This window comes from Glycine soja, chromosome 15 (genome assembly GCF_004193775.1).
Source record: "Glycine soja cultivar W05 chromosome 15, ASM419377v2, whole genome shotgun sequence".
Taxonomy (NCBI): Eukaryota; Viridiplantae; Streptophyta; class Magnoliopsida; order Fabales; family Fabaceae; genus Glycine; species Glycine soja.
Genome location: NC_041016.1, coordinates 12,795,511 through 12,867,599, shown reverse-complemented (window position 1 = coordinate 12,867,599; position 72,089 = coordinate 12,795,511). Strand labels below are relative to the sequence as shown.

General features: G+C 33.3%; 5 protein-coding genes, 1 long non-coding RNA gene and 1 pseudogene across 11 annotated transcripts in view; 1 reads left to right on the top strand and 6 right to left on the bottom strand.

Moving 5' to 3' along the window:
* LOC114386298 (cullin-1-like) overlaps positions 1 to 4,260 on the bottom strand; it is a 12,549-nt gene extending 8,289 nt beyond the window's left edge. Inside the window, exons 1-3 of the mRNA XM_028346263.1 lie at positions 4,009 to 4,260; positions 3,478 to 3,653; positions 3,128 to 3,227 (exon numbers count right to left, since the gene is read on the bottom strand). Coding sequence (XP_028202064.1) covers positions 3,128 to 3,227; positions 3,478 to 3,617 — 240 coding nt within the window. The 5' untranslated portion in view covers positions 3,618 to 3,653; positions 4,009 to 4,260. The remainder of the gene's footprint in view (positions 1 to 3,127; positions 3,228 to 3,477; positions 3,654 to 4,008) is intronic.
* Positions 4,261 to 28,532: 24,272 nt separating this feature from the next.
* LOC114386307 (nuclear transcription factor Y subunit B-5-like) lies at positions 28,533 to 29,210 on the bottom strand. Its single transcript, XM_028346273.1, has one exon. It carries the CDS (start codon positions 29,152 to 29,154, stop codon positions 28,720 to 28,722), a length of 435 nt encoding a protein of 144 aa, XP_028202074.1. The 5' UTR covers positions 29,155 to 29,210; the 3' UTR covers positions 28,533 to 28,719.
* A 9,168-nt stretch (positions 29,211 to 38,378) lies between these two features.
* Positions 38,379 to 40,793, bottom strand: LOC114387141. The gene is made up of 3 exons (XR_003661244.1): positions 40,264 to 40,793; positions 40,119 to 40,177; positions 38,379 to 38,663 (listed from the first exon to the last, which is right to left on the bottom strand). It is a non-coding gene; the product is annotated as an uncharacterized LOC114387141 (long non-coding RNA).
* A 5,272-nt stretch (positions 40,794 to 46,065) lies between these two features.
* Positions 46,066 to 48,178, top strand: LOC114385838 (annotated as a pseudogene).
* Positions 48,179 to 48,958: 780 nt separating this feature from the next.
* Positions 48,959 to 51,625, bottom strand: LOC114386373. Of its 5 annotated transcripts, none has more exons than XR_003661063.1 (2): positions 50,360 to 51,625; positions 48,959 to 49,409 (listed from the first exon to the last, which is right to left on the bottom strand). XR_003661063.1 is itself a non-coding variant. In XM_028346375.1 (2 exons), exons 1-2 carry the CDS (start codon positions 51,554 to 51,556, stop codon positions 50,426 to 50,428), a joined length of 1,011 nt encoding a protein of 336 aa, XP_028202176.1. In that variant the 5' UTR covers positions 51,557 to 51,625; the 3' UTR covers positions 50,044 to 50,425. The 5 variants fall into 5 exon arrangements, 1 of the variants encoding a protein (XP_028202176.1); XR_003661064.1 differs by having other exon boundaries at positions 48,959 to 49,406; XR_003661062.1 differs by lacking the exon at positions 48,959 to 49,409 and adding an exon at positions 49,567 to 49,880.
* Positions 51,626 to 61,281: 9,656 nt separating this feature from the next.
* On the bottom strand, positions 61,282 to 64,677 carry LOC114386726. Of its 2 annotated transcripts, none has more exons than XR_003661156.1 (2): positions 62,430 to 64,677; positions 61,282 to 61,921 (listed from the first exon to the last, which is right to left on the bottom strand). XR_003661156.1 is itself a non-coding variant. In XM_028346764.1 (2 exons), exon 1 carries the CDS (start codon positions 64,440 to 64,442, stop codon positions 63,273 to 63,275), a length of 1,170 nt encoding a protein of 389 aa, XP_028202565.1. In that variant the 5' UTR covers positions 64,443 to 64,677; the 3' UTR covers positions 61,282 to 61,921. The 2 variants fall into 2 exon arrangements, 1 of the variants encoding a protein (XP_028202565.1); XM_028346764.1 differs by having other exon boundaries at positions 63,273 to 64,677.
* Positions 64,678 to 68,733: 4,056 nt separating this feature from the next.
* On the bottom strand, positions 68,734 to 70,393 carry LOC114387364. Its single transcript, XM_028347538.1, has one exon. It carries the CDS (start codon positions 70,216 to 70,218, stop codon positions 69,331 to 69,333), a length of 888 nt encoding a protein of 295 aa, XP_028203339.1. The 5' UTR covers positions 70,219 to 70,393; the 3' UTR covers positions 68,734 to 69,330.
* Positions 70,394 to 72,089: the final 1,696 nt, after the last annotated feature.

Sequence of the window (72,089 nt, the reverse complement as noted above, 5' to 3'; positions counted from 1 at the left end):
AAGATGATTCTTATTTTGGGTCGTTCAAGAAGCTTCTCCCGGTTTCGTCGGGATAAGACGTGTGCGCTGGTGAAGCCGTAGATTGCCTCAAGATAGCCGCTGACTTTGTTGGCAATCAGAGCGAGCGGTCTCGATGTAATCATCAATCTGAAGAGGAAACGGCCTCCTCCTCATGTGGTCCTAAAGTTGCTATTTCAAGGTTGTTAGCACTCCCCTGAGTAACAGAAGAGGAAACGTTTCAGAGCCCGTTGCTGTGTATGTATTTTGTGCAGTTGGGAGAGACAATGCAGATGACGCTCTTCTTGAGCACCTTAAGCGGTGGGTCTCTGAAAATCTTCCACCGGCGCATGTCATGTTGATAGCTGGTGACAGAGGCTATGCTCGAACCTTAAGACAGCTGAGAGAGAACAAGTATAATATATTACTTGTCACGCGGGATGCGCCTCCTTCCAAGGTGTTCAGTGATATAGCAAGTATATTGTGGAAGTGGTCTGCCATATTAGAGAAGAAACCCTTAGGAGAAGAAACCCTTAGGAAAACATTTGAACGATCCCCTGATGGATACGTGCTTGATGAAGGTTCATCGACGGCCAAAAAAGAGTAGTAACATTTCGACTGTTTATGTATTTTGTACAGTTGAGAGAGACAATGCAGATGACGCTCTTCTTGAGCGTCGTCCACCCCGTATCAGGCCCCTCTACTCGTCCTTTTGGTCCCATTATCCCTCGTCATCGTTGTCATCAAGTCCCACCAACCTCACGCAAATTTGTGTTTGGTGGGACATCAAAAATTGTCTCATTCCTTCATCGTGTGATGCTTCCCAGATTGATGATTACATCGAGACCGCTCTAATTGCCAACAAAGTCAGCGGCTATCTTGAGACAATCTACGGCTTCACCAGGCACACGATTTATCCCGACGAAACCAGGAGAAGCTTGTTGAACGACCCAAGATAAGAATCATCTTCAATCAAGGTACCTTTCTTGATTCAGTGATTCAGCATTACCACACACCCAGAGTAGGTGTATTTTGTGTTGTTGGGAGAGACAATGCAGATGACGCTCTTCTTAAACACCTTAAGCGGTGGGTCTCTGAAAATCCTCCACCGGCACATGTCATGTTGATAGCTAGTGACAGAGGCTATGCTCCAACCTTAAGACAGCTGAGAGAACAAGTATAATATATTACTTGTCACGCGGGATGCACCTCCTTCCAAAGTGTTCAATGATATAGCAAGTATAGTGTGGAAGTGGTCTGCCATATTAGAGAAGAAATCCTTAGGAGAAGAAACCCTTAGGAAAACATTTGAACGACCCCCCTAATGGATACTTGCTTGCTGAAGGTTCATCGGCGGACAAAAAAGAGTAGTAACATGCGACTTGTAAAAAAAAAGCAATATATGAGAAAAGGATACATAGTTTTTTTAAGAACAAAAATGTATTTTTTGTCCGCCATGACATCCGTCATTTTCCGCTACGCCATCCGCCATATTTTTATGGCGGATTTTTGGCTTTCCGCCATGAACCGCCATCCGCCATTAACAACATTGATCCAAATCATATAGTGGATAGCGTCGTGGCATATAAAGCGGATGTCACATAACGGTTGAAATATAAGATCTATCAATTATATATGTATAAAAAAATTAAGTCGTATGCAAATAAAAATAAATACATAAAAATTGGAATATATTAACTCAAAAGTTCAATTGGCTGTAGATGGCAAGAGGATGTATAACACATGCTGCAACCACAACAATGATAGCAGCCGCAATAGAGGACAGGGTTGTAAACAGATCCGAGAGATTCCACTATGCAATAGCACTATAGTGCCGCCATAACAGCTTATTTAGCACTGTCAACTAATGAGTGTGCACACGCACAAAATGCCAGTTCCATACATCATATTAAAATTTCAATTTTATAGATTAATGTTTTTTGCCACTCAAGTTACTTTTATTTTCCTTGCTTTGAAGTATAAACAGTTATGCATGGAAAGGGAATGTGAGGGAACCATTCTCTAATTTCTACCTTTTATTCCACTTCAAATTGGAGGTGATGAATGAAAATAGCATTGCTGTTACTTTGAGATCTTGTCATCGGCGGGTTCCCCATTAACTGAGATACTTTAAAAAGTTACAAAGGGATATATTGAAATTCTAAAGTTATAATCCCTTACTTTCTATTTTATCCTTTTATTGATGATTGAAAGACAGGTGAACAACCCCTTTCCATTTTATCCCATTCTCTCAAAAACATAGAAACTTAGCCTAACAGTACAATCATACAAGAAGAAAGTTTGTTTTTGTCCATCAGATTTATCTACTATATTCTTCAAGTTTATGAATCACAATGCTCTTGCTCATCTCCCTCAGTCTAAATCTAATACCATTGTCAGTGGATCTCATTCTGAGCCTGCCCATTAGTGCAGCTACCTACCAATTATTATTCTTTAGAAAATACCTCTTGTCCCTTTATTGTCTATGTTATGTTCCTTGTTTTGTGCTGCATTCTTCACTTCCAAAACATTTACTCTTTGTTTCTACTTAAAAGTCAAAATTATTGTTATCTGGTCAAATTGGGGTTTGAATGTTCCAGAACATGATTTTAGATATAACACAGATATACCCTCTGAAAACTACCTAATTGAGGATACACATTTTCCTAAAAGGAAGAGAAGATGTCACTGGTATCATGTCCTAGTGTTCCTGGAATCTTGTGTTTCACACAGCACAATGAAAACAAATTACATTGCGCTCACTAAATCTATGCACTGCCTAGCAAACTTTGCTATGCTCTTACTTTCGGCCTCCATGTTTGGGATGAACCTAAAGCTAATTGTAATAAGCTTCTTTAGCAGGATCTTATAGGGGCTTCTTTCCCCTGTAGGATGCGTTTGTAGCTGGGCCTTGCCCTCCTTTTCAGCCCCCCACCCCCCCCCCCCCCCCCAAAAAAAAAAAAGAAAAGGTCAAGAATATTAGACATGAGTTAATTACACTGGTAGTCTGACCAAGTAGAACCCAGAAGGAAATTAGCAAACCCAGATATCACTAAATTACATACCAAAAAAGAATTTCGAATATATCCTAACAAATAACCATATCATATCAATAATTGCAATTACTCACCGTTGATACGATGTATTCTTCAAACGATTCCCTGTACTTGTCATACAGTTGTTGGGAATAGTCATGAGGCGGCTTCTGAGTGCACATATTGTATATGGTCCTGCGATACAATGTAAAGAAAACTAACTTATAAAAGGAAACAGCCAATCAAATCAAGCAAAACAATTTTACTTAGACACATAAAACACTCAGTGCAGCAGTCTATGGATTATCTAATTTTGAGGCCAAAAAAGCTTTTAAAGAAAGAATCCCAAGAGAGATTTAAAAAAAGTAAAAACAACTATTTTTTCCCAAACATGCACTTAGGACTGAACATGCAAACAGACAAAGCATCACAGAGAGATAGATACGTGTATAGCATCATATAGTCCTCCGAGCTGAACTGAGGCTCGGGAAGCCCTTCTAGAATGTTCTTCAGCTTCAAAATGCCCTTCTGCATAAAATCCCATCCTTGATCTAGGTCAATAGTCTTGCGCTCACTCATGGACATGCCGGCAAACTAAACTCCAAATTTCGACCCCAAAATCTGCAACCAAATGTTCATAAACCCTCGTCAGAAAAAAAAATTCCCCAAACCTCAACCAAAAACTAAAAAATTCCAAATTCAAACCAAACAATTTCAGCTCTCATAAAACGAAATCACAGTAAACAGCGCACAATTCCCCCCGAACTAAAAGCTAAAACTGTTCCAAAACGAGGTTAATTTCGAAATCATCCGCAGATTTGCCCAATCCTATTTCACGAAACAACGCAATCCATCAATCTTCAGCATCCGAATTGCGAAATCCGCGGGTGACGAATCGTAACCACGTCGCAGCGGTGGGAAAGAGGAGCAGAGAGAGATCGGGAAAGCAAGATTGAAAGAAGAAGGGGCGTTTTACCGTGAAGAGAAGAGAAACCACGCGCGTTGGTGAACGAAGCGAAACCCTAAGAATCGTCGAAGGAGAGGAAAATCGAGAAGGAAGAAGATTATGTGCGACTTCTCAACGACAACACAAACCAAGAGAAAAGAAGGAAATCAAGAACCAAAAAAATTGATCATGCACCGAATTGTATTATTGGTCCAGCACAATATTTTCTTTTTAAGATAACAAAAAGTTTTCTGAATTGGATCGAGGCTCTTCAGAATTGACACCACTGATAAGGTCTCACATTAATAACATGAATTGAACTCATATCTCTTAAAATAATAGAATGTTATTTTTTCTATTCTATACTAATATATATCGTTGATAATATTATTTGATTTATTTCTTTTCTCTATCTTTTTGTGAACTTGTTGAGAATTACTATTTTAACTTTTCATTAGCAAATGTTTATTTTAATATAATTAAAATTAAAAAATTATACTGAATATATGGAATGTATCAAATATATTCTAGGAGTGTTTGTTTTACGAATAATTTTTTTTAGTTCCTAAATATTATTGAATATATCAAATATATCCTAGGGGTTGTTTATTTTACAAATGAATTTTTTAGTCCCTAAATATTATTCTTGAGAATAAAATATAAAAATAGTATTCTTTGATCTATTATTAAAATTATGTTTAGTTAATTATTAAAAATGATTGATAATATTTTTATGTTTATAATAATTAAAATATATGTTTGTTTGACATTTTTTTCCTAGAAATATACATGATAATTACTAAAATATTGGGCCACACTTGACTATAGATGTAATTGGTCACAACAAAATAAGATTCTAGTAAATTTAGAGAGTCTAGGCAAGCATTATGTTACTCCAACCAATTTAGAAATATTAAGATTATGGTAAATGGATATCTTTTTCAAATATCTGTCAATTAACATAAGATGAAAAATAAAATTAAATATAACATAATTCATAAAATGATCTACTAATTATAAGATCAACATTGAATAATAAGAACAGTAAATACATTATTATTTAAAATATTGAAATTGTCTATTAAAGAGAAGCATTGTAGGGAAAGCCAAAAACTCCATGTAAATCAACCTTCGCTTCAAACACAGAAATAGGAGAAACTTTCAGCAAAACTAGACATTGGTTAATGAGAGAAGACATGGACATCAAACTAGTGCTACAACTTAATAGTTTATGTTCATGTTGTCAATTTTGTTATTCACTAGCATATAGGATATAAATAAAGTAATAAAGCAATACATAGTATAAGTGAACCACTGAAACCTTCAAAATATAAATTCACACCAATCAAAATATCTTAAACAAGCATTATACAATATCATACATTACACAATACAAACCAAAAAGCCTCAAAACCAATTTTCAAACCAATATCTTAAATAAACAAGCATTATACAATATCATACTTCAGCCTGAAAGCCACAAAAGTAACCCTAAACCTTAATTAGAAACCATTTTTCATAAATTATAACCCAATTTCCACTTTTTAAAATTAAAATAGATTATTGCAGATCAACTTGATCCGCAAGCTTCTTACGGATCAACTTGATCCGCAAGAAGCTTACTGTTAGTCGTCATTTACGACTAACTTTTATATTGAAAAGCTTTATAAAATTTTGTTTTTTCCCCAATTTATGGTTTTTTTTATAGGCTTGTACATATTTTTATGATTAATTTTTGCTCAGTAGATATTCCTTATATTGTGAATTAATGTGGTTCAACCTCAGTTTCAGGTGAAAAGATAAAGAATAAGAAGGTTGAAGCAGCTGGTGTCTCTCTATGCAATGCATATGCGCTTAGCGAATAACATCCGCTAAGCGAGGCACTAGCGAATTGGGAGAATTAGGATGAGAATCTGCAAAGCATTCACGCGCTAAGCGCGCCATCAGCTCGTCCAGCGAGTCATCTGTCTCTTCTGGCGCTTAGCGCACCCAGCTCGCTAAGTCAAAATTCACTTACTCGCACTTAGCACAAAAATGACGCTAAGCGAGCCTTCGAGGACAGAAAGCCCTTAAAAGCTGAAGTTGGCAAAAAAAGGAGAGAGCGTTTGGAAGAAAGCAATAGAGGAATACGTGAGAGACACAACAAAGGAAAAACAGGGCAAGAAAGCATCAAAGATCTCAGCTTTCAAGAGGATTCTAGGTTTTAGAGTGATTTCTAGGTTTCCAGAGGTGGAGGAGACATCCCACCACCGTGTAATCTGAATTTTGCTTCCAAAACCCCCTATTGTAGTTGAAAGGTGATAACTTGTCATGGAAGGCTAAAGCTCTTGTTGGGAATTTCTGCTGAGCCTTGATGTAAAAATCTTTACTATCTATTAAAAGTTGTTTTTATGTGTTCATTGTTTCTATCTGCATTCAATTCTTACATGCTTATGGATTGATCACCCATGTGCGTGTAAAGTTAGGATTTTTAACATTGGAAAGTGTTTTAAATCCTTAGAACTTGATAGGGCAGGCTAGAGAACTGTATGTCTGGACACATAGTGCAGGGATTTAGTTTTCAATATGCTGTAATCTTAATGCAATTCGTTTAGGCTAAGTTCGATGAGGGATTCGAGAACGTGGTTTAATTAGAATTAGTCCATTCATGCGAGGAATCATGGCTTGGGGTAGTTGCCCTCGGCATAGAACACAGAAACAACCTTAAATAGAGAAAAAAATACCTAATTACATAAGGTTTTACTCAGTAAAAGGACCCAACATTTTAATCATCTGTTTATCTCTCACATTTAGGTAGCAAATTTTGTAGTTAACTTTAGGATTACAAAAAATATCTTTGCTTATTTCTATTTCCTGGTTTTATACAAATGTTTACTTGTTGAATGAACGCTTCTATGAATGAAACAAACTCCCTGTGATTCGATATTCAGTTCTTACCGTTTTATATTACTTGTGACTTAGTACACTTGCTGATAAATTTCGCAGTAGTGCAGACTGTTTGGAACACTTATGAATCAAGTTGATCTGCTAGCTTCTCACGGATCAAATTGATCCACAAGCTTCTTATGAATCAAGTTGATCTGCTAGCTTCTCACGGATCAAATTGATCCGCAAGCTTCTTATGAATCAAGTTGATCTGCTAGCTTCTCACGGATCAAATTGATCCGCAAGCTTCTTACGAATCAAGTTGATATGCAAAAGAAGCTTACGAATCAACTTGATCCGTAAGAAGCTTGTGAACCAAGTTGATCCGTGACGAAACCTGATTTAAAATGAGTGGAAAATGAGTGGATTTGTTTCCACCATTACAAAATGGATGTGTTTGAAATTTGGTGCATGCATATGATGTCTACACGGCATATTTATGAAATAGTGGATTTGTTTGAAATACTACTAATCGGAATCCTTTTGAAAAAATATGGAATTGGTGGAATCAAAAAAGGATTTTAATTCCACTACTTTGTAGTGTATTGGTCTTTCAACAAATTGAAGAATCTCTAAGGCCATGATAACCAACTTTTCATGTGGCAAGCTAAGCAAAAATTTAAAGACAGGATCAATCCATATATGAAATGGAAATAGGAAGAGCAAAATGATACTACAAAGCTAGCTTTGAGTAGTGTTGCTTATTTCCCTCTTAATTTACTCTCTCAAAAGACCATCTTTTATAGATAAAAAAAACCTAATCTTTCTAGTATGCAAAAAGTTATTCCTCTCCCTCACAATAGACCATCAATAAGGAACAAAGACAATGACTACATTTCAATTCACTCTCCCTCCTTTTGAGGGCACACATGCCTCACACACCTTGAGAGAGTAACCATATGCTTGTGTGGATGAGAGAGAGAAAGACAAAATCAATTTGTGCCATGAGCTTCTTCCTAGTAATGAGTTTCTTCCTCATAAAATTTTATGCATAACATGGTTTGATGAAAGTTGAGTTTGTCTCTTGCTTTGAGGCTGCATCACATGGTGTATGGCTTATGAGTTTCATTTCTGGGCTGAAGATAGTTGATACTATTTCAAGGCCTTTGAAAATTTTATGCATAACTCAGTTACTATATTTATGGCTAAGAATAACAAAAGTGGAAGTCGAAGTAAGCACATCGACATTAAGTACTTAACCATTAGAGAAAGAGTAAAACACAAGAAAGTGATCATTGAGCATATAAGCACTGAGTTGATGATCACTGATCCTTTGACTAAGGACATGTCACCGTTTACAAGGATCTTGTAGAGAGAATGAGACTTGGTTTCACTTTATGATTGTATACATACAAGTTAGAGTTAAAACTTTTATATTATGATATTTTCTCATATTTAGGTGCACATTGATTTATTTGAGAAAAAAATATGTTTTGGACTAAGAATAAACATTGGTTTATTCATTAAGTTTTATTACCACCTTGAGTATACTACTTGAGAAATTGAGCATATTGTAATACATGGATGATATTACTCCTTATAAGAGGAACTGTCGCTATGATTTGTATGTTTATTTCTTAAGAAGATTGAGCATTGACTTTATTTTAATCAATGAGTCAAAACATTTGTACCAAATGGGAGTATATAATAATTTGATCTGTACGTTTTGAAAAATCCAATGCTCCATCAATTTTGGAGTTGAAAAGCCAAATATTGAATAAGTGATAATGACTACTAATGGATGATAATAACTATTGATTAGTGGTAATGATTACTAAATGCATTATTAATGATAGAATGCATATATATATAACATATATGTGTTTGGTCCCTGAGCTTTAATTTTTATTTATTTAATACACCATCTGCAGAGAGAGAATGAGAGTTTTAAATAACCAAAACAAGACAACTCTTTCATGACAATAACTAAAGGTATATTTTGATTTTGTTTTTTCGTATTTGTTAATAACCTATGTTTAGTTTTATAATTTGTAACATCACAGTTTTAAGATTTTAGTCTAATAAAAAATATTCTAAACTATCAGTGAGTTATCTTACGAGGAAAGCTAATCATATATTTGATACCTTAGAACTTCAAGAATGAATTTAAATAAGTTTTTTACTGTAAGAAAAAAAAGAAAGGTAAATCACTAAATGGTTTCAAAACTTATTAAAGTAAATTGGTAATTAGATTTATTAAAGAAATTCCCAACGTAATAAACTGTATGCCTTACCCCTTTTAAGTTGGTTTGTGGAAATATTTACTTTTTTTTCCTTGATCAAAAGGTAATTCAACCATTTTTGGAATTTATCAAAAATAAAAACTCAAAATGATTTTTTTCTGTATCTAAAGTTTCGGCCGAACTCAAGCTTTAACTTTCCCTGGCTTTTTTTTTGCCATAGGTAGACACTTGCTACTTACACTTCATATTTGCTAAGTACACTCCAAAACATATTTGCTAAGTACACTGTATGTATTTTTTTCTCTAAATTTTTTTATTGCATATAATACCCTTTTATTTGTTAAAACATAGTTCCAAAAAATTAATTTTCTGAACAACATATACCAATTTCAGAAATTAATTTCTGCAACTATATTTTAACAAAATACATATAGTTTTAGAAACTACTTTCTAAAATAAGATATAAGTCCCATGTCTGTTACATTTTAAACCTCCTTCTTCATTCAGATTTATTATTCTTTAAATTTTGTTTATGTAATACTACATTTTTTTAATATAATTTAGTTGTGATATTATACATTTATCTTCACGTGATACTATGTTTAGAAATACTACCATGCTTGACTTCATTTATGACATAGTATACACGATACTTCAATTTTTTTAATAAAATGAAAATAAGAGTGATGATAATCACAAATTAAAGTTGTTGACATATCAAGGGTTTCAAAATGTTTCGTCCATTAAGAATTTCAAATGAGTTATTTGTCTCTCAACATTTAGCATTGAAATTGAAATAAGTATGCGTCCAACAATTATAAATTAGCAATTATTGTTGCTTCTCAAGGAAAGTTATGTTTGATATTTCATACTAGTATTTTGTTTATGACTAGTATTTTGTTTATGACTATCAATAAATACTTTCTAGGACATGTATCTATTCTGAAAAGTAGTTCTAGAAATTACTTTTTGAAATTAATATATGTTGTTCTATAAAGTAATTTTGAAACTTTTATATTGTGATATTTTCTCATATTTAGATGCACATTAATTTATTTGAGAAAAATTATGTTTTGGATTAAGAATAAACATTGGTTTATTCGTTAAGTTTTATTACCACATTAAGTATATTACTTAAGAAATTGAACATACTGTAATGCATGAATGATATTTCTTATTATAAGAGGAACTATTGCTATGATTTGTATGCTCATTTCTTAAAAAGATTGAACATTAACTTATTTTAATCAATGAATACCAGAAGCGAGAATAAAATAATTTGATCTGAACGTTTTGAAACATCCAATGCTCCATCAATTTTGGAGTTGAAAAGCCAAATATTGAATGAGTGATAATGACTATTAATGGGTGATAATAATTACTAATTATAGTGGTAATGACTATTAAATACATTTTTGATAATAGGATGCATATACATGACATATATGTGTTTGGTCCCTAAACTCATATGTAGAGAGAGAATGAGAGTTTGAAAGAATTAAAACAAGACAATTATTTCATGACTGAAAGTATGCTTTAATTTTGTTTTTCCGTATTTGTTAATAACTTGAGTTTTGTTTTATAATTTGTAACATCATAGTTTTAAAATTTTAGTCTAATAAAAAATATTGTAAACTATCAGTGAGTTATCTTACCTGGAAAGTTAATCATATATTTGATAGCTTAGAACTTCAAGAATGAATTTAAATAAGTTTTTTACTGTAAGAAAAAAAGAAAGGTAAATGACTAAATGGTTTCAAAACTTATTAAAGTAAATTGGTAATTAGATTTATTAAAGAAAATCCCAACGTAATAAACTGTATGCCTTACCCCTTTTAAGTTGGTTTGTGGAAATATTTACTTTTTTTCCTTGACCAAAAGGTAATTCAACCATTTTTGAAATTGATCAAAAATAAAAACTCAAAATGATTTTTTTCTGTATCTAAAGTTTCGGCCGAACTCAAGCTTTAACTTTCCCTGGCTTTTTTTTTGCCATAGGTAGACACTTGCTACTTACACTTCATATTTGCTAAGTACACTCCATAACATATTTGCTAAGTACACTGTATGTATTTTTTTCTCTAAATTTTTTTATTGCATATAATATCCTTTTATTTGTTAAAACATAATTCCAAAAAATTAATTTTCTGAACAACATATACCAATTTCAGAAATTAATTTCTGCAACTATATTTTAACAAAATACTTATAGTTTTAAAAACTACTTTCTAGAATAACATATAAGTCCCATGTTTGTTACATTTTAAACCTCCTTCTTCATTCAGATTTATTATTCTTTAAATTTTGTTTATGTAATACTACATTTTTTTTATATAATTTAGTTGTGATATTATACATTTTTCTTCACGTGATATTGTGTTTCAAGTTATGTCCATGCTTGACTTCATTTATTACATAGTGTACATGATACTTCAATTTTTTTTATAAAATGAAAATAAGAGTGATGATAATCACAAATTAAAGTTGTTGACATATCATCAAGGGTTTCAGAATGTTTCGTCCATTAAGAATTTCAAATGAGTTATTTGTCTCTCAACATTTAGCATTGAAATTGAAATAAGTATGCGTCCAACAATTATAAATTAGCAATTATTGTTGCTTCTCAAGGAAATTTACGTTTGATATTTCGTACTAGTATTTTGTTTATGACTACCAATAAATACTTTCTAGGATATTCTAGGACAACATGTATCAATTCTGAAAAGTAGTTCTAGAAATTACTTTTTGAAATTAATATATGTTGTAATTTGGGAACTATGTTTTAACAAATAAAAAGTTATAACTGATAATTAAATATATAAAGAGAAGGGAGGGATCAGGGATGCACTTCGTATAAACGGGGGCTGTAAACAACAAGTGCCTTTTCAGAAAGCCTTGCCATCGTTTTAGAACCAACTGGATCGATATCCATTTGACCCTGAGATGGGATATGCTAGGTGCACCCAGCAATTTATTGAAACTACCATTTTACCCTTCATTAAAAAAGTTTAAAATATTTAAATAGTTTTCTTCTCCTCTCCCGGAATCACTCAGCCACTTCTTCTTGCTTCTGCTTTTCTTCCTTTGCATACCTCTTCCGCGAGCCTTCTCCTTCACCGCGAGCCCAGGTGCTGCTTCTTTCGGTTGGACGCCATTTCCGTTCGAGGTAGGTGTCCCTAATCTTCCCTTTGCTTTTATTATGCACTGTAGTTGTAGCATTTAGGGTAGGTTAGAAGAACCTTAGGTTAGCGGAACCGTAGGGTAGAAGACGAGAGCAGGAGACGCCGAAAAAAATGGGGAAATGGCTGACGACGGAGTCTTCCGGAAGACCCGTTAGGGGTTCTTCCGGAAGTTCCGGAAGAACCTTTTCCGGAAAGTTTCCGGAAGAAGTGTTCTTCCGGAAGTAACCAAACGTCTTCCGGAAGAACACTTCTTCCGGAAGACTCCCGGAAAACCTCTTCCGGGAACTTTCCGGAAGAAGTGGTTCATCCGGAAGAATTCCGGAAGACGAGCACTTCCGAAAGAACTTTCAAATTTCCGGAAGACCTTTCCGGAAGAACCCCTTCTTCCGGAATTTTTCCGGAAGAACCACTTCTTCAGAAAGTGGTTTTTTTTGTTTTTTTTTTGTGTTTTTTTTTTAAAAATTTTTTTAAACAGAAATTGTTTTGTTTTTTTTTAAATGAATTATTTTATTTATTTTGGTTATTTTGTTTTTTAGATTTTATGAAAAATGAAGTTTGGGTTTTTGATGTCATATTTTTTTTATAATTTAAATTGTGTATTTTTACTAAATATTAATTTGTAAATTAATTTTTTTTTATAAAAGTAGTTGTGTTTGTTTTTGTTTATTGTTTTTTTTTTAAATTAGTGTTTTTTCTTTAAAAATGAAGTTGTCTATTTTTATAATTAAAGTTGTGTGTTTTGGAAGTTTTATAAAAATACTATTTTTTTATAATTAATTAGTTTATTTTATTATAAATGAAGTATTTTATTTACTAAAAAAATTGTGGATGTTTACTAAATAATTTTTTTTACATTAGTTGTTTAATTTTTTTTAAAATTAAGTTGTGGATGTTTAATAATGAATTATTTTTATATTAGTTGTGTTTTGTTTTTATAAATGAAGTTGTTTATTTTTTTTAAAAAAAAATTAACTTGTGGATGTTTACTAAGTAATTTAGTTGTGTTTTTTTTAGAAATGAAGTTTCTTATTTTTTTTTAAATTATGAGTTGGATGTTTACTAATTAATTTTTTTTACATTAGTTGTGTTTTTTTTTATAAATGAAGTTGTTTAATTTTTTTTTAAAATTAAGTTGTGGATGTTTAGTAATGAATTATTTTTATATTAGTTGTGTTTTTTTTTATAAATGAAGTTGTTTAATTTTTTTAAAAAAAATTAAGTTGTGCATGTTTATTAATAATTTTTTTTTACATTAGTTGTTTTTTTTATATAAATGAAGTTGTTTAATTTTTTTTTAAAATTAGGTCGTGTATGTGTGAAAATAATTTGATTTAAGTTAGTCTTATTTGTTTATAAATAAAGTTGATTTTTTATAAAGAAAATTGTGTATATTTTGACCGAAAAAAATACGTGTTCGACATGATTTACAGATCATGGCCAGAACACGAGGTTTAGGTCGTGCCATAGGTAGAGTTGTAGGCAGAGATAGAGCTGCTGACGAGGATGCTGGCGATGTTCCCGAGAGGCGTAGGCCTACTGCCTCAGCCCGTAGGCTACGCGTTCATCAGATGACTACGGAGGGACGTGATATGGCTGAGGACGTCGCTGACATGACTGATGATGTCCCTGAGCAGCCTACGGAGGCACCTGAGATGCGTGCGGACGCACAGGGTGCTGATAGTGGTGAGGGGTCAGATGGTGATGATGCTGCAGAGGGATTCCCTGGTGGTCCACGTGACCCGTCAGTGCTCACATCATTTGCCGAGCATGTTGCACATGCCGTGTGGAGTGGACAGACATTTTAATTTGTTAATTATTTGTCATTGTTTATTTATTTGTTTATGATTAATTTTTTTAATAATTGTATAATTTGTACTTCAAATCAGGAACGTCCTGATTTGAAGTTAGTGTTACATGGGAGGAAGGTGACACTGATTGGGAGGCCAGTGCCTGAGATTGAAGGCCTGGTGGCTGCCACAGGATTAAGTCCATTGATAGATTGTTCAGTTATTACTGGCGATCCTGGACTTATATCCGCATTTGTGGAGAGGTGGCACAGTGAGACTAGCACCTTCCACCTTCCTGTAGGAGAGCTGACGATCACATTGGATGATGTGTCGTCCATTCTACATTTGCCCATCACTGGCGCCTTGCACAGTTTCCACGCTCTTTCTACGGAGGAGGCCAGATTCATGCTCACGGAGTTGCTGGAAGTGTCTGCGGAGGAGGCCAGAGCCGAGACAGCACTCACACGTGGAGCATATGTATGATTAGGATGGGTTCGTGACCTTTATGAGACCAGATGTCAGGCCCGGCGGTGGATTGTCGCAACTCGCGCTTATCTGCTGCACCTTGTCGGTTGCACTCTTTTTGCTAATAAGAGTGCAACATACGTGCATGTGGTCCACCTTGACGCTTTCCGGGACCTCGCTCATAGTGGTGGTACGCTTGGGGGGTTGCCGCGCTGGTTCATATGTATGACCAGTTAGATGAGGCTTGTAGGACCACCACCCGACAGCTTGCGGGGTACTTGACGCTACTTCAGGTAAATTTTGTGTTTATTAATATGTTAGGTTCGATTATGATTTAAACATGTTTTTATGTTATGTTAACCTCAATTATTGTGTAGTGCTGGATCTATGAGCACTTCCCTAGTGTGCATCAGTGCGTGACTGACGATACATACCAGGAGACGTCCCCACGTGCTTCCCGGTGGTTGACGTCGAAGGCGCACATGAAGGGCATCACAGGAGCACCCTACAGGGCACGTTGTGATGGTTTGACCGTCACAGATGTGTCCTGGTTGCCGTACACGGAGCATCGGGGTGTTAGGGCGTTTCAGGAGATTTCATCGTTCCAGGGTCAGCTCAGATGGGGTCCTATGATCGTCATAGTTCGACCGGAGAGGGTGGTGCGCCAGTTCGGTTACATCCAGAGCATCCCTCCGCCGCCTGTTAGTGCACGATTGTCACACGATCAGATAGATGACAGGTGGATGGAGTTTGCGGATCACTTACTACCTGCGGGTCAGCCTTGTCTAGTGCCTGGGCAGGTATCTGCGGATTACATTGAGTGGTTTTTCCGCATATCTCACCCTTTCATGACACCGACCCAGGCAGCTGACCAGCAGAGGGATGCACCAGCTGCAGACCCTGAGGACTATATACAGCCGCCCAGCCCCCAGGTTCCAGTGGCATTTGACCCCCCTCCATATGTGGTAAGATTATTTGCGCGTTTAATGTTTTATGAGTTGTTGTTTATCTTGAATTTCATAATAAATGTTTTTACTGACTTTGACAGGATGATTACGAGGGATATGAGGCGATTGCACAGAGGTTGGAGCGTGTGCTTAACCTTAGGATAGTCACTGCAGGCACAGAGTTATATGACATTATGCAGGACTGCCTGACGATCGCGAGAGGGGGACCCAGTGCTGATGGGACGGTCAGGGCTCGTCAGAGACGCCGCACAGACCATTGATCATTGTATTTATTTTGTTGTGTTGTAGTTGACATGAATATTTGTAATTATTACAGTTTTTGTTTAATATAGTTGACGTGTTTTGCACAGTTTATTATTTTATAGTATAGTTTGTTATTCCGATTGTTTGTGGTCCTTAAGCGAAGTTTACGGTTGTTTTAAATTTATTTTTAAAAAAAGGGAACCTAGAATCATGAGTTTTGTTTGTAAGAATTACATAAAAAATAAAAGTTTTTAAAATGATTAATAATTCATAAGTGAACCCTTTTTCCATGTTCAAGTACCCATGTTTGTAAGAATTACATAAATGAACCCTTTTTCCATGTTTGTAAGAATTACATAAAAAACATAAGTTTTTAGAATCATGAGTTTTGTTTGTAAGAATTACATAAATGAACCCTTTTTCCATGTTCAAGTACCCATGTTTGAGATTTTTTTGTGTGGGTGTGCCAGTGCCCTGAGACAATGGAGGGCGGCCATTTCTCATGTTTGGACGTCAAAGAATCCAAAAAAAATAGTCCCGTTTTCCAGTTCCGTCAACTAACACGTCAAAACAAAGCCTCAAAATCCAAAAAAATAGGAAATGAACCCTTTTTCCATGTTCAAGTACCCATGTTTGGGATTTTTTTTGTGTGGGTGTGCCAGTGTCCTGAGACAATGGAGGGCGGCCATTTCTCACATTTGGACGTCAAAGAACCCAAAAAAAATAGTCTCGTTCCCCGGTTCCGTCAACTAACACGTCAAAACAAAGCCTCAAAATCCAAAAAAATAGGAAATGAACCCTTTTTCCATGTTCAAGTACCCATGTTTGGGATTTTTTTGCGTGGGTGTGCCAGTGCCCTGAGACAATGGAGGGCGGCCATTTATCATGTTTGGACGTCAAAGAACCCAAAAAAATAGTCCCGTTCCCCGGTTCCGTCAACTAACACGTCAAAACAAAACCTCAAAATCCAAAAAAATACGAAATGAACCCTTTTAACAATTAATTATTTGGACCACTGAAACAACGCATTCAACTTTATTATGGGAATTAAACACGCCGTAAACATATAAAGGTTACATCAACGAAAAAACAAAAAATTAAACATCACATTCGGTTATTTAGCGACGTCCCACTGACCTCGTCTTCAACATATTTAGTAAAGACAGCTAAAATTTCTATTGGTCCATATTTTTTCCAGTAGTTAGATTGTACTAACACCTTCAGCAGTTCTTCGTTGGTGATCAGCTCATTTATTTCATATTTTATAACCGTATCTGAATACTCAAACCGAGCTGGTTGGCGGAAAAACAATCGTCTTACCGTTTGTGATTCGTGAATTCCAAGAGGGGGAATCCCTTTAGGTGCAACTTGCTTGATTAAATTCTTCAGTTCATCGATGGTACATGTTGAAGAAATTTGAAATTTCTTAGGATTTTTTCCTGTGAACGCGCATCCAACAAATTTGTTCTGCGGTGGCATGTTCCATTTGCCGTTGTAATACAGGATCGCGTCATGAATACGAGGCATAGTGCGTTCAAGTAAGTTTATTATTCCATCCGATGTTCTTCCAACGGTGTATAATAACTCAATCGGACCAACACAAGAAAATTGATCATTACACATTAACATTGTGTTGACATCGTCATCATTTATCAATTTGATACACTCAAAACGAATTTGGTTACCTGAATCGATGAATGGCTTCCGGTAGTGAATTTCATCCAAAAATTGTTTGTCGGATAGCTGAAAGGTATTGTGTATTCTGGTTTTTAGGCTTGCAAAATCACACCTATTTGGTACTCGAATGGGCACCAGAGTTGAAGTTTGGAAGTAAACCCCAGTATCATTGTGAATAATCGATCCATTTGGATAAATGAAAGTCAACCTTGAGTTGACAATCGTCTGACTGCTAGTTTCTCCTAGAAATGCCATAGTTTGTGTATCAGTTGGGAGATTATTTGAAAGCAAGATAATGTGTGATTTAGTAGCCTAGTCTGCCATATATATAGATGGTTGTGACCGAGCCTTTGTTTAACTTTGTTTACAAAAAAATAGACACGCGTAAATGTGTTGTCAAGTCAGCCAATGTGTTGTCGCTAATGTGTAGTCAAGTCAACCAATGTGTTGTCGAGCGACTGCTAGTTTCAAAATGTGTACTGAAGTCAGCCAATGTGTTGTCACGCTCAAACTGTAATACACATGCATGTCATTATGTGTTGTCAATTATGACAATGATGTATGCTGCACGCGTAAATGATTTTTGTTGGACCAACAATTTCCTTGCTTAACCAAACGAGTAGTTGATAATATTAATTGGTTAGTAACGGGTTACAACAAATTATATCGCATAATGAATACAATTAAATAAACAATGCATGTTTAGTCTTCATTTAGGTCTACATAGTGTGTTTTGAATGACATCAAGCTTGTGTATTGCTGCATTCTACTAATATATGGAATTGCCCATTGCTTTGCCTGAGAATAACAATTGGTTGACCACAACAGCGGACAATGGTCTTTCAAATAAACCTGTTGTACATGAACAAACATTATATCATGCGCTGACCGTGCCAAACGAACCAGCGAAGTCATTGCATAATTGTTACACTAACTATATTCAATGTACCTGAACAAAATGATTTCCAAACACGTGACCGACACATATGATGCGGTGGCCAGAAGAGTCAGTTGGTGGTTGACTTCTAAGAGGGAAAAATGTCATGCTTTGTTGTTGGGACAACGATACAAGGATTACGTTATACCGTGAAGCAATCACATATCCCATGTCTGTTATATCCATCCACTTGTCCACACTAACCTGAATGAACCAAACATACACATGTAAGTAATTTAAACATTGTTATTAAAAAAAATTAACCTAAAAATATACCTTTGAAAAGCCATCAACAAGTAGGGACAACTTTAATTGTTCAAATCTCTCTGTGCCACCAAAGAGGTTCATGTACTCATGCGACCACCTACCAAGTTCTTTAAGCAATTCATTACGCACTAACGGCCACGAATCTTCCCCCATACCTAATAAAGCGCCAATGGATCGATATCCACAGTTACCGTCCGCTTTCACATCCATAACGTCACGAATGAAACCTTGAAAGAATGACGCAAATTGATCCAACATCGGGATGATCCTTGTTGGCTGACGCGGTTGAGAACATGATGCACTTCGTTTCACTGGAGAGTTGCTGCTTTGAATAGAATGAAAAGCATCAACATACTCCCAGTAAGACGGATCACGCTTTGTGGATGTTTGACTTTTTTCATCGGTTTCTTCGGTGCACCTTTAGTGTTCACCTTTGACGGAGGAGGGCACATAGAGTTATGATCAGGGTATGCGATTTCTCGAAGTTTACTCTTCAGATTTACTTTGCCAGCCACATCAAGTTCATCAAACCTTTTAGATATGACCTCTATTGCTTCCTTGATGGTGACTTCCGTCTCACATAACCCTTGGTCTGAAAAGCAAAGTCTCCTCCAAAAAAGATGGACTGACTCCAATGGGATGCTGCTAGCAGTATACCTAGAAAGCTCACATGCACAAGGAAGCCCGTGCGTGCTTCTCATCACACAACCACAAGAAGAGAGATTGTTCCCGAGATAACGTAGACGGTCAATCTCAGAAGCAATCTGATTTAAAGCATCCCTCGAAACCATCCCAAGAAGCCTCTTGTATAAGGTTTTTTTTATATACATGGCCAACCACATGCGTACTGGTTTCAAAGGATGCTTTAATTTCGACGTGTTGCAGCGTGATCATGTTGTTCATGGCATCCCAAACACTACATAGGTCTCCAACGCTATTTTGTAGTATTCTTTTGAGAGCCCAATGAGCTGATTCAACCCTACATTTAAAATACACAACAAACATGAAAATATACAACAATTAAATACCATTTAATATTAATCGTTACTAACAAATAAAATCAGTTGTTAATACCTGTTTGTTGTTGTGTTGCCTAGGTGCATGACCTTATTCGTCCATGCTGTAATAAATTTTTCCTTGTGGGGGATAATCCATGTGTCGTTAACATAGTCAACGAACATCGGCCAAGGCGAACAAGCAACTTGAAACTTCTGATGTGACTCATGGAACTCGTATTCGGACGGACAATCAACCAAAGTACCCCAGCTATCCATTACATAGTCCCACGCATTTTTTTCCCCGATTAAAGATTTGCACTTCGCCTTCACATTCTTATCGATATGAAACCTGCACAACAAATTAGTAGACTCGGGAAACACAGTTTTCACTGCATTCATCAGTGCTAGGTCTCTGTCAGTGACAATAACAAGAGGGAGGCGATCGTGTCTTAAAAATAGGCCTCGAAATCGTTCCAAAGCCCATACAATATTATTAACACGCTCAGCCTCCAGATATGCAAACCCAGCAGAGAATGTCATCGCCGTTGGTGTCACTCCAACAAAGTCAAGTAGTGGGAGTCTGTACCTGTTTGTTTTGTAGGTACTGTCTATAAAAAACACCAGATGACATGCATTGCATAACTTTACTGCATCTGGGTGATACCAAAACAGATCACGCACCACAACTTCATCCTTCAATCTATGCCAATGAATGTATTGATCACGTTCGAGAAGCTTCATCAGATGCTGCATTTCGGTATCAGCTCCTCTTATTGAAGAACGATATGCACTTCTTGCATTGTAAATTTGCTTTATCGTGGTGTAACTGTCGGCATTGTGTTCCTTCAACGTTAGCAAGATGTTTTTCGGTTTCACCATCGACTTTGTCATATCAGCAATAATTTTCTTTTCTTCCTTAGTCAATCGCCTGGCGTATGGATGTCCAACTAAGGACTTCGCCAATTCATGATTATGAATCCCACAGATCAACTTCACCATCCAACCTTCCCCTCCACGCACTGGTTTCCCACGAAGCCTGAAGGGACAACCACATTTCCTACTCCCGGTGTCTTTTCTAACGAATTCTTTATTTCTACACTTGTACGTACCACTCCTTTCACACCCAATTAACACAAATGAACTTCTTCCTCTGCTATCGGTCTCTATGTCAGATCTCATAATCACTGCAACAAATCCATTTTCATGGGCAACTGTTCGAGCCCATTGCAAAACATCATCTCGAGTAGCGAATACCTACAACGCAACCCTAACATATTAATTTTCATACAAACCATCAATTCAACCAATGACTCAAATTATCTATGATTACCTGAGATGTATTAAAAGCATTTGAACAATCGACATGTGGTTCATTCACTCCACATTCTTCTTGATTATCATAATCATAATCCATATGAACTTCTTGTGACATCGCAAAGTCATACCTCCATTGATCTTCGTCCATCTTAAGGACATATGCATCATACACAAGTACATTCAAATTATCATATAACCACATCCAAAAATTTACTACACCTTAAATAACAAACATATTAACAAGACATATGCATCATACACGACTATATTAAAATTATCATATAACCACATCGATAAATTGACTACTTATTAACTAACAACTAATACAAATATATTCTAAATTTATAACTACATTATTTACTTAAACTAAACTTATCACTATAATAAACAACTAATAAAACATTTTTGTACCATTATACATTTAAGTTACCTAAATCATTTAATATTATACCATTATACCTAATTAAATCAATAATCCACAACATATATAAAACAGAAATAAAAAAAATTATAAAACAGAAATATAATATAATTAAATCAATAATTTTTTTGTTTTATAATGGTATATATATATATATATATATATATATATATATATATATAAATTATAAAACAGAAATAAAAAAAATGCTAATAATTTAACATTCTGGAAGACCTTCTTCCGGAAGTTACTGAGGCCTATTCCGGAAGAAGTGTTTCCGGAAAACACTTCCGGAAGCACTTCTTCCGGAATAGGCCTCAGCAACTTCCGGAAGACCTTCTTCCGGAATTTACCCCTTCCGGAAGAAGTTCTTCCGGAAGTGTTTTCCGGAAACACTTCTTCCGGAAAAGGCCTCAGTGCCTAAAATTTCTTCCGGATACACATTTTTTTACTGCTTTTCTTCTCTAAAAACTAGCCGGAAAAGAAAAAAAATACCCATAAAAGCGTACCTCCGACAAAATAGGAAGAACACCCACTAACAAAACTTCAAATACCGAACACGGGACCACCGAATCTCTAAATACTTCACGGGACCACCAATGGAAACTGCAAAAGGGACCACCGAAAGAACACCAAGCAACCGGAAGAAACAAAGCAAAAGAAAGCGAAAGGCAGTAAAAAGAAGCGAAGAAAGCGAAAGTGCAGTAGAAAGAAGCGTGTACGCGTTAATTTAAAGAAAATTACACAAGGGCAAAATCGTCATTACATACGCATTAAATATTATTTTATTTTTACTTATTATTATAAAATGAAAATTCTTATTTCGTTACATACGTTCACTAATTATTTAATTATTTATGTATAATAATATTAATTATTTTATAATTTAGTTTATCCATTAAAAGTAAATTATATTATCAAATAATTTTTTTTTAAAAAAAGTTAACTTCCGGATGACGTTCTTCCGGAAGTAGTTTGTGGGTACTTCCGGAATTCACAAATTCTTCTTCCGGAAGATGTTTTTTTCCGGAAACTTTCCGGAAAAGCTTTTTCCAAAAAGTTTCCGGAAATACTTCTTCCGGAAGAAGAATTATTGAAGGGCAATTTTGCCACTTCACTGTTTGCTGGGTGCCCCAGCAATAATGCTGGGTGCACGTAGCAACTCCCCCCTGAGATTGGACACTTCGCCCACATTACTACACATTACTATAAAGACAGTATTTTCAAAAACATACATAAAGGCTAATAACATACACTTTATTTTTTAATATTTATTAAAATATATGATAAATTTATTAAATAAAAATAACATTCACAAAATAAAAAATATGACCCACATCATTTGATAGATTCCACACGAATTTCACATAGTACTACAAAAATGCTTTTGTTATAAAGAGTATGTTACTTATCGTTTTTCTTTGTAAAATTAAGCAGAAATGCATTTGGTGATTATTCTAAGATTTTAATTTGGATACATAAGTGTAAATATTTTTTTTATATTGTAAAGTAATTAGATAATATCATAAATATGACTTACAAAGTTGTCTGGCTAAATGTCAATAATGTCAATTTTGATATTTTATGTTTTAGTATTTTTTTTTCATTTTGATCTATCAAACTTTAAAAATCTTATTTTAGTCCATTTTAACTGAAACGTTAAATATGTTAACAAAAAAGTGCGATGTGGTTGTTAATATTGATTGAGATGATGATGTGATATATTAATTGAAACAAATTTAAATGGTTCAATTTCGATTCTTTATACTTTTCAATTGGTTCCATTTTGGTATTTTAAGTTTTTAAATGCCAAATGATACATTTTGGTCTTATGTATGATGCCAAAGTCTAGTAAATGTAATTGAATACATTAATTGTTTTTATATAAGATCTAATCTATAATACAATGTTCTTTTCATTAATTATTTTTATACTATAATATCCTTGATTAAAAGAAAAAAAGAATGTATTGGTTAACAATAGGAAAAGAGAGAAGAGTATTAATAATAAAGATAATTTTAAAAAAAGTAGCCGGTTAATTAGTATTTTTAGGACATCGATTAAGAAACTAAAAAAAGAGAAATAATTTATTATGCAAATAACAGAAGAGTGTGAAAAAGATTATGTCCACTGTAATTTTCTGTTTTCCAATAAAAATATTTTTACCTTATTGATTAAGTTTCATAATCAATACCTTTACGGCATTAGGAACATTTACCTTAAAAAAGTTACAAATTTAAGAAAGATTTATTATCATCAACTAAATGAATAAATTTTTTAATGTTAATGAATTAAATAATTAAATCTTACTGCCTTGAACTGAAGTAAATAGTAAAAAATAAACATCTAACTAGCCGGCGACACAAACCTTCCAAACAGATGAAACCACCAGTAACGAAGCCACAACCCACCTCACATCATATCTAATTATCTATCACACCCCAAACTCTGCCACGCGTGTCACCTACTATCTCATCACACCAAACGTTGATGTCAAGCCACCAATCTAAATCTCATGACTCATGAGATGAGTTAGTTATCATAGTTTTAAATTGTGATTTAGAATTATAAGTATGGTCATAAATCATAATATATATCAAAGCTTTTGTAACTATAATTATGACCATATCAATTTAAAATTTTGGTGGTTCCAACTTTAGGTGTGTGTGTCTTTAGTGCAAGGGTAGTTGGGGGTTTGAGTTTGTTTAAGACATTGATCTAGTTGCCGTTATAGCTGGAATTTTTGTGGTTGCTACTCTCTTTAATAATCCTGCTACCTCAACCTACAACCTCATTCAACAGGTTGATTGGTGTACATTTGTTGTTGATCACAAATATTTACATTCTTAAAAAATGCATATAATTAACACAACGTTTTATTTTATAACATAAAAAATAAAATTATATTGTATATATATGAAATTGATTGTGATATATATATTAATAATACTAAATGCTTATATATATGAAATGCTCTCCAGTTAACTCTCTTATTACCACTTGTTATTATAAACAAACCTACTAACAAAAACTTAATAAATGTGAACAGATAGAGTAGAAAATTAATTAATAAATTAAAACTAACATAATAAGACTAATGATATAGTATATCACATTTAATATAAAAAACAAAAAAAGGTGAACAGATAAGGAATTTTGGAGTTTAAAGTCAATTCAAAATTATTTAGTTTAATCTTACAACAAAAAAATCTAAAGTTTAATTGATGTCATAGAAATTGAAAGAGTAAAAGTTGGACAAAATAAGTGACTTTTGATGATGTTACTTCCAAAGTGATTTTTATATAAGTATATGATTGTTATATATGTCAACTCACAATAAAATAAATTATAAAAATATATTAATTTTAATACAAAAAATATGATAACAAAATAATAATATAGACACGCATGCAGGCACAATAATGTACGTGTGTTTCTGTTAGTATTAATAATATTAAACGCTTATATATATGAAATGCTCTCCAGTTAACTCTCTTATTACCACTTGTTATTATAAACAATCTACTAACAAAATTAGTAGAGACATAAATGATGCATGGGGAAAATGAGTTAATACTTCATGCATAATTGATTTGATGCGTATCTTATTTCTTCTTCTTCTCTCCTTCTCCAAAATATGCAGTACTAGTCTCCCGTGAAAAGATCACGATGTTTGTATCATTAGCATATATGTTATTTGTTATTGAATTAATTAAAATGATCTTCTTAATATGTCCTTACAATATTGATTAAAGAATAAAAATGAAAAAATATTTATTATGAAAATAAAAAAATATTAAAAAATTATAAATAGTATAATTTTATGTATTATAATAAAAATATTTCTTCTTTTAATTCTTTAATCAATATCGTAAGAGAATTACTAGTTAATATTTGCCTAATTATATATAGGCAGTCAAATATCCAGTTGGTAATATGTGGGTGGTGATTAATAAATGTGCTTATGAGGCCGTAACTGAAACAAATGTAATACGGAACAAAAAGTCTTGATCACTTTCAATAAAGAACGATAATCGGCATCAGGATGCAAATCAGTACTATATATGCAGCGTACATATTTACAACGCTATGGTGGTTAAGGATAGGGATATATTGTTGATCAACAAATTAATGTGAGTTGTGAAGTATAATAATTATTAGGAAATAATCGATTTAGAACTTTAACTGTGAGTGTGATAAATGATTTAATGAGAGCAATGAAAGTGATTGACACAGGAGTATTAATTAGTGGGGCTGCAGAATGCTAAATATATGCTTGAGAATATAGCGACGCATCAAAAGAATTGCTCATTGGAATTTAGAAAGTTGCAATTAACCACACTACTCTAACAATAACCTTTACATGCAATTGTTTACAAATATATCAGTGGCCGGCGAGCAAATAAAGGAAGTTTATTTGATTTACATATTGTTTGTTATATTTGCCCGTGACTTCTCATCAAAGGTTGGCATGGCTGATATTATTCTTATTCTGAATAAATAAGTGATAGTATTAGTACTATGATTTCTTCAAAAAAAAAAAAAATAGTACTAAGATCATTCTCTACCTGTTAGAGTCAGACTACAGCTAAATTTGTAATATTGAAATAAGTGAGGCGACTAATTAAAAGAAGATTTTGAAGACTCTAATTTATTAAAGAGTTTAATTATAAAAAGTTTACACTATCAATAAATAGAAATAATTGTTAGATGACTTTTTAAGATATATAATTATTATAAAAATTAATAAATTTTATAACAATATGAGAGTGAATGACAATGTAATTTTTTTTTACATTCTTAATGCTTTTAAATTAATTTTTTATTATTAAATATTGCACCATTTTTGCCAACTGTTCAATTATCTCCTAAAATACATAGATCAGAAAGGATTAAAAAACCCTATCCTAATTCAAGAAAAGCAAATAAATCCAAGTGATTTTGCATGGTATGTACATAGATATTTTTATGTCGTACTGATTTATCATTTTTTAGAGAAAAGTTTAGATTAGAGGAAACGTGCGTCTTTTTGCAAGACTAGGAAAGACCATTAATCTTAGTGAAGATTTATAGTAAAATTTACATATTGTACATCTACCAACAGAAGACTCGACTAAATCTGTCAACTCTTATTGGTATTTCTTGATTTACCATAAACATTAGAGAATGTCTAGAACAAATTAAATTTATGGTGAATTTGGTTGCGTGAAAATTGTAGGGAGAGAGGACGAACCAATAGACTAGAAATTAATTAGAACGTTTCATTGTTTGGTAGCGATGAAACAATGAGGAGGAGAAATAAAAAAAAAGTGACAGATCCTACACAAGAACAGTTTTGGCAAAAAGAAGCAGAAATTAATAGCCAAGAAATGGGCGAGAGTGTGGTCCAAAAAGTATTCTTATGGAGGGTGTGCGATAAAGATCAATTATGATATGTTTTATATGCAAAATAAAAAAAAATGTACATTTTATGTGTGAAAACAGCAAAATAATGTGTTGGGAAGCAAATTCTTTTATTATGGTTTTTTCTTTTTTATTTTATTTCTCTTACCGAACAATTAATATTTTTATTTTATTTTTTTTTAATCTATTTCTCTTCTCTTAATTCTTCATTTATCTATGTTCACTCCTATTTTCTTTCTCTCCGCCAAACACATAGTTAATTTACTTTCCAATTTTTATTTATATTTTGCTTTTAATTAAAAAAATGCACTATAAGGCTCACAAAAGGTTACTTAATTATGGGCGTGGAGTTTGGGGTCTTCATTGGAATCCAATATCTCAATTAGTACTTATTAGTTAATTTTTACCTAGGCATATTGTCACACGTTAGTCCAACCAGCAAGGTGCTAAATATGTTTCATACTTTCTAAGGCAACCAATTGCATGTTAGACACTTGGTGATTAGTCGTTGGCCGTGGCAAAGAGTACCTTGATCCTTGTTTTATAACCATATTGAGTAACGGTTATTTTATGCTCTTCATAGGTTGCCATTTTTCAACATACAAATCATTTTGGTTGGTTGATGCTTCCTGGATTTTCGTCCTTGATTTCCTGTAGGTTCAATAAAACATTTGAATAGAAAGAACAATTTTTTTTTTTTTGTTTTTGTGGATTGAGGGGTTGTTACCCCTCTACCATGTTTAAAAATATGACATGGTACATTATATCTAAATACCATAAACATTAAATTTCACTGTATTTTTTCTTTTTTTTGGTTTTTAAGAGGAAGAAAGATGAGAAGAGTAATTTTTAATTATATGTATTTTTGATCTTAGGTCAAAGATTATGAGTGTCCTTCAATCTACTAGATTAAATACTAGTTTTGCTCGCAGTATATAACTGTCATTGGTTTAAGAAAATTTTACATACAGTGAAAATTGAATATAAATTTTTCTATTGAATAAATCATTCTCACTCATATAAACGTAATAAAATCTTACGGTCTTACACTAACCCTTTAGGTTTATTTTGAGTTATATGTTAAGACACGACATAATAAATATAGTATTAATTAAGTAGGGTAGAATTTGTGGTCCCAACTGTTAAAAATTAAGACTTAATGAAACCCTAACCTTAGTCTAATTGTCTAAAGCTTTAAAAAGTAACTTAAAGACCCAGTGAATATACTAATTAATATATTCACTATGTGAAGAAACCCTAAAAAGTAACTTTGTGTGCTAGTGTGTTTGGCGACGGCAATGCTGACTTCAAATTAACTAATAAGATTAGCACAAAACAATTAATATAACCATGAATCTAAGCAAATATAAAATCAAACTTGAACACACATCTTACAGGTTCTATAGAACAGAAATGTTGGAAAATTCATGTAAATTAATCTCGGGAATTCATCAACCAAAATGAAAAGGTTTAGCCAGTCCCAAGATTCTCTTCTATGAAACTCGATCAGATGGAACTGGGGAGGCTTCTTCTGAACTTTGCTTGAAAGATGAATATTCGTATATTATATTTTGAATAAATAGGCCTCTTACAGAAGTACATATGATATATATGAATGAATTTATCATCAATATTACAATAGAGAGCTGCCGGAGTAAGCAGTATTTAATTTAATTCGTTGTTTGATTTGTAGAGAGACGTTAATAACTTTAAAAACTGAATTCTGAAGAAAGCATGGCGAAGATTTATTGAGAATTCAAAGACCTGCGGAATGTATCATATTTAAAAGAAAAGCGAAACAAGTAATCTTGTTCTAAGCTCGATAAATTCCAATTAAGACAAGAAAATTATTACATATATTATCTCATCCTCACAAAAACCTTAAAATTACTAATTCATCTAATCAGTAATCAGTGATGAGTATGAATGGATTAACGAGTTCCTGTCTACTATAAGCATAATAATTGGTCAAAGCCCAACCCCTCTATTGCTCAATTTAAATAATTCATCGTCCTTCTCTTCAGGACTATTCCCTTTTTCTTGAAGATTGACCTTATTATGATCTACCTCAACCTCTCTATATCTATGCAAGTACCTTCTCATTGGTTCAGCATAGTTATCAAAGCCTAGTGTTGCCAAGGCCCAACAAATGTCATCACCATTCACTGTCTTCCTCCTCTCCTTCCTGCACTTCTCCGAAGCCTCACTCGTCACGAAGCTTATGAACTCCGACACACATTCCTGCATCGTCTCCTTCGCCTCCTTCGAGATTTTGGCGTTCTGAGGAAGAATCCGCTTCATGAGCCGACCAACATTGGCTATTGGCAGCAACCGGTCCTGTTCCTTGATGATGCCACCATTGTTGTTGTTGTCGTTTGAGGAACTGCCTCCAATATCTTCCATTGATTTTGAGATGCCCCAGAAACTGGTTTTGACTATAATATACACTCAGAATCGAGGACCAGATCGAATCCGCTGCATATATATAGACAAATACTTACATGTGTTAAGCACACTCATTTGACACATGAAAGTTAAAGTTGCGTGACCTGTGCCTTGTTAATTGTTTAATGTAACATGTCACATGTGAAAATGTATGCTCTTAGGAATGAAAGGGATATAATTTTAAGATAACGGCAAATAACATGGGATCAACTACCATAAAATTGTTTTAATTTAATTGCTGGATGTTAAAGAATTAGGAAGAGAATTTTATTGCTTACAAGTTTAAAAAATACTTACTAAAATACTTATAAATTATCTATTAGTAAAATTTTCTTATATCAAAATTGAATTTACGTCCTTATGGACTATATACGAGTCTATCTTTACCAACTTTTGTTAGTATTTTATAATAATTTAGACTATATTATATTAATCATTTATAAACCTATCAACATATCGTTAATTTAGGTAGAATTGATATCTTAATTGAGATATCGAGTTTAAGTGTGTGAATAAAAAAAATATTATTTAAAAGAATTTTTTTTATTAAAAGTGGTCAATCATATTTTTTTAACAAAAATTAATTATTAACAAAACTAATAAATACTTTATACCAATCATATAATGAAAAAACAATCATCTATAATCCCACAAATTAAGTAAATATTTAGCAACATAATGCCAACCCGGTGACTATGTTATATGGGGTCTGATGATGCTGTTCTCAATCCAATTGAGAACACGGTCATTTTACTTTGATGCAAAATTTAAAAGAAGTCCAAACCAAGAATCTGTGATTTCATTGGCTTGCAAGTACTGTTACTCATCGATGCTCAGAAGGCCTTTCGGGACTGTTGGAAATAGTAAAAACTGAATAAGAATTAAGAATTAGCCCTTTAAAAGAGCCAAGATACAAGTCAGTTGATGAGTGTTGGGTATCAATGATAAAGAATTATAAACGAACAATCCCACCAAAGTGAATCACCAATGAGCTTATACTAACGTGGTTTAATAAATGATTAAGAGTTTGTAGTGTGAGGGTTATATTATTGCACTTTGTCCACAAATTAAGATGGATTGATTCTAACTCAACCTCTGAAAAGAAAAGATTGAACGAAAAACTGAACTAGAAAATAAATAAATAAAGCAAAAGCAGAGGAAAGTGGGAATAATATATCTTTTGGGGGATAGGGTACAGGTGATTATTTTTTTTTTTATATATAGTTTTTATATGTTTCAATGGACTTAACGTCATTCCATACGACAGCGAAGTAATTTACCCTTTCAATAAGTAAATAACTGCCCGTCGAGCGTTCGTGGGTTCAATTTGAATTTTGGAGCTGTACATGTAATCGATGAGGTCCGAGGTTGTTGGCTGTTTTGCACCTAGTAGTTCATTATAATTTGCCCATTGAAAATGAAAAGTAGCAGACATCACACAGCCACGTTTGGTTGAATTTTTGTAAAATTTAGTTGATTTGGATTTTAGAAGTTTATTAAGATCATGCACAAAAATATTTATAGATTATTTACCGACTAAGTTTGTAAAAGAACATGCATAAAGATATTTTTAGATTATTTACCGACTAAGTTCTTATGGGACTCAAACCAATGTCATTGTAGAATATGAGCATGATCCTTACCAACTGATTCCACATTTGGTTGAGTCAAAAGAAAAATATAATTTAAACCGATTAATATACATATAATTTGAACTAAATATATTTGTACCAAAATTTACTATGTATTAATCACATCAAAGACTCGCCTTCATGATAGAATAAGATAGCTAGTGTTATCCAACTGACCTCAATGAACTCAAGAGTGGGAGGTTGAATTGAGTTTATAATTTTTCTCTATTAATACACTCTAATTCCTTTTTATATGATAAATGATAAATATGATAATATATCAAAATCTTGATTAAAAAGAGAAAAAACAAGCAATTAAAATCTCTACCAATATAAATGAATACCATAAATTTACAATAAAAGTAAAGATATAAGGAAAGAGAATTGCAAACTCGATTGATACTGATTCAGTTACTTTTTGTGCCTACATCCGGTCTCCAAGTAATCCACTTGAGAGTTTCATTATCTTTCAAATCATTTACAACAAAATACTCTTACACCTTGGGATCCCTCACCATTTGTGTTTAAGTCTCTCAAGAATCAAGAGATATCACACTCCTTACAAGAGATGCCTCACCTTTTACGTTTGAGTCTCTCAAAAATCAAGAAATATTACACTCTTGTTCTTACAAGGGATGTTTGATCCTTTTCAAAGATTTAGACAAAGAATATAAGAATTCACTATCTGATTTAGAGGAAATATTACAAATTGAAGCATTAGAAAGTTTCTCAATAATAAGTGTATTTGGTCAAGTTTTTGATCAAAAACTTAATGAATGAGAATGATTGTTAACAATATATTCTTAAAAGTTTTTCATCATCGGTTAAAATGATGAATATTTATAGGCAAAATTCGTATAAATCATTAGGGGTTATTCCCAAAAGATGTAACTCTTCAAAACACACTTTTTTGTGTAATTTCAAGTTTTAAATTTTAAATTTCAAATTACTGGTAATCAATTACATAATGTGATAATCAATTACATTGATTCTAGAACTTGAAAAGCAACTTTAACGCTTTTAAAAGAAACTTGAAGACTTGATTTAAATTAATCAAATGACCAAATATGCTTATTGGAAAAACATTCTAACAATTTAACCTAAATCTTGAATATTCTAATTGCTTGACTTGTTTGTGTTCAAGATTTTTCATGTTATTTTGCTTTCCTCTTTATGCCATTTGCTTTTTGACACCATCAAAACCTACAACATTATAAAAACATATAAGATATGATATAAGAACAAAATAAAAACGACATAATAAGAACATGATAAATGTTAATCCTATCTAATATTTGGTGTACGAGACAACATAATTGTCTTATCCTATCTTGTATTTGATGTAAACAAAAAATAAATTGAAAAAAACATGATTTTTTGCCAACTAACAAAAGCAAACTTAGCGATCATTTTATGAATTTGAAGCTAAGTACGTGAAATTCATAGGTGATTTTTTCTTTATGATGATAAAGTTTACAAAATCAACTATCCAAAATTCTTATAATTACCCGGTTTATAAATTATTTTTAATTTTATTATTGAAAACTAAAATTAAAATATGATAGCAGGATGTAAAAATAAAAAATATTTTTGAAAAATGTAGAAGAAAGATTGTTTATAAAATTGTTCATATATTTTAAGCTAATTAAGTTTTTGTTGTTAGCCAAAGAAAGTCTATTTGATAATGGATACTCCAACCCTTGTACACATGATCATGACCGACATTCTAAGTGAAAGAGTTTGAATCCGTCCTTTTCTCATTAGTAACGTGAGAATATATATAATATACAAAAGCATAATTAACCTAGAAAGTAGGACACTAATTAGTTAAGAATCTGGACAGAATATGCACAAAATTAATTACATAATCAAAATAGGAGATATACATAAATATAGAATATATGTATCATATATTCTAACACACCCCCGCAGTCGAAACGGGAGGTTCACGAACACTGAGGCTGGCTCGAAAATCTTCAAATAAAATATGAGGTAGGCCCTTGGTAAAAATACCGGCGATCTGATAACGGGAAGGAACATGTAGAACTCGTACGTCGCCTTTAGCGACCTTTTCCCTGACAAAATGAATGTCCATCTCAATATGCTTGGTACGCTAATGTTGTATCGGATTTCCTGATAAATAAATGGCACTCACATTGTCACAATAAACCGGAGTAGCTTTAGGAATATGACAATGTAGTTCAAGTAATAAATTTCGGATCCAACAAGAATCAAAAACAACATTAGCTATTCCTCGATATTTAGCCTCAGCACTGGAACGTGACAAAGTTGGTTGTCTTTTGGACGACCATGATATCAAGTTGTCACCTAGAAAAATACAATAGTTGGAAGTAGAACGTCTAGTATCCGGGCATCCTCCCCAGTCAGCATCAGTATAAGAAATGAGCTTGTTGAAAGAGGATTTATACAAGTGTAGACCATAAGACAAAGTACCCTGCAAATAGCGCAAAATACGCTTAAGAGCACTCATATGCTCGTTCCTGGGATCATGCATGTGAAGGCAGATTTGTTGAACTGCATAAGAGATGTCAGGTCTAGTAAAGGTAAAATATTGTAAGGCACCAGCCAGACTATGGTACTTCGTAGGATCCTCATAAGGTGAATCCTTCAATGCACTAAGTTTTGGTTTGGTGTCAATAGGAGTGGGACAAGAGCTGCAATTAGCCATACCAGCTCTCTCAATGATCTCTGTGGCATACTGTTTCTGAGATAAGAACATACCATTAGCATCGTAGGACACAACAATCCCCAAAAAGAAGCTTAAAGGACCTAGATCCTTCATAGAAAACTCGGCACCCAAGAGAGCCATAAAATGCTTTCTCAATTGATCTGATGAAGCTGTAAGAATAATATCATCAACATATAACAAAATATATGTCATATCCAAGCCCTGACTGTAAATAAATAATTAGTGATCAGATTTACTGTGAGAAAAACCAATGGTGGCAACAAAATCTGCAGAACGTTGATACCAGGCCTGTGGATCCTGTTTAAGGCCACAGAGAGATTTCTTTAGTAAAACACACATGATCCGAGCGACCTTTGTCGCAGAAACCCATGGGCCGATGCATATAAACTGTCTCATTGAGATAGCCATGTGAGAAAGCATTCTTGACATCTAACGGGTGAATATGCCAAGATTTAGAAACAGCAATGCTAAGAACAATACGAATAGTAACCGGTTTGACAACCAGACTAAAGGTCTCATCACAATCAACACCCGACTGTTGTGTTTTCCCATCACCTACAAGACGGGCTTTATGTCGCTCAAAAGAACCATCAGATTTTCGTTTATGGTGAAAAATCCACATAGACCTTATTACATTCACATCCGGTGGCCTAAGTACCAATTCCCATGTTTTATTAGCAACAAGAGCATTAAATTCATCTAACATTGCATTTTTCCAATTTGGGTCATGAATAGCACTAGCTGGATCTTTGGGTAAAGGAGATATAGTAGTGGTAGTCAAGGCATGAAAATTAGAAAAATATTTCGAATTCGGTTTGTAGATCCCATTTTTAGCTCGAGTTGTCATGGGATGAGGGGTAGGACTTGGCAACGGTGTGGGAATGGTTGTAGGCCAATCTGGGGAGGGATGATGGGCTTGCTGGTGGACTGGCCTAGTTCGCATAGGGAAATAAAAGGGCGAACCAGGCAGCTGGTCAAGAGCGTGCAATGTGACAGTACCGGAAGTAGAGGAGTGAGTGGGTTGAGGTGGGTCTGTTGACGCCACAGGCCTAGGACGGGAAGTAGGGTCAGCTTGGTGCGCCAAATTTGGAGGAGTATTGCTTTGGTGGTGCAAGTGATGAAAAATGAGATTAAAATCCAAAAAAGTATAGTCATCTTTGTGAGGGGAGTGATAGGGAATTCAGTTTCAACAAATTTCACATGAAGACAAATAATAATTTTTTTACTTGACATGCCATTGCATTTTGAACCTCTTGATTTGGGGCGGGACCAAGATAGACACAAGAAGTGGACCTTTCTTGCAATTTGTGAATAGAAGTGGACAGGAAAAGAGGAAAACATAGGCAACCGAAGACACGTAATTCCGAGTATATTGGATCACATTGATATAGAATTTGAGTGGGAGACATAAATCCTAGGACCTTGGTTGGGAGAATGTTTAGGAGATATGTGGTCATTTCTAATGCATGATGCAAAAAAGAAAGAGGCAAAGAAGCATGAGCAAGTAAAGTTTGTATGATATTGTTTATTGATTTTATATAGCATTCGGCTTTTCCATTTTGATGGGAAGTATAGGGGCAGGATAGACGAAAAAGCATGCCATGTTGATAAAAAAAACTCTTGTAAAGTGCCATTAATATATTATGCGCCATTGTCACATTGAAAAGTCTTAATATCACGGGTAAATTGTGTATGAATTAGACTATGAAAAGATTTGAACAAGTGTTTAACTTGGGATTTATTTGCAATAGGAGAAGTCCACAAAAATTTACTGTAATCATCAAGAAATAGAACATAATAACAATGGCCAGAAGAACTTATGACAGGCGAAGTCCAAAGATCACTATGAATTATATCAAAAGGAGAAGCAATGTGCAACATAGAATTAGAAAACGGTAACTTAGAATGTTTCCCGAGAGGACATGAGAAACAAAAGGTTTTACAAGCCTTATTATAATTAATAAAATTTTTGCTATTAAGGGATCTAAGAATAACATCACCAGGATGGCCTAGGCGAGTATGCCAAAGATCGGATGAAATAGCGATAAACACTGAATTATTGACTGGAGGAGTGGCTTGAGTGTTTGAGAAGAGAGGATAAAGGTCACTGGTACTGTCACATCTCATTAGTTTGGCTCCCGTCTATAAGTCATTCACAAAAATAGATTAGTAATATTTATTCATATATAACAATATTCATATATGATAACATTTAAAAAATATTGTTATATATGAATAAATATTACTAATCTATTTTTGTGATATTTTATCAAATTTTGTGTCTAGTTCATGTCGCTAAAGATTTTATTTATATTTGATGATATTTTTTAAATGTTGCCAAAAAAATTTAACAATATTTTTACTAAGTATTAGATAAAAAATGTTGTTAAAGATCACATGTGTAGCAATGATAGTATTTTTTTTGTGTGTGTGTGGTACATGAATCTTAAGGACAATTACATGAATCCCTTGAGAAATTTGTTATGAACTTAATTTACATATCAATAACTCCACTTATAGTAGCAAGTTATGAATGTTGTCAATGGCAGTTAAGGAGGTCAAAGTCAAACAAAACCACTTGATTGCTTTCCTTATGCTTCTGTGAGGTATTTGTGTTCATTCCTCCCATTTTATCATTCCAATTACCAATAAATATAGGAAGTAGCATAAATGGCAAAGGAATTTGTCAAGCAACTTGATGAAGAAGGTACAACATTCATTTTTAACCATGGATTTTTAGGGAATGATGTTTGTTTCCTTTCTCTCATACTCATACTAATCGTAATCTGAGAGTCTATCATTTCACCAATCATTTCTTTCTATCAACTTTCTAAATCTAGCAACAAGATCTTGGGGCAATCTCCACTAGTCGATATCATTAGCTAGATAATAGGTGTTGACATCTGATGTGGGGTGGTATGGTGTTGCAGAAGGAAAGAGGTGTTCAAAACACACACATCGTTTGCATCTAGAATCTGCTAGAGCTTCCTGCAAACTACTAGGAGTAAATGCATTAGATAATTGAGATACAAAATTGACATATGACTTGGACAGCTTTTCGGATGACACGTAATTGTTTATGAGGTATTTGACCTTACAATTTAGAATGTGTTCATACTTAATTGGGGGTTGCCCTCTATTAGTACAAGGTGGAAGAGTTTAAAGGCTCATTATAGGGTCAAAATTTGGGGTAGAAGAGACATTGCATTGTATATCAATGAAAATATACAGAATGAAAAGGAGGAAGAGTTTCATGTGATACCTTAACACCCCATTTTTTGTAAAATATTAATAGCACAATAATGCTGAGAGATTATTTACTTCCCTTTGAGCTTTGATTTTAGGAATGACATATACTTCATTCTTTTTTGTTCATTTAGGAAAATTTATCATAAAAATAGGATGATAGATGAGGATTATATATGTAAATTAATTCAACAAATATATATACCTTGCTGCATTTGTTGTCTATTTTTTTGTTTTTTTTTTAGGATTTATCCCTATACTATATATTCCGGAGACACACTTCATATGGGAATATTAACTAATCTGATTCGGCATGATATAACTATCATTATATTATTTTCTTGCTAGTAGAGGAGAAAATGGGTTGTATGATAAAATACGTACATAAAATTAAATTAAATTTCATTTATATAAGATATTGATTTATTTGTTCATCTTATCATTTTGTTATTTTTAAGGTTGGGGTAAATGTAGATCATGTGATATGGTCTGGTAAGAAATCTGTGGTGCAAGTCTTATTACGGCCATTCAAATTGATCCATTAAACAATTCCTTTTTTTTTTATTAGGTGAAAATGTCCTTTTGCAGGTAATTAATCAAAGGACATGATGCATATGAGCTCCAACAAAGGAAGGTTGTGCACCATCTCTCAAGAGAATCAATAAGATGAACTTATGACTTTCAAGTTATTAGCACAACACTCTAATCAATCGAGTTAATAAACCAATTATATTATAAAATAAATAAAATTACTATATATAATAGTAAAATTTCTAATATATATTTAATGTACATGTAAATTTAAATAATAAATTTTGTGATAATTAATTTTAATATAACTCATACGAAATATTTAATTTGTATATTTTTTATAAATAAAAAATATTTAGTATTAAAAAATTAATTTATTAATAAATTAAAATAAAATTTTTTATTTTAAAAAAAAAACACTTACGGATCATGTAATCCATATGAGATTCATATGAGTCATACGGATTAACTCAAACGGATTACGTGATCCGTATGACTCATACAAATTACGTAATCTATATGATTTATATAGATTACATAAACCAGAGTTAATCCGTATGACTAATATGGATCACGTAATCTATATGGAGTATATGAATTATATAATCTGTAAAAATAAAAAACACTTAAGGACATCTTTAAAACTGTTTTAATATTGGGTGCACAAGCAATATGCCTGGTGCACCTAGCAAAGCCCAAGCATTGGTGATCATTGGGTCCAACCTTTCCAATGAAACCCCACTAATATAAAACATTAGAATTGGTAATAACTTTATACGTACTTGAAAATAAGTGGGAAGTAATGAGAGCAAAAATATTCTTCGGGAACTCAGATGATATCCTCACTTGAAAATTTTTCTACAAAAGTTACACTAACAAAAATTCATCATTTAGACATAACTCCCATCTTAAATTATTAATCCACATCCGATTATATTATATGATAATTTAGAAGGCATTGGCACAGCTAAGTGCAATATGAATTAGAGTCGGCAGGTAATCCTTTTATAATTATAATTTTGTGCCTTGATCTTTAATGAAATACTATAAATTAGTATTCATGATAGTGTATGAAAAATAATACTCAGTCACTCACTGCTGTTTTACGTAGCAACTTGTCCTTAATTGATAGATTTGAAAACTTGCATTAATGAACTCCACTAATTACATGCCAAATAAGTGATCACTAGAATGTAGCACAAACAACTTAAATATTTAACAGTAAGATTCTTGCAGAAATTAGGGTAACGCATTTCACAACCTGAGCAAACTGCACAGTTTTCCAAGCATCAATTAGACAAGTTTCACAACTGAGAAAATCCCCCACCCCCAAATAATAGCATCTCCAACTGTATTCTCCAATCCAATAATAAAAGAGATCAGGTAAACTTCATTAGAATTTAGAACTAATACAAGAAAGATATATAAGAGGTGCTTGACATATCTAAAACAATATTTAAGTTAATACCAGTTTCATAAAACAATATACATTGGAATTGGTTTTAGTGAAATCATGTTGTCTACAACATGTTTTCGAACCAATTTAATAATATTGTTTATGTTTAGTCAATCTTGGTGAATCTGTTTTGAATTTCTAGAAATAATATAAACAAAAAAATAGAGGACCGAAATAAGGAACTTGTATTTCTATACATTGATAAGATTACTTTAAGGCCAAATTTTGGATTTGAAACATTTGAGCTCATTTTCACATTAAATGCAATAGAATAGGAGTTGGGTTTTCAAATATCCGTAACTAGAAAACATACAAGATTTTAAAAACACCCCATTTTTACCTAGCTATCCTGTTTTTAAAGTTTGGAAAACAGCCCTATAAATTTATAATATCAGACAAGGTAACTTATAAGAGAAAACTTAAGTGCAACATCTTGGGTTCCTTTAGTGTCATGCTTCGATCAAAATTGGAGTTTTACCAAGATGTAACTCCAATTTTGATTGGAGAATAGCACAAAAAACACCTAAAGAATATGAGGAGGAAAAAATTCAAATGACTAAACCCAAGTATCATGTCTTCAATTCTCTCCTTTTCACTTATTCCACTTTTCTGAAATTAGCCTATTCTAATCAAGTGCTCTTAACCATTACAGACAGAATAAAAAAATTGCATGTCAGGAACAAATTAGGAACTTAATTCCTAACTTATCAGAAGAGATAATCTCTATCCCTAATATATGTATACTTGTAAAAGACAAAGCATGAACAATAAGTTCTAATTAACAGCAAACTTGAAAATAGCAAGCTCAAGATACATATCGAAGTAGAAATTGTCTTTTTCCCATTAGTGGCACGTATAAGGCATCTATACTCAATTGCTTCACCAGCGGTGGCCAATTTATTCCTCTGCACCTTAGATTTCTAAGATGCTAAAAAGAGGCATAGAGGCAAGAATCAGTTTCCAGACATATTAACAAAGAAGAGAACATTAACACGGACATCATTTAAGAGTAACCCAAACAGAGCCCTTCTGAGTGTTACTCTCAAACATGCTAGTGAGCTCATTGAGAAACAGATCTAGCTATAGAAGAACCTAGTCAAATTGGAAAATGCCACTGACTTAACAAAATAAATATAATAAAAAAAATAAGCTGAATCCTAGTCCAAACTAATAAAAATTAAACTACATTACGATTATCCTCAGGAAATTTACGTAACTAGATGGTGGTGAATTTTGGAATCACGAGTGTGAATGATCAAAGGCTGGATTATTCCAGCAACGATCTAATCTAAAATTAAAATAAGCGAATGCAGAAAAGTAGGGAAAGAGAATTAAGAGAAGAGATTACCATGGGTTTTGGGTGTTGAAAACGCAGTCGTCAACATTGAAGTGGAAAAGAAAAAAGCCCTAGAAATTAACAATCACAAGAACCAAACATTAATCTACCGGAATGGGTAATTTGGACAAGAACCAAACATTAAGCTAAACCTTACCTGAAATGGCGCCGGTGACCGGTGGGGAAGAGTTGTGGTGGTCCTGGCTAGGCAAAGACGCACAAAGAAACGGGAAAGGGAAAGGTCCTGATGAGTATCAGTGAGTAAACAAAGCCAAAACACACTTTCAAATATGGTTTTTCAAAAACGATCTTTGAATTAACGATTTCAACGATGATTCTCCCAGAAGTATCTTAAATTTTCGACTTTAACGTCATTTTTTTTAAACCATCATCATCGTAGATGATTTTTAACAATGACGATTTTGATAAAATCGTCACCGAATTGGACAGCTTTTTATTATTTTTATTTTCTCTTTTTTTTAAAAAAAAAATTTGTGCAATGCACGAGTCTCACTGCTAGTTGAAAGAAATATCTCATGTTCGTGGAAGGCCTAAAAATGTTAATTTTGAATTATCAAGAAAAGATATAGAAAACATCTGACGCAATTTGATGCGCCTTATATTAATGAGGTTATAAGCCATTCTTATTGAAAAACCATGTTTAGGAAGAAATTCTTGATTAACCCACCAACATGAAAAACAAATTTGTAAATATTTGGAAACTCTAAGATCCTATATGCAAAAAAAAAAGAGCATAAATCAAGCAATATATGTTTTTCCAATAAAAACAAAAAAAAAGCAACATAAATCAGCCACCTGCATATTATTCAAAGGTTCAGGCTTTTTGACTTCTGCCTATTGAGAAAAATCTAACCGCTTCCCACTTTGTCCGAAATTCTGTATCTTCATAGCACATTTTCTGTTTCTTGTAAATTTCTAGTCTCTATTAGTTTTAAGGCTCAAAGCGTCAGCACTGTTACACATGCCTTTCACAATATATTTTTTTATCTAACACTTACTAAAAGTGTTGTTAAAAACTTTCAATAACATTTAAAAAATATCATTAAATATAAATAAATGTTATTAATATATTTTTGTGATATTTTATCAAATATTACGTATAGTTTATGTTATTAAAATATATTAATAACATTTATTTATATTTGATAATATTTTTTAAATGTTACAAAAAAAATTTAACAATAATTTTACTAAGTGTTAGATTGAAAAATGTTGTTAAAGTACACGTGTGCTAGTGAGCTTCACATCTCTTTAAAGTAGTCGAACATGTTCCTCCAAAACCAAGTGAATTCCCTGCATGGTTTCCTATTTACAGATGCTCCAATCTTGCATTTACTACAAGACTTTGTACAACAAGTGGCTTGCATTCAAAACCTTTAACCTCACATTTCATCACAAAAAATATGATCTATACCGACGAAATCATATGGTTGCACCATTTTTGCCTACTTGCATTATTGGCTTCACAACTCTAACATGAACAGAATGTTTGTATCTATATTGCTCAATGTCAGTGAATATGATTACTCAATAAGCACTTGTTGCTGCAAAGTCTTGGAATCTTAGGAATTACTTCCTCCGTTTTTTTCTTCAAGAAACATGCTTCAGTTTTTTATGTAACTATAAGTATCGCAAATAGCTCTTGGATTGTAATTCTCATCTGGTAGCATCTTGTACATACATCAAACACATTAGTTGATGCAACTCCATTCACTTGATTGTGGAAGTTCTCTTTATTGAAACCATACTCTCAGTTGTATCAGAAACTCTATAACCTGCCCCAACATTCATGACCATATCCATAAGCTCCTCAAGTACACTGGTGAAATAAAGTTTCAAAACTTATGATTCTCTAACAAAAGATGAGGCCTCATGAGAATATGTTGAGATGTTACAACTTACTGGATTCTTTTTCTCTGCTCCATTTCATATTTTCATTGAAGCAACTTGATATAGAAGGTATAATATTCATTTGTTTAATAGGAAAGAACATTTCTCGCCAAGAGTATAACTCATTGAGGTCCATTCCACCTTGAGATAGTTGAGAAAAAAAATACTATCCCTGCCCTGTTAGCATGATTGATTTTCACTATATGGTTGCTGACGAAAATAAGTATTGTCTAAACAGTGCACCTATTTACTGGGACGAGATCATTTTTGATAAAATAGAATACAGCAAGTACTCCAAAGCCAGAAAATGACATCAAAAGCAGGTTTTAGCCTTCAGTCATATTCTGAATTTCTTTCAAAAAAATTATGATCAAAGTCTAAGTGATCCATGTTGTGTTTAAATCTCATAAAAATTTCTTTTACAGTGAAGGGAAAAATAGGTCTTTTGCCAGGGCAACTGTATAATAATCTCACTTGAACTGCCATATCACCAAAATGAGACAACACACATGCATCCTTTTTTCAATATTCAAGCTGAAGCCCATGCTACTGTAATGTGATTGTTGCTTTTTCGATCCTTAAGAGACTGCATTTGCCTTCGTTTCCTCACACTTTAGTCAAGTCACCTCACACTTTGATAGGTTCTTAATCGATTTTCCAAAAGTTATCAAAACATTCATCTTTCAGTTGCATTCAAGGTTCTCAAAGTTCCAGCATCATCAAATTGCAATCACAGATAGCATCATCAAGACCCAAACAATGCATTTCAATTTTACAAAAAGAACACAGAAATCATCAAAGCTACATTTCATATCAAGCCCCAATTATCACATATCTAATTTCACATTTGGCCATTAAATCTCAAGCACATCCTCCGATTTTTCAGTTTCAATTAAGGTCATAAGGCTCAAGAAATCTCCCTCCCATTTTCAAGTCTCAATCTTCCCAATACATTTGAAAGATTGTTTCACAATTTTGTATCTTAAATTAATCTTCCATATATACTTCCTATTTCCTTCTTTTGAATTATGATTTAGGTTAAGTTCAACTAATGCATATTAACTTACACAATGACTGGGTTCGAATCCTGCCGGTATAACCTTCCAAAATAACAAAGAATGAAGCATACTAACCGTTCCGTCGTTGATATTTTGATTTTACAAGAGTCTCTTTTCACTAGAATTCCAGCTTTCATCTCTAAGCATATTTTTTGACAAAATTTTGAAAATATATGCTTAAAATCTTTATTTACATATTTTTAACAGCCCTAAGATTACAGCATATTTTGATAAGATTTGTTTTTAAATGTAGTAGGTATTTTGATAAGATTTTTCTTAAAATTTTAAACCTAAATTAAGCTTACCATTCTCAATCCATACATCTATAAATTACATTCGCAACGACAAATTTCCAGGATCCAAATCAATATTCAAGCGTCTCAACGAAATCGAACATTCTCAAACATTCAAGAAAGAGATAATTCAAAATTGTAGCCCAACAAATGCACCCAAAATTTAAGATCAGGAGCGAAATATAGATCTTACGGGCGAGTTTGCTGGAACGGAACCTCCACAAGAGGAAGGAACTCCGTCAATATCGCAAACGAAGAAATTGCCTCAAAACATTCGTGCCAAACACGATTTCGGGACAGAGTGCGTTTGCTTAAACCATATTCACTAAAATACCAAAAGAAAATAAAAAATGTTGCAGTGATAAAGGGCCTGAAAGATCACGAAAATTTCAAATTCAGACGAGTGACACTGCAAAAACTGATATTGCAAGTTTGAAAAAAACGATTGACTGAACCGTAGAGGCATCAAGATCCAATCAAGAAGCTGAACTTGCTTTTCACCAAAAACTTGAATGTATCAGAAAACAAAACAAAAAGAAAAGAAAAAGGAAAACAAAGAGGTATCGTGCAACGAGACGCAGAAACGGAGGATCACAGAGACAGCAATGACTCTCGCTTGTGGTGTTTATAAAGGCGTTCTCGCTAGGGTTTTTGTTTATATGGGCCTCCTGGGCCGTTCAACCTAATACATTCACTTATAGGCCCATTTATATGACATGGCTTGTGACCGTTTTATCTTATGATTTGATTTTTTTTACTTGATTCTTCGATTTATTAAAAAAAATTCCAACTAATTTTGAATTCAATCGAAAATAAATAAAGTCTGAAAAAAAATTATAATTTTATTTTAAAATTTAAAACATTTTTTCTGTTAATCTATAGTATAAAATTAGCCATCCACTTTATTATATTTTCCATCGAATTTCTAATTATAAAATATATATTATTATAAAGGATAAGTTATACTTTATCCTTCTCTTAAAAAAGTTATACTTTATTCTGTGGTGGTATAATTTAAAAACATCTTGTCCTTTTTTTTACTATGAAATTTGACATTTTTAATTATTATTTTTGAACTAATAGTATATGAAATTTTAATATATATTTTTATCTATTTTTAAAACTAAATACATAATAAAATTCTCAGAGAAAAAGTCTTTAAATTTTAATATTTTTTATCTATTTTAACTATAAAATCATTTAAATTCCTTTTCTTATACAAAATTTAATTAACTAAAGAAAACCCTGATGACACTTTATTTTAGTATGTCTGATTTTTTTTTTTATAAAACTAGTTATGAAAAAGTTAATAATGAAAATATTTATTTTGGGATAAACAATATTAAAAAAATAATTCATAAGTAATAGTAGTATAATAAAACAAAGAGTTTAGAAAATTACTTTTTTAAAAAAATAAAATCATTTTTTAAAATATAATACAAGTATGCTTTAAAAATTTTATGAATTCTTTAAAAAAATTATGAATTCCAAATCTAAAATCCATTTTATTAAACAGAAAAACAAAAGACCTCACTTATTTAATTTTTTTTTTATAGAAACTCACTCATTTCAAAATCAATTACATTCATTCTGAATTTAATTTTTTAATTTTGAAAGTGAAAATTCCGACATTCGCACTAAGAAAAAAAAATTATATAGATTCGTACTAAGAAAATATAGAAAAAAAAATGATAAGGGGATCAAGTTATTTTATTTTATAAGGAAGTTTCATTGGTTCCAATTTTTACATGAGCCAGTTGTAATACAATTGTAACAGGATCGAAAGTATCAATGTGAAAACCTTTTGGCCAACAATAGCTTCCAACATCTACGGTTTGTAACTCTGTTTATGGTAAGGTTTGTAACACCATAGTTAGTAGTTCTAACTTTCCATTTTCTTGTGTTCTGTCCTGGCAAAAACATCAAAAAGGGTCACTTTTACATTTTATTTATCAAATAGGGACTGTTCTGCAATTATTTACCAGGGGGGTCTTTTTTTTTTATTACAAAGAGCCCCCCAAACAGGCGTTTCCGCTGAGCACGCGACACGTGGCGCAGTAGGTAGCGCCCCTGACGCGGACGCGTCTGGTAGCGTCCAGGGGTCTGGTGCCCCTGCTACAGGCGCTACTGCTAGCGCAGGGGGAAGGGAAACAAAAATGGAGTGCTGGGAGGGGGGGGGGACAAGCCTCGGGGAGCTTGGGGGAGAAGGAGGGAGTGGGGTGGGGGGGGGGGGGGCGGGGACCAGGTGCCCTTTAACGGGCTGGAGGGGGTGGGGGAGAGGGACGAGCCTGGTCCCTAGGCGCCTGCAGTCGCGCCTGCAGCAGGGGCGCTTCCAGTCGTGCCCAGTCCTAAGGCGCTAGCAGACGCGCCCACGTCAAGGGCGCTACCTGCTGCCCCCTCGTGTGCCGCGTCGGTGCCATGTGTCGCGTGTTCAGCGGAAGCACCTGTCTGGGAGGCTCTTTGTAATAAAAAAACAGACCCCCAGGTAAATAATTGCAAAACAACCCTTATTTGGTAAATAAAATGTAAAAGTGCCCCTATTTTGTGTTTTTGCCGTTCTGCCCCAATCAACCCTTCTTCTAAAGTGCACCATTTTCATTTCCCTGGTTAGTCCTAAGTTCTAACTTCTAACTTTCCATTTTCTTAAGTGCTCAACCCTAAAAAGATACAAAAAAAAAAATACAGCACAAACTGAAAATGGGAGTCCCTTCTTCTAGAATACTGCTATTGCTGTTTCCAATTGTTTTGCTTCTTTCTCTCATTTCCTTAGCCTTTACTGAAAATTCAGCTAACAACACTTTTCATGATTCCCTTTGAACCATTATGAGCCCTCTCACCCATTAGTTGAAGCAATTTTCACACCGAACAGTTCCTCATTCTCTTCAATCTTCCAAGCCTACATCAGAAACCTTCGTTTCAACACCTCCACAACCCAAAAGCCATTCCTTATAGTCACTGCATTTCACGTTTCGCACGTGCAAGCATCCGTTATTTGTGCTAAAAGACACGACTTGTTGATGAAAATCCGCAGTGGAGGACATGGCTATGAAGGGGTGTCTTATGTGGCTGCACAACCATTCTTCCTCCTTGACATGTTCAATCTTCGATCCATTGAGGTCAACATGGACACCGAGACTGCTTGGGTCGAAGCTGGTGCAACTCTTGGTGAAGTTTATTACAGAATTGCTGAGAAGAGTGAAGTTCATGGTTTCCCTGCAGGGATTGGTCCCACTGTTGGGGTGGGAGGTCGCATTAGTGGTGGTGGCTATGGCAATCTCATGAGAAAATATGGCACTTCAGTGGATAATGTTGTTGATGCACAAGTAGTGGATGTTCAAGGTAGATTGCTAAATAGAAGTTCTATGGGTGAAGATCTCTTTTGGGCCATTAGAGGTGGTGGTGGAGGTAGCTTTGGTGTGGTCCTTGTCTACAAAATAAAGCTAGTTCGAGTTCCCGAGAGAGCCACTGTTTTCCAAGTTGAGAGGACCTTGGAGCAAGATGCCACCAACATAGTTTATAATGGGTAACATGTTGCACCTAGCATTAACAATGACCTTTTCATTAGGCTAATCTTGGAGGTGGTGAACACTACGTGAATTGCTACAAAGACAACAGAGTTGAGACCAACAAAAGGGGTTAATAGTCTCTAGCAACGTGATGAATCAAGACTTAAATTTGAAGAAGTGTCCATATTTAGTGATCAACAATGTCTCGAACAGAATTATCTCCAACAGAAGATCATAAAGACAGTGAGGGCTACCTTCATAGCTCTCTTCCTCAGCGACTCCAAAACTCTTGTTTCTGTCATGGAGGAGAGGTTTCCTTAATTGGGGTTGAAGCAATCTGAATGCATCGAAACAAGCTGGCTTCAATCCGTGCTATTTTGGTACAACATGGACATTGCAACCCCAGTTGAGATTTTGTTAGAGAGACAACCTTGGTCTCTCAAGTACTTGAAAAGGAAATCTGACTATGTGAAGAGACCAATACCCAAGGAGGGTTGGGAGGGATTTGGAAGAAGATGATTGAATTAGAGAAAGCAGTAATGTATTTCAACCCTTATGGTGGAAGAATGGCTGAGAATCCATCAACAGAAACTGCTTTCCCTCATAGAGCCGGGAACCTGTGGATGATCCAATACAAAGCAGATAGGTATGAGACAGGACAAGAGGTAGCAGAATACTACATAAACTTGGTAAGAGATCTTCATAAGTACATGACTCCTTTTGTCTCTCAGAACCTAAGACAAGCTTTCATGTGTTACAAGGACTTGGATTTGGGCATCAACCACCACAATGTTTATGGCTACTTTGAAGGGAGTTCTTATGGAGTTCATACTTCCATGATAACTTCAAAACGTTGGTTCAAATAAAGACCAGGGTTGATCCTGCCAATTTCTTTAGGACTGAACAAAGCATCCCGGTACTTAGCCATGCGGAATTAGTTAGAATGGTTACTGAAAAATCGATAGTTCCTATTTTGTTCGGGTTGTTCGCATTAAATTGGATTCGAACCTTCAAATAACATGCACGAGATTTTTCTCGTGATTATTTCAGTGTCTTTTTATCTGACACGATATTGTTGTGTTAGCAAGTATTTTGGATGGGCTTGGATCTTAACAAATTTGGTTCTAGAAAGAAAACTTATTCAAATGACAGAATCTTATTGCCTAAAATACATGCTTAAATATTAATTTGAGCATATTTAGTCGAAGTAAACTTCATGTACGATGCCATTATGCTTATCGGTGCAGTGTGCACAGCTAAGGCATAACATGAAACTACGCAAAACTCGAGAGGTTATGATGTAACTTGGAAGTAGTAAACACATACAGTTCACAAACTGTACAAAATCAACCAACCCAGGATTGATTATATAGTTTATAACATTTACACATTATAAAAATCATCCAATCCTCTCATTTTCCCTTTTTTCCATATGTATTTCCAAGGAATCTCACTAGTTCCAACTTATCTGCACACAGATCCTTTTCTCGCGTAGATTGACCCCAATTTTCTTTATATTTCTTTAATCATAGAATTAGAAAGCATAAGTATATTTGAATATCTAATCATGAGTCGAATGAAATGAAATTTCCATATGTATAGATATTTCTATGGGTAAAAGATTGATTCAATTATTTGGAAAGTGAATGGAACAACAATGAAATTAGTAAACAATCAACATGGTTTCATCTCCCTATAATTGCAATTCCAAAAACTGAAGGTAGAAAAATAAAAGTATTGGATGGAATAAATTACATCAGGCTCCCTTCTATTTCCACCATACATTAAAAAATTCAAAATCATAGATAGCCTCAAATTTTATTTCATTCCATTTTCCCATTTTCCTTCCATTCTATCCATTTCCATTAATTCAAACAAATGCCATTTCAGACAACAGATACGCAGTTACACTAATGAAAGCAAGCCATAAGTTTAGCAGTTTTGAGCCCCACAAATTAGTACGAGTAGCTGAATTGAAGTCCCATTACCTACCAACCATCTACAAAAGAATCATACAATAGGACAACCCAAAACAGTCAAATAACTGATAATTTGGAAGGAATGAAGAAACTACTTGATAAGGGTGAAGTTACTAACCAAATTTTTATCAAACAATGAAAATGTTTATGAACAATACAAGCCGATGGTCTCCCAGTTCCATGCCTCTTTTAGATTCACATTCATACATTGTTTCCTCAAACAGGTTACATTGATGAAAAAAATCCTCATAAAAAGATTCACAAACTTTTCACAAGACAAAAATCTTATGATCATGGCATCGGTCTTGATCTCTAAGACAAGGCGTTCAATTTCCCACTGGCTTATCCCTAGTTCCTACTCATGTTTGCACATTCGTTGTAAATGATGACCTATTGCACCAAACTCCTACTGTTGTGAGGGAATGGAAGGAGTAAAATGTATGAAACCATAATCCCATAAGCAAAGGGGCTATTGCTACAACTAGAATCTTGAACACCAAGTCACGAGGCAAAAGTTTGTCGTTGCACCATGGCTCACCCCAAAGCTACACCTCTACTATAACAAAAATATGCATTACCACTTTCCATCAATATTTAAATAAATTTTTAGAATTCAGAAAATAAAGCTAGAATTAACCCTGGCATATAACTCAGTTTATGAGCTCCTACATCTAAAAGCTTAAATTATAACTCAACTCAACATCTCAACCATATAAAGTTAAAAAGTAAATTCTTATCGTTTGATGCATCTATCATAATGCAACACTTAAATATTCATTTGTGTTCCTCGTCAAACTACAAAAGTGAATAGTTCTACCTAATGTATAATGCTGTAACCAGAAGCTATCACTTAATATATTCCCAGCTAAACATCTGAGAAACAACTGTTCATTCACTCAAACTTTGTCTTCAATTGAACTTCCAGCAGCAATGAATAAATGAAACATGGACCTTGATTTTTTCTAAATTCCACAATGATTAAGGAACTTTGATTTGTATCTTCATCTATCTCTCCTTTACATCTAAGCTTTATGACAAAAAAAAAAAAACCTTAAATATTTCAAATGATAAGCCAAACATAAAAATTGAGATTTACTAGAACTAATAACTAAAGAACAGTGAACTCATATGCTTACGAAGGGAACAACAATAGCATGCCCATGTCAGCTAGGTTACAAATGCAAAATATATATTCACCAACAAAATACAAAATATATATTTCTTACCCAGGCAACAAGACAACAACAGCAGGATTCAAGTGTGAGCAAGGTTACAAATAAGCATTGGATATTAAAGAATCCATGCTAGTGTTTCAGTCATTTATAAAGCACAGTTGTTGATTACATGACAACTGCAATGCGAATTGGAGACTACAATAATCAACAAGAGTTCCAACCCATCAAAATGAATCAACTCAGTTAAATCAGTTGCAACTGTGACAGGATTAACAAAGTTACAAAACTACTAAAATAAGATGAAAAAAACATAAACAAGGTTGAGTCTTACAAAATTGTACTCTTCCGTTTTGCTAACTGCCAGATGCTACACCATCCTCCCTGTTTTCTTGGAAACTCATTTTTCCACATAAACCTTTGATAGTTGATGTGTTTCCTCCTTAAAACGCATCACATAATTTTCAAGAAACAACCTTTCAGAAGCAGAAAATGGGGTTAACAAGCTGGCACTCTTCTTTCTCAAACCTTTCCCGATCAAATATCGGACAACCAAACCCCTCGGAATGATCCTTCCCTTCAAACTATATCCAAAAATCTTCGGCATTTTGGCGAGGGCCAAAGGGTCCCAACCTAACTGATCAACCCAAAATCTCATCACCTCATTAATCTTATCTTTGGACCCTAACATAAAGATGGGATGCTTCCTGAAGGCATCAAGAACCATTTCCTCAGACCATCCCCAGCTCTTGCAGGCATCAACTTTGGCATCCCACCTCGATTTCGGGACACTCATTTTGGCGTGCAAGGCCATCACAAAACTCATCTTGGAAGGATCAAACCCCAATTCCTTAACTTCATCAATGTTCTTCCTCAAGTCCTTAGACAAGAGTATAGAAGCCCTCCTACGGAACAAATAGGTGATGCTGGAGTCCTTGACTCCAACATCAAGCAATAAATTCACATTCTCAGAGGCAGTGTTGTAATTAAGGAAATGCCTATTAGCGAAAACACAATCAATAGTTTTCTTATCAGATTGAAGGAACCTTTTTACCAATTCGAAGGTGGGGATCACGTTTTTCTCGAGGCTGGAATTGATGATTCTGGGGCACCTATTCACGAGGTGAACGATGTCAGAGGGATAAGAAGCACCTTTTGAGAGTAAAAATTGGAACTTTGGCCAGAGCCTCTTGTGGGGGTTGCAATTGAGCACGTCGGGTACCCTTTTGACGATGCTTTTTATCTGGGGAACGGTGAATCCATTGCTTGTGAAGAACGCGATCACTGAGTCAGGCTTCTGAGGGGTGTCGAAGCGAACGCGCTCGGAGACCTTGAGAGCGGTTTCCGGGGAGAGGCCGAAGGTGTTTACGAGGTAGGAAGCCGCAAATGAGTGTTGCTGTGAAGTGAGTGAGATGTGTTTCGGAAAGAGTGTTGAGGGAAAAGGAGAATTGGGTTTCGGGGTTTGAAGTGATGGTGGTGTTGTGAGTCCCTTCAGATAGAGAAGGGGTTTGAAGCGTTGGGAACGAAACATCAGAACGGTGTTCAAAGAAGAATTCTATGATTCAAACATCAGCGTGTTCAAACATACGGTGGAGGGGGCTTACCTTTAAGGTTAAATTAGCATCTTGCTTTTCTAATTTATTATTTAGGCTTTGGTCATTTAATTTTTTGGGTTTAATTTCGTATTTTAATTTTTAAAATTTATTTAATTTATTTCTTAGTTCTTTTTGTTCAATTTAATTTTTTTAATTTTTAAAATATATATATATATATATAATGACAATTTAAAATTATTGAAGGTTTTGAACCGTCACAAAATGAGATTTATTATAAGTTAAACTAAAGGATCAAATTGAATCGATTTAAAAAATTAAAAATCAAATTGAACCCAAAAAAATTTAATTGAACCTAAATAATAAATTAAAAGATCAAAATACTAACTTAACTTAAAATGAATCATTTAATAAATTATGTGAGATAAAAATTCAAGTATCTTGTATTTAATAATTAATTATATAATAATAAATTTAATTATATTGTATGTGTTGAGATGGATTTAAGAAATAGAATTTTTCATTCAACCTATTTATAATTAGATTTTAAGAATTAGGTTAGGTTGAATCACATAGAACTAAAACAAGTGAATACTCCTAAAATTTGTGGAAGATGAAGGGGAGTTGCTTTGTGCACCAAGAAAATTTCTTGTGCACCCAACAACTTTTGAAAATTCTAAAATTACTCCTCCCTTATAACTTCTTCTTTTTCACTTTCATTCTCCACGTGATTTTTTTTTCTTTGCCTTCACCTTCATTCTCGTGAGAGGTTATCGTGAGAGGTGTTCATTCATTATTGTGTCCTCTTTAGTTACTAGCAAGTGATGGTTGTGGTGGTGGTTGGTGTGGCCATTAACGGTGGAGGTAAGGTCTGCAACTTTGATCTATTTTTTTCGCGTAAAAATTACAGATTGATAATTCGTAAGTTATATACAATTTACAAATTGATAATCCGTAGATTTTATATAACTTATAAATTGGCAATCTGTAAGTACCATATAGATTGATAATCCGTAAGTTAATTTTTTTAAAATTTTCTTTAAATTTGCTTTATTGTTTAATTAAATATAATTAGTATTATTAATTAAAATACTTTTAAATAGGTATAGTTTCATGATTCATTCGAAAATTTTAGTTTTTAAAGTTTAAAAGTGATATTTATTTTAAAATAATTTAGACTTTTAATTTATTTTAGTCGTTTTATTTTAAATTTGGTTTTTAAAGTGTTATTTGTTGATGGATTATTCATGATATATAAGTTTTTTGTTACATTTTGATGGATTAATTTTGCTTTAAATAAATGTAATTATAATTGTTACATGCAGATTACCATGGATAAGTGGATAAATATAACTCACATGGGATATGTGATTACATCAAGGTATAATGTCATCCTTATTTTTTTTTCTCTCTAACAAAGCATGACGTTTTTTCTTCTTAGAAGTCAACCCCCAAGAGATTGTTTTGTACATCTCATTATATGTATCAGTCATGTGTATGACAATCATTTTGTTCATGTAAAAGCATGATCATCCTGTTTGTGTAGGGTTTATGTAATAAAATGTGTTATGATAATTTGAATGTGTATGTCCCTATATAACAGGTATTTCTAAAAGATCGTTGTCCCTTACCGCAAGTAGTTTTGTTATGATCTACAAATTGTCATTATCAAGCAAAGCAGTGACCTACATCATATATTAGTAGAATGCAACAGTATACAAATTTAACGAGGTTGAAAATAGACTTTGTTGATTTAGGGGAAGATTGAACATTTAGTCACTTTATGGGGTTGTCATGTAATATGATAATTAAGTGTGTTTCATTGGACGTTTGTATATTTATTTATTTGACTTAAGTATTGACTGTGCAAAAAATAAAATTAGAAAAAAAACATCAAACATTATATAATTATTTATGTTTTAGTGTTTTTATGACAGAGTTATTTGACTAATGGGGGTTTAGGGTTACTTGACTAATGAGGGTTTAGTGTTACTTGACTAATTATGATTTTGTCTTACTTGACTAATTAGGGATTAGGGTTATGTGGCTAATTAGTATTTATGGTTACGTGACTAATTAGGGTTTAGGGTTACTCGACTAAATAGGTCATTAATTTAATATTCACATACCACATAAATGAAAATAAATAAAAAGCTTATCAAATAATATTAAATAATAAACATTGTTCAGTTATATTGCATACGTAATTGATATAAAATCTAAAAAAATCCTAATAGTCTTCATGCGTCTTTTATACGCTACCTTCGTCTCGATCGAACATATACATTCTGTTGCGCAATCACACATTTGGTGATCCTTAAGCATTTCTCGATCATAGTGTATGTTTATGTTCCTTCAGTGACTACCCTCAGGTTGATCAAGCGTCCCATCCTTTCTGCTATTGCTTGGCAAGCCTCCTACGACATTAACAATAACGAAAAAAGTAAGCACTTAATGCGTGACACATAAAATAAGTAACAATGACAATTCAAAATATATTATTCCAGTACATGTCGAGGTTGGTCTACATCAGCAGGTTCATCTACATGTGGTTTTGTCGTAGCCGTTGCGACAATCGATTGCTGAGGAGGATCTAGTTCAACAAATGTTTCATCGTGCACCACGGGTGAATATCTTGGAGGATCCCTAAGTTGTGTCGGACTCATGAAGGGATGAGATATCATATAGAATCACTCCATGTAGTTTGTTGCATACTGTGCAGGCGTAACACATATCTGACCCACTAGTGCAAGGTATTCAGAAAACTAAATTCATCTAGCATTAATATCCTGTATACATAGAGACGGAGCACCAGGGTGAGGAGGAATGGTTTGCATATACCCAAACTGTCGCACAACCCTCTTTGGTCGGTATTTGACAATAGGTGGACCCCATCTGATATGTTCAAAAAATAAAAAGATTACTTCAAACTCTCTGAATGTGCGATGATCACCATAAGAAATCCAACACATAGCATCAAACGTCAATTTATCCAACCACTTATGATATGTTGACATTGGTAACACCTTCCTAGACTTCCAACGACAAGCATATGATTTCCTTTCATGATAATCTTCAACAGCAATAGAAGAAACAATAGTAGGAAAATGCTCGTAAATCCAACACTATACATATTTAAAAAACAAAAAAATTTCAAAACAATACCAAAATACTACAAAACTAAAAATTATACCTATAAACCGTGATATATCCTACAAGTTTCCTGGAGTTTCTCTTTGACACATCATTCAAATTCTCATACATATGAACTAGTGCAGTAGCTTCTCATGCGTAACTTCCAGTCTGACTGAGGTCACGAAATGCATCGAAGAATACCACATGCACGTGTGTGACACTCTTGTTAACAAAGAGTGTGTAACCTATCAGATGCAAAAGATATGTTTGACCTGCTATAGTCCACTATGGTGCGTCACATTTGCTACGATAAATGTCTCACAGCTAGGAAAACCAAACATATGACCCATGACATTGCAATGTTTCAGCTCTTGCTTCTTTTAAACTAACTTCAACCAAGTCAACTAACAGGTCCACGACTTCGTCCACATGAAGAGCCTCAAAGCTATGAAAGACGCCTGTAATGGGCACCACATCATCCAAGCTGATAATGACCTCACCTACAGGAAGAGGGAAACTACTAGTTTCCTTATGCCACCTCTCCGCAAAAGTATATATAAGTCCCCTGTCACCAGTGTCCAAGGAACAAGCGATCAGAGGACTTAATCTCGTGGCAGCCACTAAACCTTCAATCTTTGGAGCAGGCCTCCAAATTTCTCTACCTTCTTTCAATGGGAGGACAACTTCAACTCAAGACGTTCCTGAAAATAAAAATTTAATTCATTTCAACTAGAATAAGATATAGTTATGAAAATATAATTTATTTAAAAATATAAATATCTCTCCATTCCAAACTATGATTGTCACATGATGATCATAGTCCATCAAAACTGATGTATCATGGGGTCTACCTGGAAAACCCTGTGCATCAACAACTACATCATCATCAATTACCTCTTTAGGTTATTCATGGACCTCGTCAACTACAGGATCCACATGCGCAACATCCTCAGCAATAGGTGCAGCTTCCCGTTGCCTACGTCCAGATGCTGTGGGCCTTCGTCGTTGAGGGACTTCATCCGCATCACCACTAACTTTTCTCCCTAAGGTTCTTCTTATAATCTTGCTTAAAGCCCAACCCAATCCTCTGGTTCTAACCATAATCTGCACATTGAAAAAATCATAACAATTAATGTCATCGTTCGACTGCACATCACTAATTCTAGTAAACTTAAATATATGATAAAAATCTTACTACAAATTTTTTAATTTCCAATAAATGAGTATTTTTTACACTTTAAAATACTATTTATATAAATATTTATTACTATTAGTATAAAAATATTTATATCACTATATCAATAAATTTTTTTTGTCATTTACAACTATAAATTTTCTTGTCAAACTAATATGTACAATATATACTTATACAAATTTGGAATCAATGATATTTAAATATTTTACAAATAACTATTTCAAATATCAAATATAATTAAATTGATTAAACAAAAATAATAAATTAATTTTTTATTGAATTAATTAATTATTAAAAACCAACTTAAAAAAACAAATTTAAGTAATTAAATAAATACAATGGCGGAGAAGAAGAAGAGAGAGGAGGAACGCGCAACATACATAAAGGGAGAGGGAGAGGGAGAGGAAAGCTTTTTTAAATTTTAAGTAAATGGTATTTTTGTCACTTTACATAATTTGTTGGGTGCACGAAGTAATTGCCAAGATGAAGGGGTGGGCCCAGTAATTAGTATAGGCTTTAGGCCCATTGGAAGATGTTGAGCACAGAGGATTTGTGGGGGCTGATGTTAAGTGCACTTAACATTATTGTTGGTGCACCCAACACTTAAGGGGAAAAGACTGAAATATCCTTGATCCGTAAGCTTTTTAAGTCGATCTGTAAGTCTTTTACGGATCAACTTGATCCGTATGCTTAATATCAACATACGGATCAACTTGATCCATATCAATCTTATGGATCAACTTGATCTGTACGATTTATGGACTACCCTTACGCACACCCAACACAAATACAAAGAAAGCACACAAACAATTTTGACATTTTAAAAAATGCTAGGTGCACCTAGCATTAGTCATTCATGTGATTGGAAGCCAAGGAGTTAGGAGGGGGTGATATGTTGCGGAAGTGGAAGATGAGAGGGTTGTGTTGTGCGTGGTGGATGGTTGGTGATAATAGCCCTTAGTGTCACGTAAGACAACTTCATGAATCAACTTAATGGAGCTGACGAGTGGATTGATGCATTTTTTAAAAATGTAAGAGGAAGCGTTTGAAAATAAAGGAACTAATTATTTTAAAATGATTAAAGACTAAATTAATAATTAAGTTTTTTAAAAATCATCCTTAGTTTTTCTTTTTACTCTACAAAACATCATCAGTTAGTTTTTTTTGTTTTAAATGAAAAAACTATAATGAGAAAATAAGAATTTAATTTTTACATAGTATAATTATTTTAATATTTGCAAATAAAAAATTTAAATTTAAAATAATTATTACAAAATATATCAATCTTATCATATAGTATGTTAATCTATGATTAGATGACACTTAATATATTCTAATTAAATTATAAAATAAAGCAAAATGACTTTTTTCTAAAACTAAGGATTCATGAAAAAAAAAAAATCTTTTTTAACTTCAAAATAAATTGAATCTTAGAAACTAAAGTAGCTAACCCTACAATCTCAAAGATGAATTTGGAAGATTAAGATTTAATTATTCGTTTCTTCTTTGTAGTTATAAAAAAATTTCTTTTTTAATCCTTATACTTAAAAATACATAATTTTAGTTTCTATACACATCATTTTAGTCCCTGTTAGTCTTCATGAAGAAAATTAGAAGAAATTAAAAATAGTGTCTATAAGAATTAAAAGAAAATATTCTGGGGTTAAAATAAAAAATTATTATATCTATAGGACCAAATAAATAATTAAATCGATGATAAATTTAAAGGTTTATCTAATGAGTAAGAGTGTAAGACGTTAAAAAAAAATTAAAGAATAAGAATCAGTTATTCATTGAAATTAGTACTATTAATAAATTTGGTTTTTCATATTACAATTTGAAATTGGTAGAACCAATCAATTTTGGTTTTCGAATTTTAAAAAAAAAATCAATCTTTGATTACGATAACTATGAGTGGACTTAATTCCTAACATTGGTTCACAGTAGTCAATTTCATTTCTCACCAATCTTCATTTAAAGAACATCCTCTTCTCTCTGCCACCAACTTGTAACAATGCTATAACCTTGCGGCAGTGCACTTAACTGAAGTAGCTTGTCACTATCACCATTCACCACTTAGAATGTAGCAAAGACTTATAGGTATTTTATCGTATGAAAGATAATTATGTTATTCAATTGATATTATCAAATCAATATCTGAAAAGGCCTACAAAAACAATGGACCTCGCATGCTATGTATGACTTTTTCCTAATTACCTTATTCCTTTGATATATTCTGAGTTAAATGTCGGGATTTTTGCAAGTAGACCCCCCATTGATCCAATTAGGAGATTTCAGTATTGTCCTGTATAGCATAGACCAATTTGAATGCTTGTGTGAGCAGGGGTATAAATAAGTTGAGTAAAGCTGATTAGTTATAAGCTATATTGGATAAGATATTTTAATTAGATTTTAATTTTTTTATTGAAATGTTTATTTTATTGTTTGATAAATAATTTTTTTAAATAATTTTTAATATTTTTTGAAACATTTGAAATAACATTTTTAAAAATGTTAGCTTTTAGTTCTAACTTTTTATATTTTATTCTATTTTTATCTCCAATACATTTATTAAATTTTTTTATTATCTTTTTAAAAATAAATCATGATTTTATTATTTTCATGTTATTTTACATTTTTCAGTTATTCCAACAACTAATTTTATTCAATATTTATGAATTAATAAGTTAGTTTTTTTATCTTCCAACTACCAACTAGTTTTTCAACTTCCAACTAAGTTTTCAACTAATTTTGTTAAATATAATCTAAATTTAAGTTTGACTTGTGAAAAAAATGGATGATTCAAAGTTAACTCATTTATTTAAGGCAAAATTACCCTTTTGATCTCCCATTTTAGATTCAATTTCGCATTTGATTCCCCGGTAATTTAATTCACGAATTGAGTCCTTTATTTTGTAAAAAAGTGCAATGTTGGCCCCCAACGTCACAATTGGACGTTGACGGTAGACAGTGACGTTGATTATCACATGTCAACGTCTGATAAACATGTAAAAATAAATATTTTTTAAGTGTCCCTAACCCTAATTAATTATCTTTAATTTATTTTGAAAATTATTAAACAGTTACTCTTTCAAAACCCTGAAAACCCAAAATCAGCCATGGTTTCAATAGGTACGATGTTGTGTTCTAGCTTGATTACAACACTTCCGTCATCCTCCCTCTCCAGAACTACTCCATCCTACTGCTACTCATTTCCTTCTCGTAGAATCATCTTCACGCCAAGAATTGGATCATCTCCGGCCCAGGCCCAGGCCCAGGCCCAACCCAAGGAAGCCAAGCTCTGGGTGGCGGGTTCGAGGAGGGCGTAATCGACGTCGTACATTTCCTTCTTGTAGGGGCTGATGAGGCTATTGGTTTCGAAGCAACGTCAGCCATCGATGGCCTCTGGTTTTAAAATTTTGGAGGCTAAAGTTTTTGTTTTGTGCTTTGTTTGGGGAAAGAGAAAAATGGAGGTGGTGGTTGGTGATTAGTGATTGGATTAGCCTCTATTGAAGGTGGTTGGGAGGGGTGAATGGATGGAGCGAGGAAGGAGGGTGTGGTTTTGATTTGCTAGGTAGACCGAGCCAAAGTCGTCATCAATTTTATGCTTGGAATCGAAGTTGTTGGTGTAGAGGGCTAAGTCTTCGTAGGTGAAAACGGGAGGGAAGAGGCTCACAAAGTGGTGGTTGTGGCGGCTCTTGGCGTGTACAAAGGATGAGCGTGAGAAGAGGGAGAAGAAGAGGGTGAGGGAGAAGGAGAAAGGGAGACGAGGAAGTAGAAGGGCAAGGAGGGAAAATTTTTGTTGAAGTGAAGGTGATTAAGCACTGCCTATTGACATGCGGCAGACATGTGACAATCAACGTTACTGTTTAATGGTCAACTTTCAATTGTGACAGGGGATCAACATTATATTTTTTTACAAAATAAAGGATTTAATTAGTGAATTAAATTATCGAAGGACCAAATACGAAATTGGACCTAAAGTGGAAGACTAAAAGTATAATTTTACCTTTATTTAAATCAGTCTAATTAGAAGTTGGACTTGTTAAAAAAAAAAAACTAAAGCTTGAACTAGACTTGTTTAGTTCATTTAAAACTTAATTATTTTTTTAACTTTATTAATGCAGTATTTAATAAATTATTTTATTAATAATTCTGTAAAAAACATATTTTAATAATATATACTGAGCTTCAAATGAAAATGTATTAAACATGCACTAAGATATTGTAAAATTTATGTAATTTTTGTTATATATATATATTTTGTAGATTCTATGTAACTTTAATTTTCTTTTTATATATAAACGAGTAATTCATGAGTTATTAATGTTAAACTTTGAGTTTGATTTATTTAAATAATCGAATTCAATCTGAAGCTTAAATTTATTTATTTAATTAAACAAACAAGCTTGATCATTTAATGAGTTAAATTCAACTAATTCAGGAATAACTTAACTCATTTACAACTTATTCATGAGAGACATGTGTCAGTCAATTTTTCACAAAAGTAACCTCCTTTATCTAAAAAGAATCAACAGTAAGTGTGAAGAAGCTACAAATATTAGATACTACCAGACTTTTTGATAAATGAAGCACCGCAAAACTTCCGGATCTAATCCTTTCTTAATTATTTATATACAGCATCATTCACTTAGCCAGAGTTTAAAACAAAAACTAAAAAACAAAATAGAAAGTATATATGATGCTCTTTTTTTTTTTATTTAACAAAATGTATATGTGATGCTCTTGACGTATAGAGAAGCTTTTAATTCTAAATTTCAATAAAGATATCTCGTGGAAAAAGAAGAGGAAAAAAGTCTCACCAATCACCCAAAGTCCCCAAGGCCAAACATAAATCATCAATTATAATTTGATTGAAGATAAACTACTATCCTTTGAATGTTATGAGAACCAGTCTTAGGAACATATTCTCTAATCCATTCCCTATCAGTTAGATTGAAATTTATTAAAATCACAAAATCTTGAAGATCCCATTTACTTAATAAATCTCCCTCAACATTTTATAATTTTTAATAAATTTTAACCAATAATAAAAAGTGTTAGAAAGAGTGTGGTAAAAAAATATATTTCTATCATCATCCAAAGACCCAACAAGACAGCTACCCAAAGCCTTTGAATGCTATAAGAACCACTCTCAGCTCATAAATCAGCACTGCTATTAACTTCTTTACAAGAAAAAAAAAAAGATACTTCGAGGTAGTAAGTTAAAATCACAATGTATTTTAAATTAAATAAAATGAAAAGTAAATACACCTTTCCTTGTTCCATTTTATTTCTTCAAATATAAAATATGAATCGAGGAAACATGGCATCCAATCCTTTGACATGAGCAGAAGAATTCCAACAAAACAATTCAAGCAAAATATCGCCACAGCATTAATTTTATCTCTCAATAAGAACATTCACTATGGCTTGCTTAATCAATGCTTCAAGAATGGTATCTCTGGACCACCCCGTCCAAAGATAGGCATCAAAGTTCATACCCACAAGGTTTTTGGCTTAAAGGCTACAGCTTCTGCAACTATTAGCTTACGAGGGATGGTTCTTAACATATTGCTTTTTACACTTCAATCAAACATCAGATAACAAAGGAATGCTAAAACAGGAAAGCCCCTAAGACTAAGTGTGTGTTTGGAACTCAATTGGGTTCAATTGAACACCAATCCATCTGCCGCATTCCTTCTACATTTGCTGCTTTGGAAAGCAGGAACTTCTGTTTACAAGGCTCCAAAGGGGTTAATAAACACACCCTAATATGTCCCTTCTATTTGCATATACCTACCCAGCATTCCATAATAATGCTATACCAGTTGCCCTAGATTAGTTGACATAACAATCAGCTATCTTTCAAACTTCAATGGAAATAGGTGATGTCTCATACTCTTTCTGCACAAAGTCAGCGAATGGCTACCCCGTCCACAATAAGAACACACTTCTTGCCACATACATGAGTGAAAATTTGATCTGGAACATGTGAAATCTGCCACGCAGTCTGCCAAAGGGAATGTCTTTCTTTTTCAAGAGGAGAATATATTGCTAGAAAGAAAAGAGAAAGTACACTAACGAGGCGAATAAGATATTAATAGTAAGCCTTAGTGGCTCAAGAGGGCAACAAAAATGTTAAACATGATTGAATATCGATGAACACTAAAAAGAAACTACCACAAATCTTTAAGAGATAGAAGTTCCTTTAAAACAATGTGTATAACAAAAGGAAAGGTATTTTGAAGAAGGATGACTAACCATTCTAATAAAGCACATGCCTTACTCATGAAATAATGTAAACATGCAATGAGTTTATACTGAGTGATATTTTTCAGAACAGTAAGACAAAAATAAAAAAGACTCGAGTGTTCAATGAATCAAATGACTCAATCAAGGTAGTTTAAATAATTATAAATCTTTTTGCCTTAAATCAGAATTAACATGTAAATTCTTATTTTCTTTACGTTTCCATATCCTTTCTAATGAAAAGCAGTTCTCACATCATATTTGCATACCCTGAATTATTTTCTGGCATAGAAGGGCCCAAGTTTTCTTCACCATATTGCTTCAACGAAGCAGAAGCATGAGCCTTAAGGTAAGAATGCTTCATTTTAGTGTTCAGTGTCAACATGTAAAAGCATAACGGAAATACACAATACCCAGAAACAATTAAGTAAAATATTTCCTCAAAAAGTACGTGGGAACAAACTGTTCAAGAAATTCTTATTGCTTAGTTATCATGCACTCGAGAAAAGAAAAAAACTGAAGAACAAGGACTAAATGGCAGTTAATTAAAATAAATAAATACCTCTGCTATTTAAACCTAACTACACATTATCCAAATCAGTTTAACCAAAGGGTAAAAATAATGAGTAACTTGCCAATATGTGAAAAAATTAAGTGCAGTGTATATGACCTGATTATGGTATTATTAACGCCACAATATTGAGGATTGAAGGTCTACATAACAGCCTTTGTGGCTGCATTTGCTCATAACTTTTCATTATTTTGGCAATTGCAAAGAAATCATAATCACAACTAAAACTGCAATTTAAAACCATTACAAGTCCAGCAACCTAATGTGAGAGAAACAAATCTATCACAATTATTTCATGATCACACATGCAAGACAAGACGATTTGAACTTTTGCTAGTGTTGCTATTTGCTGGCAAAAAGACTGATAAACATCGCAATAGTGAAAAAAAACAAATAATGAAAACAATAACTAGAGTGGACCAAATTTGCAAATGAAACCAGTTAGCTATACTAGCTCCAGTTGTAGTCTATATTGAACAAGTACTTAAACTGAAGAAGGAACAAGACATTGAAACTATATGAAAATTGATTAAGAAGTTACTTATTTGGTGCACAACATTCCAGACTTCTCCCTGGAATACGCAAGATTCAGCTTTTCCGCATACAACTTTAACAGATCAGAAGACTCCTCCTTAAAACATTTTATAAACCTGTTCAGGAACCTCTTTTCAGGTATCATAATGGGGCAAGTTATGCTTGCACTCCTTTTTCGCAAACCTTTCTCAAGAAGCAACTGCACTATTGAGGCTCTTGGAATGATTGTTTTCTCCATACTCAACCCGAAAATCTTTGGACCTTTGACAAGGGCTAAAGCATCCCACCCCATCTGATTGACCCAAAAATTCATCACTATATTTATTTTGTCAGTGGATGTCAACATACAGTGAGGGTGCCTCCTAAATGCTTCAAGAAAGGTTTCATCAGACCAACCCCATTTCTTGAAGACGTCAACTTTCTCCTTCCACAAGTTTTGATCGTAACGTTTTATGGCTAGCAATGCCATAACAAAAGCAACTTTTGAAGGATCAAATCCCAAATCCTTTACTTCCCTCACCACTTTAAGAATATCCGTTGCACGGAACACCGCCTTACTACGGTACCGAAGCAATCTTGCAATGTTTGATTCACTCAATCCATTCTTAAGCATCACACTGACGTTGTGTGCCACAAGATAGCCGCTACCAAAGACAGATGAATTAGCAAACATACAAGCAACAGTGTTCTTATCAGATTGCAAGAATCTATATACCAATTCGTAGGTTGGCACTATAAAATTCTTCAGGCTTCGAGTCAACATTAAAGGGTACTTACTAATTAGGTCAACAATTTCAGAGCTAGAAACACCTTTCGAGAGTAAAAATTCAAACTTGGGCAATACCCTTTTGCAAGGGTTGCAGGAAATCAGCCTAGGTACCCTTCTAACCATATTGTTTATTTGGGAGTCAGAAAAACCGTGGTCTCTGAAGAACCTGATTACTGACTCAGGCTTTTCCGGGGTACGGAAATAAATTTTGTGGTTTTCAGAAACTTTGGAAGCAGATTCAGGGGAGAACCCAAAATTGTGGATGAGGTAGGATACCGCAAAGGAGCGTGAATTTGAAGTGGTTGTGGTGTAGAAACGCAGAGAAAATGGTAATGGGTAGTGGTGGAAAAGAGGGTAACGTGATGTTGCTGCGAAAGTGATGCATTTGCAGAGAAGGGTATTCAACATGTTGATGGGGTTAAAGCGACCAAGCTTATTGGTTAGATAGCTTTCGGTTGAAATTCAAATTGAAGAAAAGGTCTTAAATATGAACCACCAAAGTAGTGAAGGTTAGTGATATTACCTTGAGCTCGGTTGTGAGTAACTCGGATTTTGTCCCAGCTTCAAACCCTTTCTGGTATTTTCCTGCTGTACCCTGTAATGTAAAAAACGGTAGTCTAATCACCGAGTTCAACAATGTTAACTAGCGGGATAAAAGGTAAGGATAAAAAAAAGTGTGATAGATATACATTCTTAAATTTGTAAATTTGAGAGATTATTTGGTTTAAATTATAATGTTCAAATATCAACTTGAAAATAAATTATATTTTGTAATAATTAATTTAACCTTAAATTATAAAGTTTAAGAATAAATTTATTATTAAATTATTTGTAAAACTAATTTATCATATTTTTTTTATATTTAAAAACTAAATTTAAAATTTTCAACTAATCTTATTTGTCATTGTAACACTTTCATGGATATTTACTCAAACTTTATTATTATTCAATCAGAATTTAAATTTTACCTTAATAATATGTATAATTCTCTAACGCAAATCTTTATTACACGGATATTAAATTAGAACTCCAATTCTGATTAAACAACAACCAAAACATCTCAAATAATATTGCATCTAAGTTTTCTCCAAAAAATTAACATTACTTAGATTAGACCCATTTTATGATTGGGTTGATAATCTCAACCTAACTAACACGTGCTAGGTAAAGGTTGGGTTGATTTATCGAATAAATCGATAAATAAAAATAATCTAAAGATAATATTATAATCATAGAAATATTATTTAAGCATAAATTATTTTAATGTTAGACTATTTCGATAAAGTAAGTTGAAAAACTTAACTGAAAATTATATTCGACAAAATTAAATAATTGCTGTAAAGAGAAAGAAAAAGTAATCAATTATAATTTATAAATTTTATTTAATACTCTCTCTTCACATTAAAGCACCAAAATATGTGAAAATTATTCTACAAATCTCATTGAACCTGATTTGGAAGTAAACATAAATTAAATCATGTTAAAGGCAAATTCAATGCATTTTTAAAATAATTAATTTGAAGATAATGACGGTTTTTAATCCTCATAATCTTTTATGAAATTTTTAAAATAGATAAACTGATGAACCTTCATCCTCAAATCTCAAAATTAAATTTTAAATCTCCCAAACAAACAATGCCCCTCATACCTTTTGGCATCAATGTCGTTGCCATGGCTCACACTGGCAGTGGCATAACGATGAACACATGCCACTATTCTGTTTGCAATTCATCCAAGACCTGAAATGTTAACCCATTAGTCAACAATCAATTTTTAGTTGTTACTACTATTATTATTACATTATACATTGCAATTTGCAAGGATTTTCACAGAACACACTGAATTGAGAATGTATTCACAATCAGAAGCAGACAACAAGAACTTGGCAAAGCATTAGAAGGCTGAGCATGCATCATTCCCCCTTTCTGATAGGCCCTCCTCGCAGCTCCAAATTTGATCTTTAGGAATCTCCTTGCTATTGCAGAACACCTAAACCTTATACATCTCGGAGAATCCTAGCTCATGAACCTTCACCTACTTCACGAAAGACACGAACCCAACGAGTTTGTTGTCAAGAATCTCCTTTGCCTATAATTTCAAAAAATCAAAGCTCTTTAAGATTTAAAATCCTTTTTTTAAATCTCCATCGTCAACTAATTTTTTTAAAGAGAAAAAAGATTATATATTCATAATGTAAAAAAAATTATATAGTCATCCAATCATAACTCATCATATATGATAAGTATATTAACTTTTAAAATTCAATTACAACTCATCATCATATATGATAAGTATATTGACTTTTAAAATAATTATTTTAAAGTAATTTAAAAGATAATTAGTGATTGAATGACGATGTAAAATTATTTTATATTGTCAGTGTATAGACATTAAACTCTCTTTAAAAATTTCAATTTTCATCTAGTTTGTTTGTTTTTGAGATTTAAGATTTGATTCATCTAGTTTGTTTGTTTTTGAGATTTAAGATTTGATTTGAGGATGAGGGGTTCATGAGTTATTTATAATATTTAAAAATCGTGAAATAAGGATGTCCAAAAATGTAAATGAAGTGCTGGATTGCCTTGTTAGCAATATGAACCTTCAATATTGTTGTCCAAACCTCCTATCAATTTGCCACAGTGCCACCTACAGAAACTAGTATGTTATTTTACAAGAACAACTACTCAATGGGACAAAACAATTTTTTTTATTATAAGGTTATAAAAATGCAGGGAAATTAAGCCATGCATTTAAGAAATGTATAAAAACACAATGTACATATGAAGCAATCAGGCAATTCGGAGTCCGTCATTCCATTATCATGCAAAAACTTCACAATTAGTAGTGCCATAAAAAAGAAATTCAGATGCCAAGCCCAAAAGTTCCTTAGCTTTCCCCCCTATGTATTATGGCATTGCAAGCACACAGGCCTAGTTTACTAATCTAATGAATAATCATCACCACTAAACTTCTTCAAACATCAATGGATGGATCACTAGAGATTTTGCATGCAATACAAGCTCACATGAGCTTTCATGCAACTTGAAAGTGTTTATGAACAACACATATTTAAGAACCAAAACTTGCCAATGCCAACAATGACATTGGTCTCTAATGGGAACCAATAATAGAATTCTGGTTTAAAGTGATTTTATTCAATGAAAAAGACAGCTTTGAGGCAAACAGAAAAATGTTTCTCCCTGTACAGAGCCTGGCTCCTCAGTGAACATCCTCTCCCAGTCCGTCCTGCTTCACGCAAAACAAACTCAAGATTCCAAACCCCCATATCACAAAAGATGATCTCATTTGTTCAAAAATAATCTAACCACCTGCCATCTCAGCTAACTAAATCCTAGTTCACTCATTTTTTCTAATAAACCTTTCATATTTTTGCTATTGATCCATTATATGATCCTATCCCATTACTACACCCTTTTCTTCATCCGCACTAAAACCACTATCCTATCATCTCAACTCAATCTGAGACAAGAATATGATGCATAGGGGATTCAATTTCCTACTAGAAAGCCCTGGTCCCTACTCAAATTCTTGCACTTCTATTGTAAATAATGGCCCAGTGCACAAGGCTCTCACTCTTGTGGGAGTTTGGAGAGTCAAATGTATGAACCCTATCACGATGAGCAAAAGGGTAGTTTCTATGACAAGAACATTTGAACAGAGTCATGATGCAGACCCTTGCCATTGTACCAAGGCTCACCCGAAGCTAGAACTTCTTCTACAGTAAGCAAGAGAATGCATTACCAGTTTCAAACAGTTAAATAAAATTATAGAATTCAGAAAAGCAAGCTAGAATTAAACATGATTTAGCAATAATTTTTCAACCTAAATATGACTCGGTTCACAGTTACCTACATCCAAAAGCTTGTATTATAATTAAATCAACACAATATAGTCCATGAAAAAGAAAAAGAAAATCCAATCACATAAAGTTATATATTAACAACTAACAAGTTCTTACAACTTCATGATTCTATTGTAATGCAACATTTTTAATATTCATATATTTTCCTCACCTTTATCCAACAAAAGAACTCATCTTACATCTGCCCTATCTTATTGACATGACCAGTTGCCACTGTGCAGCAAATAAGGACATAACATAACTTTGCTTCTCATAAATTGAATTATATAGAAGCTCCCCAAAGGTCGAAAGTTTCTTTCAAAGCAACATTTTTAGAGAAGCAACACAGTAAGCCAGCTAAGTTTTTCTAGATCCAACCTGATGAAGGAATTGCAAAACTAAAGCAGGAAGAAGCTACTGGTCCCTAGTTAGTATCCCTTCAGTACCGTAGTTAGTATCCCTTCAGCAATCAGCACTTATCCATCCCAAGCAATCATACAGACTACAAAAGTAAACAACTGTACAAAGCCTACAATGCTGTATCCAGAAGCTCTTACAACATACTTCCCAACTAAACATTTAAGAAACAATTGTTCAATCACTCAAACTTAGACTTCACTTGACATTTCTGCAACAAGGAATAAATGAAACATGGACCTAAATATTTTTTAAATTACACAATGGTTAAAGGAGCTTTGATATGATATCTTTCTTGCCTATTTCTCCTTTATATATAAGCCCCATTACCAAAAATGTCATAATATTTCAAGCAACTAAAAAACTGAGATTTATAAGAATTAATAACTAAAAGATCCTTGCCGGTACATACTCAAAATATAAGGATGATAAATACTTATTCATTACAAAGGAAACAAAAAACATGACTGTGTAAGCTACGTTACAAACAAGCATTGGATGCTAAAGAGTTTGTGCTAAACTTCTAATGCTTCAGTCATTTATAAAGCATCAAGTACTTGATATAAATCACAAATGTGATGGAAATTGAAGAGTGCAACAGCCAACAAGGGTTCCATTCCAACCCGTCAAAATGAAATAACTCAGTTAAACTAAATCAGTTGAATTTAGACAGGGTTAACACAAGTGCTTGAATGGGAGATCTCGAGTAAGAGAAATTTTTACTCATAATTTAACCGTTTGATAAGTACCCAGATGCTGCACCATCATCCCTTTTTCCTTGAACAATTTTTTTTTTTCCTGGTACAGCTTTAACAGTTGATGTGTGTCCTCCTTAAAACGTATCACATACTTTTCCATAAACTCCTTTTCAGAAACAACAAACGGGGTATAACAGCTGGCACTCTTTTTCCTCAAGCCTTTTGCGAGTAAATACTGGACAACAAGAGCCCTTGGAATGATAGTTTTCTCCATACTCAACCCAAAAAGCTTGGGAGCTTGGACAAGGTCCAAAGCATCCTAGCCCAACTGATTGACGCAAAATTTCATCACAGTATTTATTTTGTCAATCGATGTCAACATACAGTGAGGGCACCTTCTAAAAGCTTCATGACAGGCTTCATCGGACCAACCCCATTTCTTATAGACGTCAACTTTCTCCTTCCATGAGGTTTGGCTCCTACTTTTAACAACCAATGCTAAAGCAAAAGTCGATTTTGAAGGATCAAACCCCAAATCATTTACTTCCTTCACCACCTTAAGAATATCAGTTGAGGAGAAAACCCCTTTACAACGGTTCCGCAATAATCGTGCAATGTTTGTTTCTCCCACTCCATTCTGAAGCAACACTCTGATGTTGCGCGCGACATAATGGCCGCCAGAGAAAATGGAATTACCAAACAAACAATTAATAGTGTGCTCATCAGATTTCAAGAATCCATGTACCAATTCATAGGTTGGGACTATATTATTCTCCAGGCTTGGACTCAGTAATCCAGGGTGCTTACTCACTAGGTCAATAATTTCAGAGCTAGAAACACCTTTTGAGAGTAAAAATTCAAACTTGGGCAATACCCTTTTGCAAGGGTCGCAGGAAAGCAACCATGGTACCTTTCTAACCATATTGATTATTTGGGAGTTAGAGAAACCGTGGTCTCTGAAGAACCTGATAACTGACTCAGTCTTTTCCGGGGTCTGGAAAGAAATTTTGTGAGAGTCAGAAGCTTTGGAAGCAGATTCAGAGGAGAACCCAAAATTGTGGATGAGGTAGGATACCGAAAAGGAGCGTGAATTTGAAGTGGTTGTTGTGCAGAGACGCAGAGAAAATAGTAATGGGTAGTGGGGGAAAAGAGAGTAATGTGATGCTGCAGTGAAAGTGACGCATTTGTAGAGAAGGGTATTCAACATGTTGATGGGGTAAAATTCAAATTGAAGAAAAGGCCTCAAATTTGAAACACCAAAGGAGTGAAGGTGAATGATATTACCTTGAGCTCGGATATTGACACAGATACAATACAAGTCCCAGCTTCAATCCTTACTCCCCTGATATTTTTCTGCTGTACCCTGTAATGTAAAAAGGGTAGGTCTCCCAATGTTACGTATCATTCATTTTTTATTTCAATAACAATTCTTATTTTGATATAACTAAACCATTTCTTTAAGTCTAAAGAATTTATTTCTAATATTTACAATTGGGATGTTGTGAAGAAGTAATAAAAAAATCATTTAAAAAAAATAGTTACAAATCCCACTTGTATTTATCAAATAAAAAGACCTAATGTTATGCTTATAAAAAAATCATTTCTTATAAAATCTTTTATTAAAGATATTCTTTAACATAAAGAAAAAGTAATTAAAATTTATCAAATAATTCAACAATGTTATATTCTTTAACATAAGAAAAAGACCTAATGTTATATTCATTATATTTTATAATTATTTTTGTTTTAAAAGATTAAGTTCTATTACTATTCTTTATGTTTTTAAAATATATTATTTTAATTTTTTTTTTAATTATGTTTAAAGCCTGGTTTTTTTAATATTTAAATTTTAAATAATTAATTTTAATATTATAACGACTAAAAGCCATCGTTATCTTTAAAACTACTACTCTTATTCTTTGCATTCCGCCAAATCTTTTGTATTTTAGATTCCCAATGCTGCAAGTGGCTTCTCTCTTCCAAGATGGTATTGTTAGAAGTGGATGGAAGGTTCACTGAAGCAAAATCACAACCTTATTAGAACCCAAATCTCGAATGTGTTAAAAGTCTCACATTACTTATAGTTATACCATGAAAAAATATATATATATTTATTTGGACATATTGAATTCTCACATAAAAAATAAAGATAATAGCAAAATAAATTATATAAATTATTAGTATTCCTTACCTTATTAAACTAATTTTACAGAATTGAGTTAAGTAAAAAAAATAATAATTTGTGATGTCTTCTCTCTTCCACCACATCTCTGTCTCTCCCTCCCTCATCCGCTCCTTTAGCAGCCCCGCGTCGCCATCTCCGTCGTTGAACCTCCGCCGGACTCCGACCACGCCGCATGATGAAGCAATAATGAGACCAATACGCGCAAGATCTGAGATCTGAGTTTTTATTTTGCACATCTGAGCTTTTTCTCCCGCGCAGTCCCCATTTGAACTACAAACGCTCATCCTTTGCAACATTCACGATTCTGTTTTTATGTTTATTGCGCTCGTGTTTGTGCTTAGCTGTTTGGTGGATCTGGACATACATGTTCTTCATCATTTGAAATTTATACACAATAACCGTTAAAAATCATCACTCAAAAGATAATTATTTTTAAATTTAAAAGTTAATAAAATATTTATATTTTAATAAAAATTAAAAAAAAACTAAAATATACATTTCTATAAAATAAAATAAAATTTAATATATCTAAATAAAATATAATAGATAAAAAATGATATTAACAACTTGTTCTAAATGAGAGGTAAAGTCCTAGACGGGTAGAAAAATTAAAGGGAGTGATAATTTACATCAGAAATTGAAATAAGTAAATTTTCCAAAAGCAATAAATAAAGCGTTAAATTACTTGGCAGTCTCCGAATTATTTAAAAATATTTAATTATGTCTTTAAATTATTGGTTTTGTAACAAGATAATACTATTATTATTTTCATATCGTTGAACTTATAATTATTTTTTATTGAGTCACGCTGTCTTATAGCTGCTATAAAACTTATTCACAAGTTCATTTAAGCCTAGCATTCTTTCACAAGCTCACAGAACTTACTCAAATAC

What these genes read in the sequence shown, in the direction of transcription:
- LOC114387364 (XM_028347538.1), bottom strand. Translation starts at nt 70,218, where the DNA reads ATGTTGAATACCCTTCTCTACAAATGCGTCACTTTCACTGCAGCATCA.
- LOC114386307 (XM_028346273.1), bottom strand. Translation starts at nt 29,154, where the DNA reads ATGGAAGATATTGGAGGCAGTTCCTCAAACGACAACAACAACAATGGT.
- LOC114386373 (XM_028346375.1), bottom strand. Translation starts at nt 51,556, where the DNA reads ATGTTTCGTTCCCAACGCTTCAAACCCCTTCTCTATCTGAAGGGACTC. An exon ending in TGATCCCCACCTTCGAATTG is followed by an intron (nt 50,960 to 51,079) that starts GTAAAAAGGTTC and finishes GTTGGAGTCAAG; the next exon opens with GACTCCAGCATCACCTATTT.
- LOC114386726 (XM_028346764.1), bottom strand. Translation starts at nt 64,442, where the DNA reads ATGTTGAATACCCTTCTCTGCAAATGCATCACTTTCGCAGCAACATCA.